Here is a 72,089-nt window from a genome sequence, read left to right on the forward strand (position 1 = left end):
GCAAAACCTGAGGTACTTTAATCATTGTGTGATACCATGATCTGTATCCAGCAAATCTCGCTTCCATCCTTGTGTAATTGCCGAAATCTCCATTATGTTTTTTTTATTTTATGTCCAGGTATTTTTTCAATCATTTGTTAGGGATAGGATTTATGTTGTTGATGGTTGTGGTGGAGAGGCTGAGGTTGAAGTAATTGCAACTCATATGGTTGAGGCGAGGTCAAAGCATTTATATCCAGTTTTTAATCACCTTCAAGCTTCCAAGACCCAACAAGGGAGGTAATCAATATTCTTCCTTTAACTTAACATATAGATGCCAACAAATTTGGGTTTGTGTGATGGCTCTTTCCATGGGATTGAAAAGATTTATAAACTGATTTTCTGTTAAGGGTGGGGAGTGATTTTCTGATTTGTTATTAATTATTGAGTTTGCTTTATTTTGTATTATTTTGCTTATAGTGTTCTGGTACATACACAAATACACTATCTAAAGTAGAGGTTTCTTTTTTTGTTTAACGGATAAATTAGGCTTCATGTTCATAGCGACAATGGCCAAAAGCTATCTCCAAGGCCGGAGGTCTCTGAAAACAGCAAGCTTATGTTAAATAGTGGTTGTGCCTCTATTGATGGATCCAGCATTGAACTTCACCATTGCAGAGAAACCGCGTGCAATAGTCTTCGGATGACAAGTCATAAAAGTAGAGACTTTATAAATAGTAGGGACAGCCCTGAAGCAGCCACTCGCCTAGATTTCGTCAATAACACAAGGAGCACCGTGATGCAGACAAATCAAAGTTTGTAAATCGCAAAACTACTTGGTGCAAAAACGGAGAATCATTTCGAAGATGAAGTTGGCGAGTCTAATTGAAACTGAAGGTAATGCACTGCAACCCGGTTTTTGCTTTTGTTTTTTTCTGATCAGCATTCTGTTCTCTCATTCTTTTGTGATAGCAGAGTACAGTAGCAACAGCTTGAATTCTGGAAGATAAATCGGCATGCTGATAACTTCTGTTCTCTTCTTGTTCATTTCTGATGAGTCAAATATTTCTATGAATAACATCTTCTGAATTCACTTCATTGTCTTGTCTATTCATTTATTTAAGAGTTAGAATTTCTACATTTTTTATGGTTAATTAATGATAATATGGTTATTTTTTGTCAGGTTTTCCTCCAATTATTTAGGTGGAAGGCTCCTGGAAGGGTTAGTATTTTGTTGGTGAATATGTAAAGAATTAAGAGGTAGGAGGGTCCTCGACTGTGATGCTCAAACTGTGAGTAATTTGACATTGTAAATAACAAACTATGAAGCTGTAAATAGTAGAACCAGTAACTTGTTGCCTTATATTGCTCTCGTCTTTCACCCATCAATATCAAGCATTTTTATCTCTAAATTGACAGGTGCCAAACAATACCTCTCTAGCTCTTTGTGTTGTAGCCATCTGGAAATTAAAACATTGCTCAACTTATCTACAACAAAACTCATCAATTTACATGTAAAAGTTCTTTTTTTTTGGTTTCCCATCCGGTGTCCGGTACCCACATTGGGCCCGACTAAATCCAGATTCACGCCAAAAAGTCCCACATTGGTGGATAAAGCATTCCCTAATAAAGGCGACTCCATACCCAGGGGCTCGAACCCGAGACCTATGGTTAAGGATAGAGGAATACTTACCACTCCACCACAACCCTTGTTGGAACATGTAAAAGTTCTTAATACTATAATATTTCACTTTACACAAATAATTATTGTCTAGCAAAAAAGGTAGCACAGTGCACGAAGCATTCCGCGTTCACGCAACAGACCAAAGGGATTATGCAACACATTGTGTGTCCTCTATTGTATATTATGTGCGCACACTTATTTCTGGAGATTCTAAAAAAAGTTGGAACTTTTTAACGTATGTTTCGAGAAATCATATGCCATTAGCGCAGAGCTTATCCAACAGTGAATATTATATGAATGGTGCGTTTTTATCGTGTGTTTGGTAAGACCACTGACACAAGTGTAGTTGATGCTCCAAAGAGTTCGGTTACAAAATTGTTTATGCCGTAGACATTTGCGCACTCCTTAATTGCCGTCTGAAGACAAACCTGGTCCTGGCCATAAGGTTATATGTACAATGGCCATAATTTTTATGGTAATGATTTCATTAGTAACTTAAGTACAAAATACATTCTGTTATGCACTCGCATAACTCTTAATAGGTAGTAAAAACGATTAAGTCCTTTATTTTACGGGAGAAATTCAAAAATAGCCAGATTTACAAGTGGTCATTCAAAAATAGCCACAATTTCAAAAGTAATTGAAATTCAGCCACTTGTCATGTAAAAATAAATCTGAACGAAAACACTGTTCATAATCCGGAAAAATACTCCAGCATAATATACTGGAGTTACAGTATATTATACTGGAACTTATAATAAACCGTCCAGCATAATATACTGGAGTTTGGGGCACCGCTGCTCCAGTAATATACTGGAGCCAGCAAAGTATACCGATCCAGCATAATATGCTGAAAATTCATACACATGTGCACCGAACTCCAGTATATTATACTGGACTGATCTCTGTTGCAGCAAAATAGTGGTTATTCTTCAATGACTTGGCAAACGCTGACTATTTTTGAATGATCAGTCCGAAAACTGGCTAGACCATGCTATTTTAACTTATTTTACAGCATCTCTTACAGGGGTCATGTACATTACCAAGATTGTGGTTTCTTTAGCCTTGTTTTGCGAGGCACATTGTCGGTTCGTATTTGAAAGTTAGAGGTAATGCAGCTCCAAATATCACCAAGTCTTAGGCCTGTTCACAGTTTTACCAGCTAAATGTTTCAAGAAAATATTGCAGATACAATAGCTCAGGAAGCGTTAGCACAGCTCTCTGAGCGCGAAGGCTTGAAAATATTTCAGCAGAACATAGCAGTCTGAAGAAGGTACAATATAAAAATAAGGTAATTATGCTTGCTAGCTACATAGACAACCTTAGGAGAATCACAAATTCACAGAACAAAGGAAAATAACAAGTGAAACACTAAGTTACTACTGCTGTTCGAGTTGGTAGAAACTTGTAGTAGTAAAGAAAGAACATATTCGCTTGTACAAGTAAATTACTACTGATGTTCGAGTTGGTAGAAACTTGTAGTAGTAAAGAAAGAACATATTGCCTGTACAAGTAAATTACTACTGCTGTTCGAGTTGGTAGAACCTGATAACAAATGTTGTAATTATCATCTTACTAATAGTATCTGTTAGTTCATTATACACAGAGTTGCTTCCTGGATTTAGGTGATGCAAAAGAAAACATCTACTAAGACTTAAACCATCATTTCCTTTCTCTTTGTGTTCTTTCATTGATGTGAACAGCCATTTTGCTATTTTCATACTAAAGATCTCTTGGGTTATTCTTTTATTAGGTAATTTGAGAATCACGTATTTAAATCTCCTGATTCCCCTGCACTATGTTAGGGGGGTGATACATGAAGTATTGGAAGAACCCTCAGACCAAGAGTTTATTTCAGAAATTAAGGGCGAAAAACCAGATATGTAACCTTCGCAGTCAAGCTTAAAACTATTGTATTATGCTCTTACCGTGCCTTCAACAAACCTATATACAATTAGAAACATTTGAAGGTATCAGTGTACCACACGGTGTCATAGACCAAAATTTGTCTGCAAGACAAGGAAGTTGAGTTGGTTAATTCTGTTGCCCTCTAAATAAATAACTAGAACACAAAAAAGTAGAAAAATTTATGAAGCAAAAGGTCATGAGATATCCACAATGCAAACCTCAGCCACAAAAAATGCAAAAATGACATCCCACATACAAACTAAGAGCACAACTTGCATCCAAACTAAGGCTTGAGAAGTGCCTATTCTCTTGCAGGTCAGTCTCCTTGAACAAAAAACAAAAACTGCTAAAGTTCAAGATTACCTATACCGGCATGTAGCATCTAGCTGCATTTTAGAACTGGTGCATTGTCTTGCTGTGAAGCTAGCACATGAGCATCCAACGAATGCCAACGCCCGTCTTCAGTTGTCATCAATAACTAGTCCCTGCCTTAGTTGATAATTCATACTCCCATCACGTACTTGCCTCTGATAATATTCACGCCGCTTCTGTTGTTGCATCATCACTCACCTGAAGAAGGTTGTCCTTCACATAATAAGATTTAAAGAGTTGCACCATTTTGATTGGTTCGTGAAGACGAAGGTCTGAGTTCAGGAACTGATGGAGAAAGACCAAAAGCCAAGGTCACAGTTCAGGGTAAGGGTCATCCACAACTGTGGCGTGCAGCAAAGTTACAATATATTCACTGTTGAACCACAGAAGCACACAATTTTTGGAAAGGGAACCACATAAGCATTCCTTTTCCAGAGGTAAGCGCAGAAATTTCAAGACATTTGTCCTTTACTTAAAATGCATGTAACATCCATTCCACCCTTTGAAGCACCTAAATATTTCTACTAAGTATGAATATCTTTAAAGTGTAACCCACTCTTGATAAGGTTGTTTTGCTGGATGACGACATCATAGTTCAAAATCATTTTTCGCTTATGTGGGACATCGACATGAATGAAAAGGCGAATGGAGCTATGAAGATGTGCATGGGAAAAGACAATTTGTAATATCAAAGTGATTCAAAAGCGATTTGGATTTTTCTCATCCCCTCATAGCAAAAAACTTTGATTTAGTGAGATGCATGGGCCTACGGCATGAACATTGTTAATCTAGAAGTATGGAGGAAAACAACTATAAGTCAAACATACCACTTCTAGCTTGAAGGCTTAAATTGCGAGTTAGCCAAAATGATCCATCACTTCGACAATATGCAACAACAACAAAACTAGTGTAATCCCACAAGTGGGGTTCGGGGAGGATAATATGTACACAGACCTTACCCCACTTGAAGGTAGAGAGGTTGTTTCCAACAGACCCTCAACTCATGAAAGACGAGAAGAAAAGCAATAGCACCAAGCACTAACAACAACAAGATAGTAAGAAAACAAAACGAAACGAAAGGAACAACAAGTAATACTAAAAAATCCAACAATAACAGAATACAAGACTAACACTAATACTCTCGACTACCTACTAGCCGTCTACCTTGATTCTCGACCTCCACACCTTCCTACCCAAAACAATTTAAGCAATCTTAAGGTTTTGTTTAGACAAAGCCAGATTATAAACCAACATAGCTTTAGAAACTGCTTGATAGCCCTTATTGGAATATTGGGTGATGAAGTTTTTCTTTACCTATGCAGAACTTGAAATTAGACTTAAGTTTGTGACCGCTAGGGACATTAACTCCTTGTCTAATTGCACTTCATCTTCATGGCCGTGTCCATTTCATCGAGCCATTTTGGCACGTGCTAGGACTATGTTACCAGAAAACACAAGCATCAAAAGGGCAGTCCGGTGCATTAAGCTCCTGTTATACATGGGGTCCCGGGGAAGGGACGGACCACAAAGGTCTATCGTACGCAGCTTTACCTTGCATTTCTGCAAGAGGCAGTTTCCACAGCTCGAACCCGTGACCTCCTGGTCGCATCGCAGCAACTTTACCAGTTACGCCAAGGCTCCCCTTCAAAAAACACAAACATTGCACGTGCAAATATGTTAACTTCTCTGAAAATTATCAAAAGCTGTCATATTAGAGCATCTCTAGATTACCTGGAACAGAGTATGTTGCTGTGTTGCTTGTAAATGAGAGAACATACGTCTGAAGAGAGATCAAACGACCAAAAGATTTCCAATTCTTAATGAGATATGGTAAATTGGCAACAGCACCACTTGACATTCTGGAACTTTTCATGACTACAGGAGTTTCTGGTTCTCTGATTTGTTTTAGTCGGTAGGTTTTAGAATTATGCAACATATGATGGAATTTCACCAAAGAATGCTTACACAGATAATGTAAGTGATTCATCCTTGAGATGGTGCTGCTAAATGTGTTTTTCACTTTTTTGGATATACCATGCAAAATTATGAGGAAAGAGATCAAATTACCATACTAGCAAAAGAAGGCGGATACATGGCTTCCACCTCCTTGCAATAGAAGTACATATGTCAATGCCTACTTGCCCTAGTTTGTGAAGCCAATAGTTCTACTCCCATAGTTGCAAAGAGACATAAATCTCGTTCTTTCTCCCCTTTATTTTCATTTTTGTCCCTTTTTAAGTAAGGGTGAGGGAGTGGAGAGAGTGAAATTGCAGCAGAGTTTAAGTTGTAACAGCCACTAAAACCTGGCAAAGCTAGTATGGACATCTAAGAGGAATAATACTGTAATTATTGGGAAGACAGAAAAGGAAACAAGTAGCAAAACAGTAATATCATTGTAAAGGATCAAGCGAGACACTGTTGTTCTAAAAATTAAGTCACCTTTTTCACCAAAAGAGTTCTAATGAGAACTACACAAAGTTGAATTATTGTGCTTTACTTTTGTCCCCTTACATTTGACACCAAATCTTTCAAGAACTTTGCTGACTTTGTGATTGGTGAATTCATCGCCATCAAATTATACAAAACATTTTCAACTTCCTCAATCGATGGCCTTGTTTTAAACCTTGAAACCACCTTCAATTCTCCATCTTCTTCAACAAAGACATACCATTTCTCACCACTCAAAACCCCATTCCTAACACACTTAAACATCACACCATTTCTCTTACTTAATATCCCTTTAACCTCTAATCCCATAAATGAATACACAACCTCAAATGAACCCACAAATCCACTCAACTTACCAAAGCTACTCTCTTCATCAAACCCCCATTTGGGATTGAAAATCACCACAGGCTTTGGATACAATGCATCAGCAATAGCCTCCATTACACTTAATTTTGAAGCCTCTGGAGCCATAAACACTATCACATCTCCAGAACTCATCATTCTGATATCCCCATCATCAGATATTGATGAAATATCAAAATTTTCAATAATGGGGTTTGAAGACTTACTCTCGAAGGCTTTTTGTGCAGCTTGAGTTAATCTTTGGTTAGGCCATAAAAGCAGAATCTTGATTTTTGGGCCTTTTCTTTTAATGGGCATGTTTGCAAAAATATCAAGAGCAAGCTGAGATAGTGCAGATGAGGAGTCATCAACAACTGGAATTTCAACACGAAATCTTGGTTGTTTGAGTTTCTTGAGTCTCCCAACAAGCTTAGGATTGTTAAGGGGTTTCTCTAAAGTAGTTAAAAGAGACAACTTTGCTTGAGAAATGGCATCTTCTTTAGTGGAAGGTGGGGTAGGAGAAGAGAGTGAACATTGAAGAGGTAAAAAATTGAACTTGGTTGGTTTTGTGAAGGAGACAGAGAGATAAAGATTGTTAAGTTGCTGTGTTGATCCTATAGAGCATAAGGAAGAAGTTGAGGATGGCAATTTGGTAAGGTTGAAGTGGAACAAAGGGTGGAAATTTTGGATGGGTTGTGCATGGAATTTAAGAAGATTGGAAGCCATTTGAAGTGAATTCTTGTAAAGGGGATAGAGTTTTTGGAAAGAAATTGTTACAACTTTGGGAACATCTGGTCATCTAGATAAGGCAGTATAGATAAAGCTTTTGTATATGAATAGTTCTAATTTTTTAGAGAAAAAAAAAATTGTGAATATTGAAATGAAAATTTTAGTTGAAATTTAAATGCATATTCGAACTACAACTTCAACTCCAAAATTCTTTCTTTTTCTCTTTTTTCCGTCCAAATTTAACGGGTGAAACTCAAAAATAGTCAGATTTACAATTAGTCGTTCAAAAATAGCCCAGTTTCAAAAGTAATCGAAATTTAGTCACTTTTCATGTAAAGATAAATCTGAGCGAAAATATAGTTCAAAACTCGGAAAATACGCCAGTATATTATGCTCGAGTTCCAGCATAAGTATACTTGAACTCCAGCATATTATACTGGAGTTCCACGATAAGTATGCTGTAACTTCAGCAAAATATGATGGAGTTCCAACATAAGTACACTAGAACTCTAGCATAATATACTGGAGTTCCAACAAGTATACTGGTCCAGCATAATATACTGGAGTTTGAAGCACCGGTGCTCTAATCTCCAATATATTATACTGGAGCCAGCAAAGTATACCGGTCCAGCATAATATGCTAGAGTTGATACACAGGTGCACCGAACTCCAGTATATTATACTGGACCGGTCTCTGTTGCAGCAAAATAGTGGCTATTTTTCATTGACTTGGTAAACGATGGCTATTTTCGAATGACCAGTCCGAAAACTCGCTATACCGTGCTATTTTTACAAATTTAACTTTATTCCCAATTTCACAAACAAATGTTAACTTGGAGTAAATGTTTTTTTTTTTGGAGGGGGGGGGGGGGGTTGTGTTCACTCCTACAAATCCACATTGGATTTGTAATCTAAGAGGTCTGACTAGCTCATAAGCAGAAAAAATTAACCACAAATTCCGCATGTACGACGCGTTTTGTAATTTATTAATTTTTGCATAATTTATTAATGTTTTTGTTACTTTACCCATGGTTGGTTCGATTATAAGGCGTAAAGCAAGAGCTTGGGGCTCCAATTTTTTGGGTTCCCTTTTTTTCTTAAAAATATATTGTATATGTATTATTAAAAAAAATATGTGTGCATTAAATTTAAAAAGCATTTTTGGAGCGAAAATACAATAACTTTAATGTGAGGGTCGTTGTAGTAATTAGAGAATAAAATAATTTTTAATAAATTGTTTCTTTACATTGGTCGGGTAATTATTTCTTTGCCTCTATTATATCCTAACAACTAATATGGGCCACATTATTATTTATATATTTACCTTTTTCATTTTCTCTTTTACCTATTCTTATTCTCAATACGAAAAGTCTCTCAATCGGCAACTTACCGCGGCTTACAAGTTGTCTTCTTCAAAGCATTACAACAAGCAATCATTATATTGAAGCAATGCAACACTTTTCGATATCAATATATCAACTTATCTTGCTTTATAGCTTATTACCCTTTGATTTCTACTACTATCTATTATTTCTTATACTTCGATTATCTTATTTATCTGTGATAGCTACTGCTCCTTTTTAGACGGCTTTATCATGGCTTATTCACTTTCCTTATTTTCATTTTCATACTGCATTGAATTGATTGTCTTTATCTGGCCTTTTTTTGTCCATATTTTCTCTTGAGCCGAGGATCTTTCAAAAATAACCTCTCCACCTCCCAAGGTAGAGGTAAGGGCTACGTACACTCTACCTCCCCAGACCTCACTTTGTGAGTTTTTACTGTGTATATTGTTGTTGTATATCAACTTATCAAATTCTTGAGTCGGTTTTATTATTCTATTTTTATTTTATACTTTTTCATTGCAAATTTGTTGTTGATATTCTTACTCAGGGCCTCTCTCTGAATTTTGGCTTTAGGCCCCCAGCGGATACAGCCTGACTTTACCTAATCGGCTAATCCCTCATGTTTTATGGAATATCAACTGAACTCACACAAAGGAGGAAGATGTTTTATTGGGAACATTTTCTAGTACTATAATTTTATGCAAGATAAGTGTGGATTGACGGCATGTATCAGTAATATTTGGATAAATTATTCGAACAAAGTAATGCTCTTAAAGTAGGCAATCTCACATGCACTGGATTTCAATTATTTACTTTGTAGTATGTACATAAGTTAATTTCATAAATGATCATCTCAAGTTCTCAACTTATTTTATTGTATCAAGTGATTAAACTACTTTTTAGAACAAAAAAAATCACTCCACTTTGCCTAAATATCAAAAGATGTCACTAAACTATTTTTTAGTATACAAAGAATCACTCAACTTTGCCAAAATATCATAGAAAGTGACTAAACAATTTTTTGTAACAAAAATATACGTCAACTTTGCCAAAGTACAACAACAACAACAATATACTCATTATTACCCCCACATAATGGGGTCTGGGGAGGATAGTGTGTACGCAAACCTTACCCCTACTTTTGTGAAGGAAGAGAGGTTGTTTTCAATAAACCCTCGGCTTAGGAAAATATAAGCACCACATTAATTAAGAGATAGACAAGGAGGGACAACACCAAAAAGCCATGTAAAAGCAGCATAAAAACAACACGATAATAAGATGATCAAAATAAAAGGAAACGATGGGTAGTCAAAGAAACCTACTACCAACAGAATGCGACAGTGCGTACTAATACTACCGATATGAAAAATCCAGACTGTCTACCCTACTACCCTAATCCTCGACCTCCACGTCTTCTTATCAAGGGTCATGTCCTCAGTCAGCTGAAGCTGCGTCATGTCTTGCCTAATCATCTCTCCCCGCTTCTTCAGCCTATCTCTATCTCTCCGCAGGCTCTCCAATATCAAACTCTCACACCTCCTCACCGGGGCATCTGTGCTCCTCCTCCTCACATGTCCAAACCACTTAAGTCTCGCTTCCCTTATCTTGTCCTCAATAGGGGCCACACACACCTTATCGCGAATAACCCTATTCATAATCCTATCTATCCTGGTGTGCCCGCACATCCATCTCAACATCATCATCTCTGCTATCTTCATCTTTTGGGACATGGGTGATCTTCACAAGCCAACATTCAGCCCCATACAACATAGTCGGCATGCCCATCATTCTATAGAACTTATCTTTATGTTTTGGTGGCACCTTCTTGTTACACAAAACACCAGAAGCGAGTCTCCATTTCATCAATCCTGCCCTATGTTGCTCGGACTCTCCGAAAATGTGGCAGGATACGTGTCGGATCCTCCAAAAGTAATGCATTTTTGAAGGATCCGACACGGGTGCGGCTACATTTTGGAGAGTCCGCGCAACATAGATCCTACCCCAATACGATATGTGATATCTTCATCAATTTTCCCATCCCCTGAATAATAGATCCAAGGTACTTAAAATTTCCTGTCCTAGGAATGACTTGCGAGCCCAACTTCACCTCCCCTTCCCCTCCCTAAGTCTCACCACTGAACTTACACTCCAAGTATTATGTGTTGGCCCTGCTCAGCTTGAAACCTTTAGACTCTAGAGTTTGCCTCCACACCTCTAACCTCACGTTCATACCACCTCGCATCTCATCAATCAATACAATATCGTCTGCAAATAACATGCACCACATCACCTCCCTTTGGATGTGGCGCGTCAAACCGTCAACCGCCAGGGCAAACAAAAAAGTATCATATAAAATGTACTCATCTTTTATTTCTTCCTAGTGACTTTCTATGATACTTAAGCAAAGTTGATTAAGTTAAATCCTAAATAATTGAAGCGCAATATAAAATATAATTAACTTGAAACCTGGAGAGCAACAACTATGGATACTTCAAATAATTTGTTTCACACTTTTGAAGATTTCCCACCAAAAAGTCTCTCCAAAAAAGTGGTACAAGGAGGAGGTAAAGTGATAAATCAAGTATTAATACAGAAGGAGATAACCTAGTAAATACAGATATGGCTGAAAGGAAAAGCCCCATGCTATTACTGATGCAGAGACTATTTTCTCCACTATACAAATTAGAGGTGGATGCTGTTAGAGGTATTTTAGTTCTCAGTTAAAATCGAACTGCCACACAAAGAAATTACAGACAACCAATTTCAAAAGCTAGAACGAGAGTTCTGCCAAAAAGTTAGCCAAAGCTTAAGCGAGAATCTGATGGACGCAAGCTAGTTTGACGCCTTGGGATCCCAATCTCGCATGCATTAACCCGTGCTGCAAATCGGAGTGAACACAGGGATTCACCCACTGAAGAAGGATCCGGCGAAACATTAACAAACATTAATGTCTTTGAGTTACCACCTAGACAGGGCTGAATAAAACATATAATCAGTAGATGTGGAAAGACAATAAATCAGCACAGATAAAGGGGTGTGGAAAAAAATTGTGAATATAATGGACATATTTCACAATTGTTAAAATGACATTGGAAATATATAGATCAGTCCTATAAGGACTACCTTTATTCTGGAAGTATTTTAGTATCTCTACTAGCTTAGTTATGGAAACGCCTTATGACTCAAGTAAATTACACCCAGAACCATGTTGTATTTTAACTAGGAGTTGAATTGTTTTTACCTGGAGAAGGTATGTAAGCTTTGAGTTCCTAAAAGGTACATGCTCCTCTTTCTTTGCTAAAGCAAATATGACATCACTTAGAGACGATAGACTCTTGTTGATGGCCTGAACAAAGCTCATGGAACAGAGAAATAAGTAGCAAGAAACATCTTGGAAAATAGGCAAGTTCTTTAAAAAGATATTGGAGTTTCATGCTTGTACCTGAGTTTCTTTTAGCCGATCTCCAGTAGACCCACTCTTGGATAGACGCTCACTTCCAGCAAGATCAATCAAGTTGAGTACACCTTGTACTTGTTGCTCGGTACTCTAACATAGGCTACTATTAGTCAACTGAAAATATGCTTATAAAAAGAAGCAATCAAAATGGCATGCTAAATGTCTAGCCAGTCCAAACCTCATTCACACCCAAAATTCTCAGAGTGAAGACAAAATGGCTCCTTGAAGACTGCTGGTTCATATGAGTTTTCCCAACAGACCTGCACAAAGACGAAAAAGAAAAATAGCTTGATAAAACACAGGTATCACAGGCTCAACTCTATTTCAGTCCAAATATAGGAAAACTGGATCTGCTACTATATTTAAAATGTGAAAGTAATGGCATATTAAGCATACGTTTATAACAGATATCAAGAAGAAATATAAAGGCCAAATACATAGACAACCCATTAAACTTGGCCCAATTTTTCATTTTGGCACTTTAACTCAGCCTTGTTCCATTTTGGCCCTCAAACCCCATTTCTTTTGTTTCACTTTGACACAAATGTTGACTAGATTCCATGTGTGATTTGCCTCACCCTTGTAGGCGCGTGAGAGCCATTTTTTAAGCCAAATTTCATACTCCCAACGTAAAGGCGGATCCGGAATTTAAATCCTATGGATTCAATTTTAATGTTTTTAATATTGAACCCATTATATTTTTTAAGTTATGGGTTTATATCTATTTATTTTTTTTACAATTTTAATGAACTTTTACATACAAATTTTTCCTCCGCGTCGAAAGTTATGGGTTCAGTTGAACCCGTAGTTATTACTGAAAATATATATTAAAAAATATTTTTTCCACGGGAGGGGGTGGGGGTAGCAGCTGGGTATTTGCACGCGCTGCATTTTTACCTGGGAGAAAAAATTTTGTGTCAAAGTGGAACAAAAGAAATGGGGTTGGAGGGCCAAAATGGAACAAGGCTGAGTTAAAGTGCCAAAATAAAAAATTGGGCCAAGTTTAATGGTCTGTATATGTATTTGGCCAAATATAAAGCCTATTTATGCAAAGACCGATGACATATGTTAAGTAGTTAGTCATGTTTAGTATCCCACATTGGGAAGTAGATACCTATTATTATGTAATTACTGTATATAAATAGGGTTGTACAACACTTTAATAAATATAATATTTTTCTCCCGTGCATTCTCACATGGTATCAGAACTTCAGTGAGAAAATTATCGCGGTGCATCATTCCAGCGACTTCGGGGAAGAAATACCTCGTCGTCGTGCAATTTCCGGCGACTTAAGAGTTGTCCGTAACAAAATCACTTTCCGTTGGTGTTGTGCAAAAACCAACACCACCATAGGGTCCCTAAGGCTTAGGCGACCAAACCCCACCAAAGATGAGGGCAACCGACCTCTCACGTGCCCTCACGCGCGGATCAGAAGTCTGATTTTCCGGCGAGTTCTTCCCCACGCGCCGGCGAGTGTGGCCTTTTCCCGGCCAGATTTCAATTTTTTTTCTTTCAGACAGCTTGTTCGTGTGGCTATTCCGAGCCTACCCATGTCATTTTCTTTTTATTCCGATCACTTTGAGATTTTTCCGGCAACTACACGGACTTTCCAGCAGCTACAGTGATTTTTCCGACAAGCTTCTTTTGGACAGATTATTCAGGAGATTATTAGGAGTCTTGTCATTTAAGTTTCATCAAATTCCGACAATCTTTTTATTTTTCCGGCGTGAGTAGTTAGTCATGTTTAGTGTCCTACATCGGGAAGTAGATACCTATTATTATGTAATTACTGTATATAAATAGGGTTGTACAACACTTTAATAAATATAATATTTTTCTCCCGTGCATTCTCACAACAGAAAAATTTTCTTAAAAGATTGATGAGAAAATAACCAGGTGTTAGTACCTGCTTTCTGCTGCCAGCCCAAAAAGTTTAGAGACCTGACTATAGCAATGAACATCCACAATTGTCAGGTCAGATACATGGGTATTGCCATTCGTGTCATGTTTGATTGCATACTGCTTTCCTCCATTTTCTGGTCGGGATGCATCAAAACCAGACGAATTTGATGGTGATAAAAGATCCCGAATTGTTTCATTGTAAATTTCAAGCATTGAGACCTGAAATATGGTAAAACGCTTTCAGAGAATAGAAACAAATCAAATAGAGCAAATCGATCACGACAAACCTCCATTGCTAACCTGCATTTTATAACTCCACCCTTGGTTTTGAAGAAACTGCTTGGTCTCAAATACCTGCTCTAAAGAGCGCGGTATAAGCCCTTTCTGATTATCAGAGTCTGGCTTGCCCACCATTGTATGAGTCTTACCAGAACCAGTTTGACCGTAAGCAAATATGCAAACCTGAGAAGGAAAAGAAGGGTAATGAAATTATTGTGAGGCTGCTGATGAACATATGCTTTCGCTTCCTTAAACGATTTAGAACAATTGAAGATATTAACCAATGTTTATTGTTCAAAAGTAGCATCAGTTTACCAGAAACCCCTAAGGAAGGAAAACATAACCAAGAATGCAATGGAGTATTGATTCTTTTGCAAGAGTTAAGACGTAATTTGCAGTAGTGCATAAGATTTAAGGATATCTCACCTTATAACCGTCAAGAGCACCCTGTACAAGTTGGGAGATCTCAACAAAAACATCTTCTTGTGAGGCCTCGGGCATGAAAACTTTGTCAAATGTGAATGAAAGCTTTTGCCCTTAAAACAACACAAATTTCAAAGGTCAATATCAAGATAAAATAAAAATGAAAAAGGAAATACAGATTCCTTCTGGTTGGATGCATTACAAACGAGTGCACACCATTTTGTGTCAAATCGATGCCTCTTCCTTGTGCTTCCGTTGATGTTGGAAAAGAGATAACCTTCCCTGCTGCACTGATAGTGTCATCAGACTGTAACGGCCTCACCCTGCAGAAAACTCTAATATTGCCTTTCAATTCCTGTATTGGCAGAAGATTCAAAGTGAACCTCTAATTAGAATCCGAAAGTCAAATTAAGCTAGTTGCACAATAGTTATCATAAATTACCAAAATAGTATTGTGCAGTCTTTTACGTAGTTTCTCCCCTTCCACAATTTTTGTTTCGGCATCAACAAGACGATTTTGCAAATCAAAAATGACATTCCTCTGCTCTTCATATTCTTCTTTTGTCTTCACGGCAGACATGTCGGACATCTAACAAAGTGATTAAGCATTTGAAATATTTGAGAGGCACTTCTTCGATAAGCTCTTGAGGTTAGATAGAACACTGTAAATTCAATCTTGAAGGGTCTCCATATAGCATAGAAATGTGTGTATCACACCTGTACTCTCTTCTCTGCAAAGGCAAGTTGTTGCTGCAATCTTTTTATTTGCTCACACTGAGACAAACATGTCTCCTGAGAAACAATTCAGAAAGAGATTATCATCCGATGATATATATTTGCCTTAGCCCATTTGAGATAAATCATAACAGACAAACCTCCAGCTGATTGGTCTTAATCGTCATGCCATCTAACTCAGCCACAGATTTTCCAGTGCATTCCTTATATTTTATTACTTCAGCTGTTAGAACCTGGACTTGTAATGATTGCTGATCACGATCATCCCTCATTTTTTGCAGATCTCCTCGCAAAAACCCTACTTCACTTGCTAAAGCTTCTTTTTGTTTGACAGCCTCATCCTGAAGAGCCTGATGATGTCGAAAGGTAAAATAAGAAAACGACTCAGTTGATGATCAACACCTGATCTTCAGATTATGCAGCTTAATAGTCCAGATAATCAAAGACCCCAACAAACTGCATCTCGGAGAAATATATCATGAAAAGCCCATATGAAATCAGTAAATTAAAGACCCAACACAATACATGATGACCCATCTTTCAGAAAGAAAACACCTATAGTATCATAAACAGTCATTCAGAAATCTGAAAAGAGTTGTAAAACAATCATATTCTGGACCTTATAGAAAGCTGCTGGACAGTTCGCAGAAATCAACAAAAAGAAGACATGGATAGGAGCTAACATTCCTGAAGTGAAGTAATATTTATTGCTACAGATTACAAGTTTCAGCTGATGAATAACAGATGACAGTGCTGAAAATGCAGAAATAGAAATACATAGATACGATCATGAGAGTATCATGCTAACTACATGCATAACAAAAGCAGAAGAAAAACTTAAAAAGACTTACTCTTGAAGAAGTGATCTGTTCCTGTAAAGAAGTATAATGACCCCTCAGTGTGCTGAGATTTTCAACCACCGCAGCTTTCTGCGTCTCCATGCGCTTCAGTGTTTCATTCACTGTTCCAAGGTCTTTCTGGAGCGTACTGTTGTAATCCTGTAAACTTCTGTTGTACTCCTGTAACCCCTTGTACGAAATATCTAGTGACTGAATCTGCAGATATTAGGCTGAGTGTAAATTCCTACCAATGGATTCACAACTGTAATTAAGCCAAAACAATATATGGAACAATTCTTTTTACCTTTTGATTTGCACTTGCATTGTCTTGTTGAACTCTTTTGAGCTCTTCTGAAAGAGAAGCTTGCAGTTTCTCAGCTGCCTCTCTAGCATGTTTCTCTCTATTACAAGAATCCGTTGCTTCCTGATCAACATATTAAGCAATAAATTTCGAGAAAAACATATCTATAAAGTAAGCCCCGAAAACACCCAAACTAAAACCCAAGACATTGCCCTGCAAAGCTTACCAACTTGGCTGACTCCTCCTTGGCAAACTTTTCCTGAAGTGCCTCTATATTTTTTCTCAACTTCGTTATAATTGAATTCAACTCTTCTTCTTTTGATTTCATTAGCATCTCTAAAAGAAAAAACAAAAGCAAATATAAGTGTAAAATTCATTCCATGGAACTAACTCGTTTTAATGCAACACAACCATACCTATCTCATTGCATTTTTTCTCAGCCGACTCTAATAAGCCTTTAAGTGATGCCTGCTCTGTAATATAGTTTTCTTCAAGCTGCTGGAACCACTTAATACATAACTTGAGTCTTCTTATATACTCTGACATAAGACCACACTTTTCCTAATAGAAATAGCGAAAATCTTTGCATCAATAGACATGAAGCAGATACATATTGCCATTAATCTGAAAGGTTATCTTTCGAAGCACAGCAATGGCTACTTCTGCAACTTAATGTTAGCACCTTAATTTACAAATTAACCAAAACAATAACCACATTAATACCAATATTGCCTTAATTCACAAATTAAGCAAAACTATAATCACATTTATACCAATATTGCCTTAATCTGAAGAAATAGCTTATCTACTTGCCTTTATGTTATATTTGTTCTTGGTTTTCAATTTCTCAGTGAGTAAAGCTTCAATATCTTCTTTGCTAAACTCAACAATCCCGCAGTCTGAATCAGCACTACTCGGCGGACTACTAGTTGGAGGCATATCTGATGCACCCCCATTCATCACTGCAAGTGCTTGCCGGGTTCTTGCAGCAGTAGCTGTGGATGGCATTCCTGGATTCTCTATTCTCCGCCTCTTTCCTGCTGGAACCTCACCTTCTGTGTAGTTACTCTGCAGAACCAAACAGTAAACCCACAAAAATTAGGAACTTCTTCTCTTAACCATCAAAATGAGGAGTTTAAGTTCTATGCACTTCAGTGTATAGATTTTTTACACCATCAGGTAAATCTTCACAGCAAGCTTGATATGGTAACATGGAAATAGACAAATAACTTGCTATGGCCAGTTAAATTGAACTAATGGTGTAAAAATTCTTCATATAGCCAGTGTATATACCCACAAAGAACACATAAACTAAGAACTTCTGCCCTTGAACGTAAAATAAGAAATACCCAGAATTTAGAGTACTAATTCTCGACAGGAAAAGCAAAACCCACAAAGAAAAAGCAAGAAAAAGAAATACATGAAAATTAATGGTTAAAATAATTGATGAACATGGAAAGGTAAGATCAAACAGTCACCCGAGAAATGTACCAAGAATGTGAAATTCAACAACACAACCAGCGAAAATGAGCATAAGCCAAGTAGAGACCAATGAGTAATATAAAAAAGGGTTTGGAGAAAGAAGAAAAAAAAACTTACATTGAAAGGGCTATGAAGGGGCGGCTTGTTCTGGTTCTTCGGAGCCATTTGAAAATTACTGCCTTTAATTTAGAGAGAGAAAGAGAGAAGAGAGAGAGGAGATGTAACAATCAGAGGGATGGGATTTCGGGAAGTTATTTTTCGGGTTTACGGGGGTGGGCCGTTAACTGAAACCAAATTCTACTCTCACTCTCTCTCGGACAGTGAAAAGGGGAAACCCCTAATTGTTTCCATTTTCTCTGTGTGATTGTTTTCTCAGCACTAATCGACGGCGGAATTAGGATTAAACGACGGCGTAGTTTGGGGAGGAAGAACTGCGGGTGAAGAGAGTAGATTTTGAATTTTTTTGAAATGAGGGGATCTGGCGCTAAGGAGCGTTTTAACAATATACGTATTACCAGATCTGCCCCTAACGGTCCACGCTATTAGGGGTATGTATTTCTTAGCCCTTTTTCCCGAGATAATCCCAAAATTATAATCTCACATTCTATATGACATAGATAATACAAATATTTTATTATAAAATTTATTCCAGCTTTAGCTAAGTATCTACAACTAAATATGAGATAAATATAATTTCAAATTTTATTAATATCTTTATCCGATAACTAAACGACCCTTAAGTATACTTTTTTGCACTACTAAATTATGACAGTGGTAGTGTAAAATTTATTTATTATTAGTATATATAACTTAAATTCGTATTTTCTTAAAAGCAAAATTGCATATCACTAATTATTGTAAGTGTAAGTTAGTTACCTAAAAGAAAAAGAAGGTAATCAACATGTTATAACTGGGTTAACTATAGTTCAGCAGATTAAAATTTATATTTCATTTTATTTAAATTAAAAATCTATCATTCCTTCTCGTTTGTGGTTCAAAGGCAAAGGATTCTGTATACGGATGAAATCGGAGTTAATGCACACTCAGATTTCCCAGTAAATCAAACGAAGTAAGAGTATGAATATATGAGATCGAAATCGAAGCTGGGAACTCTTTGGATAGAAGCCCGAGCAGAGAGCTCACCATCGAACCCGATAAAATGACGGACCCCGGGATTGGGACAAGTTCTGAGACTTCGGGAGGCACAATGAATAGTTGTAGGCGACAGATGGAGGGTCGTGATATCCGAAACCAACCGGATATCACGGCGCGGATCTTGTTCGATGGCGGTTACAAATCAGTAATTGACGAGAGAGGAGGATTTTTTACTTTTTTTAGACTTGTACTAGGGTTGAAACTCTTCTACTATATAAAGGGGAGATTTTTCTTTGATAAAACGCATCGTAACACTCAAACCAAGCCAATACAAGTTCATTTTCTGCTTTCTAGTTATTGCAAAGTTCTTATTTTATTGTTATTCTTCATACACAATTGGCTTTAAATTAAGGGTCCGGTCGAGAGCAAAACTACTGTTCAGCTTAATCCGAGCCCGGCCTTAACATCACAGCTCGTTTGGTTATTCATTTATCTTTAATTCGTTTATCTAACATTCTTGATTATTTGTGTTGAATCAATCCACATATCCTTAAAACCACGTACAAATTTAATTGTTATCTGTTTTAAGGATAAACAGTTTGACGTATACCGTGTAGCTAAGGATAATAGTGGTTATTTGATACAAATATCCATAACACATCCTATTTTATGCTTGTTTTTTAAAGTCTTAATTTCAGGTCGGTTTAGAAAATGTCAAATTCTTAGCCTGCCCACTTGAACGTTGATGCTAATTTTGGCCACCATGGAGAAAACAAAAACCTGGTGCCTAGCAATGAGGCACCTCCCCCTGATCCCAACAGAGTCCCAATCGTCGACTCGGTCGATGCTAACTCGCAGGTGGCTATCGACGTCAACCTGCCAACTCATCCCGAAAATAGCGCTCGCGGAGGACCCTGATCGACGGCTCGATAAGCGCCTGAAGGCGAAGGTGATGGGGTTAGCCTATGGTTAATCTTCTAAATATTGCATGCTCAACAAGCGGCGATTTCTCAGCTGCAAAATCAAAACCACTCGCCCAGCAGATTTGAGCCCGAACCGCCCCGAGAGAACATCCGAAGAAATGAGCAGATCACCGAGAGACCGGGTGAAGCTGAGTTTGGGGTCAGTCCCTAAGTAATGAGAATTCTTGAATCATTAATGAAGCGTGTGGATTCAAGTGAAAAGAAAATTTATACCAATGATAAGAAGGTGGAAACATACAATTCCAGGGTTGATCAAATCTCGGGAGCACCCCTAATATTGAAGGGGCCGGATTCCAATAAGTTTATGCAAAGCCTTTTCCTCCAAGAATGGCACCAAAGCCAATCCCTAAGAGGGTTCATATGCCCAACATTCCAAAATATAATGAAACCACGAACCCGAATGAGCATGTGACCTCCTATACATGCGCAATCAAAGGAAACGACTTGGAAGATGATGAAATCGAATCGGTGTTACTACAGAAGTTCGGGAAAACTTTGTCCAAAGAAGCAATGATAGGGTATCACAACTTACCCCCAAATTCCAATGACTCCTTTGCTATGCTTGCAGATGCTTTCGTGAAGGACTATGTCGGGGTCATCAAGCTCGAGACCAGAAAGTTAAACAAAGAGACAACGAGATATTGAGGGAATTCGTATCGAGGTTCCAGATGGAACAGATGGACCTGCCTTCGGTCGAGGATGATTGGGTCGTTCAGGCGTTTACCAATGGACTTAACCCTTGAAGCTCCTTGTCTTCATAGTAGCTAAAACAAAACTTGGTAGAGTACCCGGCGATAACTTAGGCCGACGTCCACAATAGGTACCAGCCGAAGATTAGGGTCGAGGACGATCAATTCAGAGCCTCTTCTGGATCTGGTTTCTCCATCAGGACCAACGACGGGTCTAAGAGAGTCGTCGATCATGATCCAAGACCGGTACGAGATCGATACCAACCATAAAGCACAAACCGAAGGGGAAATGGGTCCGGGCATCAACCCACAAAGAACAAAAAGAGAGGCGATCGAGGGTCTAGTAGCCGAGGTTTGATGAGCAAAAATGGTTTCGATAGGCCGCTCGGGGTAAGAGAAGAACCAAGGTTGTCAGAATACAACTTCAATGTCGATGTGGCCAACATCGTATAGCCATTAGGCGCATCAAGGAAACCAAGTAGCCCTGACCGTTGCAATCTGACCCAACCCAAAGAGATTCTAGCTTGATGTGTAAGTATCATGGCACTCAAGGCCACAAGAACCAAGGATTGCTGAAAATTGAGAGAAGAAGTTGCTCGGTTGTTCAATAATGGGCACCTCCAAGAATTTCTAAGAGATCGGTCAAAAATTACTTCAAAAACAGGGACACCAACATACAGTCCGAACAAGATGAGCCTCAAATACGTCATAAACATGATCATTGGAGGGGTCGATATCCCTCTAGGACAAATGAAGGACAAATGATAAAGCTCACTAAAATAGCTATCACAAGGGAAAACCACACTCAAGATTACGTCCTGGAGGGAGCCATTTCGTTCAGTGACGAGGATGGCAAGGGCATTATTCAACCACACAATGGTGTGCCGGTAATATCCGTACTTATCTATGAATCTTGAGTTAAACGTGTATTCATTGATCCAGGTAGATCGGCCAACATCATCAGATCGAGGGTCGTAGAGCATTTGGGGTTACAAGACCAAATAGTGTCGACGATAATAAGGGACTCTAGCCTATTTTATGCTCCTTTTTGCTTAGGTTTTGGATTAAAAGTGTGTGCAAGTATTTCCGAAAGCTAACTTATTGTGCTTGTTTGCAGTGTTTGGTCAAAAAGAGATAAGAAAGTCATAACCAGCTCATAAAGGAGTGAAACCTGTACAAGTTCAAAGTTGAGTCAAAGGTGTTGATAGCGAAGAATTAGAGCGGAAGCAGAAGGTCTACCGCTGAGGCGTTATTAATTACGCTCTCAGCGGATTGAGGTTTAGAGAGTCATTTTTGGGTTTAACAATCACCGCTGCCCGCGGTGAAATTGCGCGGCAGCAAAATCATCTAATGCGGCTGCGATCCAATTCTCGCCCTCAGCGGAATTAAGAATCAGAGAACTATAGTTTGGAGCTCAAATTGAGAAGTGCGGTCTGCAAACATATTTCGCGGTCGCGGTTGAAGGTAAAGCTGAGGTGGGTGATTTTTCGCTCCCAGCGGACTCAAGTTTAGACTAAGTTCAGAAGAGAAGAACCGCGGTCCACGCTTGCTTTTGGACGACCGTAGAAGTCCAAGCATTGAGGCGACCAGTTTTCCGCTGTCAGCGAAATCTTCATAGGGGCAATTTTGTCCGAAAAATTTAGCTATGTATAAATAGTTCTTTTTCAGATTTTTAGGGTATCTGTTATTTTGTGGAGCACGTGAACAACCGCTTTTTGCTTTTTAGAGTAATTTTAGAACATCTTTAGCAATTAATCTTAGATTTTACTCTGGTAATTACTTTTAATGGCTTATATTTTATCTCCATCTTAAATTGTTTCTTTGATTATGAGTAGCTAAATCCATTAGCTAGGATTTTGTCCCAACCCTAGTGTGGGTATTTAATGGATCTTCAATTTTAGGGCTTAAATGTTTATGGGTTAATGATATTTAGCTTGATTCATGCTTTAATTGTTGAATTGGTGGTTGCAAATACTGATTTGTGCCTTTTTTACTTAGGCTCTTCTTGGGAGAGAGAGACTAAGTCTAGGAAATTCAGACTAACAAGGAATTAGGGTGCATTCAAGAGATTGATCGCCCCAATTAAAGGGTTAAACCTAGAGATAGTAATACCCGACTTGATCCAATTTTACTTGCATTGTTTAAACACCCAATTGGGCTTGAGAAAGCCAATTAGGGCAAAGTCACTCAAACTACCGAGAGGTATAGAGTGAGTAATTATGTGCAATGGTTATATCATGATCCCAATTACAATAAGTTTGCCCTAAGTTTTAGACCCTGTTAGATACTCACCTAGGTGTAAGTCACTTCCCTAGTGCCTTTTTACCAATTGAGAAAACCCTTAAAAAAAATATCATACTTAGCTTATTTTTATTCTTCATTACTATTAAAAGTAGAATAGTAACCAAAACAAAGCATGATTGGAAGTGCAATTAAGAACATCGCACATAGCTAGATTAGATAGAAACTCAATTCCAAACTAATATTGGCTCTCTGTGGAAATTGATCATGACCCCTCGGGTAAAAGCTGCATCGACCACTTTTGCCACTATACAGTGGTATAGGGTTTGTGCCGATCGCTTTTTGGCATCATAGCCGGGGAGCTAAACGGTTTTGGTTATCTATCTGTCTAGTCTTATGTCTTGTTTTTCTTTCTTTCTGTTTTACTAACTTGTGTGAGTTAATCGATTCATGTACAAAATGACAAACAATGATCCTCTCATAAATGTTATCCCAGGGGAGGAGGTAGATGATAATGGTGGAGATGAGGTGCCTCTAGTACCTTAAGGTCAAAGAAGAGGCCACCAGGCTAATGAAAACATTCCAGACCCTCCCCCAATCCCTCCGAGAGTCGCTCATCGGGTGCTTCCAAATTAAGGATACGCAAGTGCAATTGTCCCACCCCGGATTCGGGCAGAAAATTTCCAAATTAAAAATGTGATGTTTACTTTATTGTAGCAACGAGTGTACTTCACAGGTGCTCCCCATCAGAATGCATATAAACATCTAAAGGGCTTTGTGGATACCTGTTGGGGAAGCAAATAGACAAATGTGTCGGAGGATGCATTAAGATTGAGATTGTTCCCATTTTCACTTAGAGGGAAAGCATTGGACTGGCTCAAAAGACTTCCCAACCATTCCATCACTACGTGAGATGAGTTGGCCGACAAGTTTATAGCTAAGTTTTTCTCGCCGGGGCATATGGCGACATTGAGAGATGAGATTTTGGTCTTCAAACAGGAACCTAATGAACCACTTCATGAGATCTGGGAGAGGTATCGGTCAATGGTGAAAGAATATCCGAACAATGACATGATCGAATCAATGATCCAGCAAATATTCTACCGGGGCATTAACACGACCAATCAGTGTGTAGTGAACCAGCTAGCAGGGGGAAATTTTATGAACACGCCCTATGCTGAGGCGTGTGAGATATTGGATGAGATGGCAGATACTTCCTCAACATGGCAAAATCGAGCTAATGTGTCACAGGGTGATCCCATTGTCATTCACCTGCACAAAGAGCTCCACGACCATGGCCAGGCAATAGTAGAGTTAACTACAACAATGAACCAGTTGGCAAAAGTTCAAATGCAGCAAGTTCAAGCACCGAGACAAGTAAATGCTATGGAAGGTGTAAACATGTTGGTCAATAAGAGGTGACAAAGAGGTCAATAAAGTCAAGGAAATCCTAATCAATATGAGAAAGGTAGAAGTGGTTTCAACCAACATGATGGGTATGATGAGGAAAGTGAAGAAGTCCAGTACATGAACAATTATCAAGGAAAAAGGGGCAATGCTCCTAACCAACAACAACAATGGAGATCCCAAGGAAACTGGGGAATCAAAACCAATAGGGAAATAGCAATTGGGGGAACAACTAGAATTGGGGCAACCAGAACAACCAGGGCAACTAGAGTGGCAACAACAACAATTGGGGAGGAAACAACAACCAAAGGGGTTGGAATAATGGCAATCAAGGGAATCAGGGACAAGGCTTTCAAAGACCTCCGATGTGTCAACAACTAGACAATCGCCTCCATTTTGGTCCCAATGTCCTAGCTCATCAAACAATGAGATGGGAAGGATTGAGATGATGTTTGAATAAATGATGAAAAAGAATGCCGACTTTGGTGCCCAGTTGGCATCCTATAATACTTCAATCCGAAACTTGGAGGTTCAACTTGGCCAGATTTTACAATCTTTGAATACTTGACCTAAGGGGGCTCTACCTAGTGATACGGTAGTAAACCCAAAGGGTGGGAACAATACCGGGCATGCAATGGCGGTGATCACAAGAAGCGGTAGAGGTGGTGAAGTGAATAACTCTAAGCAACAGGAAGTTGTGAGTGACGAGGTTGAAGTGCAAGATGATGATGTTCAAATAGTTGATGAACAAGTGAGTGAAGAGAATTTGAATGCCGAAGTGAGAATTGATATTCATGATAATGAGGTGGAGACTCAAAATGATGTGAACACGTCTAGGAAACACGTGATAGACATGCCGAAAATGGTAGTGCCCAAGGCTAAGGCTCCCTTTCCAAGACCCCGTCCTCCTTACCCTCAAAGACTTGCGAAGCAAAAGAATGAAAACCAATTTAAGAAGTTTATTGAGATGATGAAAAACTTGTCGATTAATGTACCTTTGGTGGAAGCTCTTGAGCAAATGACGGGTTACTAAGTTTATGAAAGACTCGGTGACTAAAAAGAGATCTATGGATTGTGAGACCATCAAAATGACTCATCAAGTAAGTGTAATTATGCACTCGATGGCTCCAAAACTTGAAGATCCCGGTGCTTTCACCATTCCATGTACCATTGGGAGTGCGGATTTTGCAAAGGCATTGTATGATTTGGGAGCAAGTATAATTTGATGCCTTACTTCGTGTTCAAAACTTTGGGTATTGGTCAAACGAGAGCTACTTCAATGAGATGGTAAATGGTCGATAGAACAATGAAGAGACCGCTCGGTATTATTGATGATGTTCTTGTCCAGGTGGACAAGTTTATTTTGCCTACTAATTTTGTGATTCTAGACTGTGAAGTCGACTATGAGGTGCTGATAATATTGGGAAGACCTTTCTTTGCAACAGGGAAGACATTGGTTGATGTGGAAGTAGGGGAGGTCACATTCCGGGTGGGTGACGAAAAAGTTATCTTTCATGTGTGCAAATCAATGAGGCAACCGAATAGTAATGAAGTTTGCTCTTTTGTGGATCTTGTCACGGAGGTGATAGTTGATGATACTAGTGCCATGATCAATGTGGAGGATCCTTTAGAAGCAGTATTGTTGAACTTTGATATGAATGAGGATGAAGGTAGGATGGAGTGTGTCAATGCTTTGCACGGAATGGGTTCTTATTCTTATGATCCCCTTAAGCTTTCTTTGGATCTTGAGAACAGAAAGACTCCGCCAACAAAGCCCTCAATTGAGGAACCTCCCATTTTGGAGTTTAAGCCTTTGCCTTCACACCTCAGGTATGAATTCTTGGTCCCTAGTTCAACTTTACCTGTTATTCTTTCTTCTTATCTTACTAACGTGCAGGTAGATACCACACTGGAGGTGCTCCAAAGAAGGAAGAAGGCAATTGGATGGACTCTAGCTAATATTCGGGGAATAAGCCCCGCCTTTTGCATGCACAAGATTATACTTGAAGATGATTCCAAGCCCTTCGTGGAACATCAAAGGAGGTTGAACGAGGCTATGAAAGAGGTTGTCAAAAAGGAGGTGATCAAGTGGCTAGATGCAGGGGGTGTGTACCCTATCTCGGATAGTTCTTGGACTTCACCGGTGCAATGTGTGCCAAAGAAGGGTGGTATGACTGTGGTCACCAATGAGCAGAATGAGTTGATTCCCACCAGGACTGTCACCGGATGGAGGGTGTGCATGGACTACCGAAAGCTGAATACAGTAACCCGCAAAGATCATTTTTCATTGCCCTTTCTTGACCAGATGTTGGATAGATTTGTTGGGCGTGCCTTCTACTGCTTTTTGGATGGGTACTCAGGTTACGACTAGATTTTGATTGCTCCAGAAGATCAAGAGAAAACCACCTTCAGATTTTCGTATGGCACCTTTGCATTTTCTTGGATGCCATTTGGTTTGTGTAATGCACCGGCTACCTTTTAGCGGTGTATGATGTCTATATTTACCGATGTGGTGGAGGACTTCTTGGAAGTGTTCATGGATGATTTCAATGTTGTGGGTGACTCTTTTGAAGAATGCTTGGGTAATCTTGACAAAATATTGGCCCGATGTGAGGAGACAAATCTAGTGCTTAACTGGGAAAATGCCACTTTATGGTCGAGAAGGGCATTGTCCTCGGCCATAAGATCTCAAAGAACGGTATTGAGGTGGACAGGGCAAAGATTAAAGTGATTTCCAAGATTCCTCCTCCTACTTCCGTCAAGGGGGTTAGAAATTTTCTTGGGCATACGGGGTTCTACCGAAGGTTCATCAAGGACTTTTCCAAGGTTGTGAACACCTTGTGCAAATTATTGGAGAAGGATGCAATGTTTGTGTTTAATGATGAGTGCATGAAAGCTTGAGTTTCTTAAGTACAATCTGACAACCACTCTCATTATTACCGCACGCAATTGGAGCTTACCTTTTGAGCTCATATGTGATGCAAGTGATATTGCGGTAGGAGCGGTATTGGGTCAAAGAGTAAACAAGATGTTTCATCGGTGTATTATGCAACCAAAACAATGAATGATGCTCAAGTAAATTACACGGTGACGGAAAAAGAGTTGCTAGCAATTGTATTTGCAATGGAGAAGTTTAGGCCTTAGCTCATGTGTGCCAAGGTGATAGTTCTTACTGACCATGCAACACTCCATTACTTGTTGACAAAGAATGATTCTAAGACTCGGTTGATGAGATGGGTTCTATTGCTTCAAGAGTTTGACCTTGAGATTGTTGATCGAAAAGGGTGTGAAAACCAAGTGGCGGACCACTTGTCCACTTGGAGGAGGAGGGGAGGCCCTGTGATGGACTCTAAATTAATGATTCATTCCCTGATGAGCAACTTTTCTTTGTATCTTTGAATAACATGCCTTGGTTCGCTGATGTTACCAACTTTCTTCTGACCGACATTGTCCTGTGTGAGCTCTCTTCTAACCAAAGGAAGAAGCTTAAATGGGATAGATTGGACTACTACTGGGATGAGCCTTATTTGTTCAAAATTTGCAATGATGGTGTGATCCAGATATGTGTTCCACAAGAGGAGCAAATGAGTATTCTTGATGCTTGTCATTCCTCTCCCTATGGTGGTCATCATGGTGGGGCGAGAACGGCTTCAAAGGTGCTTAGTTGTGGTTTTTATTGGCATACATTGTACAAGGATGCGGGTGAGATTGTGAAGAGATGTGATGAGTGTCATAGAGATGGTTGAATTTCAAAGAAGGATGAAATGCCTCTCACCACTATTCTTGAGGTTAACATATTCGATGTGTGGGGCATTGACTTCATGGGGCCTTTTGTGAGTTCATGTGGCAACACGTACATTCTGATGACTGTTGATTATGTTTCCAAGTGGGTTGAGGCCGTGGCTTTACCCAATAAAGAGTCCCAAGTGTGGTGGCTTTTCTCAAGAAGAATATCTTTACTCGGTTTGGCACTCCTAGAGCAATCATCAGTGATGGGGGCTCTCATTTCTGCAATAAGGCATTTGACACTTTGATTGCAAAGTATGGTGTCAATCACAAGGTTTCAACCCCTTACCATCTTCAGGCTAGTGGGAAAGTTGAGGTCTCTAACAGGGAGATAAAGAGCATATTGCCAAAGACTGTCAATGCAAATAGGACCGATTGATCAAAAAAACTAGATGATGCTTTGTGGGCTTATAGGGCTGCTTACAGGATTCCAATTGGTATCTCTCCGTACCGGTTGGTATTTGGGAAAGCTTGCCATCGTCTGGTTGAGCTAGAGCACAAGGCCATGTGGGCTTTGAAAAGTTAAATCTTGAATGGGATGTTGCAGCAAATCTCCGGGTAGAGCAACTCAATGAGCTTGATGAGTTCCGGTTTCATGCCTATTCTAGCTCGTCCTTGTATAAGGACAAGATGAAGTACTTACATGACAAGTATGCCCGTAGCAAGGAATTCAAGGAAGGTGGCTTGGTTCTCTTATTCAACTCTCGATTACTACTTTTTCCGGGAAAACACAAGTCAAAATGGAGTGGTCTTTTTGAGGTGGTGCATGTAACTCCGTTTGGTGCTCTTGATTTGAAAAACAAAAATGGTGAAATCTTCAGAGTTAATAGGCACAGAGTGAAGCACTATCTTGGCAAGTTTGATGACAGCCACGTGGTGGCAATGATCCATCTCAAATGATTGATGGTAACCTGTATTGTGCCGCGACATTAAATCAGGCGCTTCTTGGGAGGCAACCCATGTGTTTTTCTTCTCAGTGTAGGATTTGTTTTAGACTAACTGGTTGTGAGATATGTGTAGGAATGTTTGATGCAGTGCAGGACAAAGCTGGAAAAATTTGGCAAAGTCTGTAGTTAGACCCCTGATAACGCTCCAAATTTCGCGATTAGCGGAGCACAGTTCGCGGAGGCGTAATGTGGCAGCGAACACGGACTTGAAAAGTCTAAAATGAGACTTCTCTAAAGTTTCATCCGCGTCCGCGGAGGAGTTTTTACGATCAGCGATGCAGTTTCGCGGCCGCACCCCATTTTTTGCTCTCAGCAGTAGTGTCAAACAAGCAGCCCTTTTGTGATGAAAAAGCGCGGTCTAATGTGACATTCTGCAGTCGCACCAGGTGAGCTTTATGGGTCCCAAGGTATTTTGTATAAATAGAAGGTCTTGAGACCTTTTACCTTTTTCGATCTTTGACCTCTCAAGCGTATTTTTTTACTGTTCATATCCTCCACAACTGAGTTCTAATCTGTAATATCACTACATTTGGAATTCCATTCCCATCACTCATTACACAACTGGTAATTTCACTTCATCTTTGTTCTTTAATTTTGTACTTTTATTCTTCTTCTTTTGTTAGTTTTAATTTCTTCATCTTTGTTTTTAATTTCAACTAGGGTTCATGAGTGTTATTATTTGATGCTACAATTAGTTAGGATTAATGGGTTAGTGATTAGTGATGCCTAGTAGAGATTAGTAAATGTTTTGATACTCGTTAATGACTAGATAACATGAAACCCTAGGATTGCCCGTTTTTGAATTCCACGGCCGCGGATGTATTTCCGTGGTCAACGTTCATGTAAAAATTTGAGTTGGAATGGTTTGAATACCACAGTCAGCGATGGAAAATTCCATTGAGAGCGGTAGCTTAACGCGGCCACGTTGCATTTTTCGTGGTTAGCGGTACTATATTCAGAGAAGTACAAAAATGGGTCTGCGACCGCGGTTGTTTTTCCACGGACAGCGGTGCAACTTCCGCGCCCGCGCCCAACATTCCGCGCTCAGCGGGTCTATAGAATCAGAGGATGGGTAGTCTGATCCCCATGCCTCCGCGACCGCGCCCCATTTTCCGCTCTGAGCGGTATTCATTCTGGACAACCAGAAGCTCATCATGGATGCTCTGGAAGTTTAAGGAAAATCAATTAAGGAGCTGAGCAAGCAGACGAAGAAGCTGAAAAAGACTCTGGCCTCAAAGGAGTCAGTGAAGATGTTAAGAGGAGAGACGGAAAAGATGAAATCAGCTGGTACATACCATTGGAGCTTTTAGTAGAGGACACAATTCCAGCAGCTCAGGCAGAGCAGGTACCGGAGTAGGAGGCTGATGGGGAGCCTAGGAGGAGTAGACTGATTCCCCAGGCTGATGACTTGGAGATTGAGCTGGAGGACCCTGAGGAAGGTGCCTCAAGCCAGCCACAGGACCCCGAGGGAGGTGATCCAGGGACCCAGCCACAGGACCCCATGCAGACAAAGGACCTATAGGGAGTTTTCTTTACTCTATAACCCCTCTTTGATTTTATTTTTGCTATTAGCATTGAGGGCAATGCTATTTTTTATTTGGGAGGGGGGTGGTCCTATTTTGATGATTTGATAATTGGATTGTAATTATGATACTGATTTTTTCTTTATTGTTATTTTGCACTTTTGGTATGTATATAACTTTACCATTTATTTTTTACTTTTTGTTATTTTTCAATTTCGATATGTATATAAAGTTACTTTTCCATGTATATATCCATTCCCTCTTATGTATATTCGTCTCAATCTCCTATTGTACATATTTAGTTTACTTTCTGTATTTTACTTCATAACTTCTTTTGTAATTTTTCTTAATAGCATAGCTTCTTATTTCATTTAGTAGTTTCTTTTTCAATTCGTAGCTTCTTATTTTTACAAGTTTTAGTAATCAATAAGCCTTTGGTTTTCTTAATGCCATGGTTCTTTCCAAAGGTGGAGTTTGTGTGGACTGGGTGGCGCTTCCCGATGATGGATGGAATGACAACCTTCTTAAGGGTTTGAGTCTGTTTTTTCATTTTTTTTATAAATAGTAGCTAGTGAGCAATAGTGCCTCAGGCAAAGCTTCACTTGGGCCTAACACATTTACCTTCGACCTTATGGTTAAAAACAAATTGATGTGTAAAAGATGGTGATAGTTGTGACCTTGAGACTTTTGTGTTGACTAAACAATCATCGAGTGGTTTTTTAGGGACCATTTGTGTTGGTCAAATCTTAGCTAAGGTTGTTGTGGGCCCTCGACTCTGTCTCTTTTGCAATCCAATAGCTTGTGAGGTGAGGTACTGATTTGCAAGTCCAAGTCTCGTGCCAATAAGTCTAGAACTTGCCCTGAATGTTTGTCTAGGCGAAATCCTAAGTGTATCTCGACTTGAGAAGTGATTATAGGCTCCCCTTGATCAAAATTGAGACTTGAAAACATCCATAGCCCACCAAAAAAATGAAATCCCTAGTCAACCCCGTTGAGCCATAGCCCTTGTTCTTTCAATAACCATGACACAAGCCTTTTAGCCTGTTTGGCCAAGCTTCTAAAATATGCTTATTTTGAGAAGTACTTCTCTCAAAATTAATTTTAAAAAAGTATTTTTGGTGAGAAGCAGATTGTGTTTAGCTAATTAATTTGAAAAGTACTTTTGAGCAGTAATTAGTGTTTGGCCACGCTTTTGAAGACTGCTTCTAAGTGTATTTTTTTCAAAAGTGCTTCTAAGAAAAGTGATTTTGGAGAGAAACTACTTTTTTCTGCTTCTCCTTAAAAGTACTTTTTTTTCTTTCAAAAGCTTTGCCAAACACCTCAATTTTTTGCCCAAAAGTGCTTTTGGCCAAAGAAGCACTTTTGGCCCAAAAAAAGCTTGGCCAAACAGGCTATTTATCCATTCTAAAATGATCCCCTCTTGGCACCTGATCTTTCCTTAGCACAAATTGGCAAAAGTATAAGTTTGGGGGAAGAGACAAGGAATGCAAAAGTGATAAAAGGTACAAAAGAAATAAAAGGAAAGGAAAAAGAAAAAGAAAGAAAAGCCAAAAAGTCAAAAAGAAAATGAACAATGTAGAAAAATGAAGGGATTCAATAAAAGCAAAGATGTAAGGCTTGGAATGATTAGAAAGGAGAAAAAGGATTGACATGATCAAGAAAGAGTGACAATGTGCCTCTCTAGTCCCCTAGGGAAGAACTAAATGACTCAAAGAGTCAAGAAAATGTGAGCCAAAATGGAGAAAATGAAGTGCTTAAGGAAAGATGAAACCTTCATAGACCACTATATCCTACCTTAAACCAAAAGTCTTCACTACATTCCCCCAAAAGCCCTACATGAACTTGAGTTGAGTGAGCTTATATTAGTAGTGACTCACATAAAGGGCAAGCTTAAGGTACTTAGAGCCAGACTTGTGACCTTCCTTTGAGAGAGATGAATGTGTTTTCCACAATCCCCGTTCTAAGTGATATAATCTAAAAGTGAGGTTTGCATATGGAGAGTCGAGGAGTATGAGTTTGGGTTCCACAATGACCAATGTAATAGAAAGAATTTCTTTGATGAGTTGAGTCAATTCTTGATGCTTTTGTGTCGCACTAAAGCCATGGTGTTAAAAAGGTTGCATATTGTTAATAATGCATTTGAGTTGAGGGTAATTGTTAGTTCTAATTGATGCTTGATGAGGTTACTTTAGGACAGCTGAAATTTTCCTTTCTTTTATCTCGAGGAGGTGGGAAATACTTTGTTTGCTTGAGGACAAGCAAAAGCTTAAGTTTGGGGAAGTTGATAACTAGGGATTATATCCTATTTTATGCTCTTATTTTGCTTAGGTTTTGGATTAAAATTGTGTACAAATATTCCCAAAAGCTAACTTATTGTGCTTGTTTGCAGTGTTTGGTCAAAAAGAGACAGGAAAGTCATAACCAACTCATAAAGGAGTGAAACCTGCATAAGTTCAAAGCTGAGTCAAAGGCGCTGACAGCGAAGAATTAGAGCGGACGCGGAAGGTTCATCGCCGAGGCATTATTAATGTCATGGGCGGCTTTCCAGCCATGCCCCATGACCCCTTTGGCGTGCCCCATGGCGTCCTATCAAGCATCCCAATGCCTAGTGCCACGAACGACCCCGTGGTCTTGGCCGCGCCAAGTGACAAACGTGCATGTGCCTCTATCGCCCCACCGATATCCCTCGCCAGCGCCCAGCCACAGGTAGATGCCAACAGCGCCGCATGCGTCGACCGTGATGCCAAAGACGCTGCTGCTGACAACGGACATGTTTCTTCCTTGTAGAAAACTAAGTCCTTTTCATTGTAAATATAGAGTAGTTTTATTTCATGTACTTCCATTATGTTTCTCTATCTTAGTCAAGTCTAGTCTTGTAGCTTTGGTTTATTTTTTTAAGCATTATTAGGGGGGATCAAGGAATCAAACTTTCTAGCAAGCAAACAATTCTCTATACTGGTGTTTCTCCCCCTCGACACCGTGTTGCTTTCTGTAATAGCTTTAATTAATGCAATCAAGCTTTTTTCATTCTCAATTCTAATTTCTGTTTTCTCAATTGCTCTTGACATTGATTTTACCGTACGACACTAACAATCTAGTCTAGCGTACAGAGGGGACCTCAGTTGGTGGACAATAACTACACTAACATCAATTGTTTAGCCTTACGTTGCTCTTCCAAGGAATCTCAGGAAGGCGCCGCGTAACAGTTGGTATCAGAGCCGAGGCTCAACATTGGATGAGGGAACACATTGCCATTACCACCATTTTTGACCATAGGGAATCATGTGGACCACATTGAGGCCCTTGAATAGACGGTTAACGGATTACGGCCCATCGTGGATACGGTGCCTGAACTAAGAACCAGCCTAGGGCAAAGGTTGGACGACCTGGACCGCAGAGTGCTCCAGGCTGAAGTTGACATAGAAAACATCATTGCGACTCTGAGGGAGACCGGCAAACGGCATCCATAGAGGCAGCCGGAATTTTTGGAAAATTTGAGGGACTCTAACAAGAGTGTGCCGAGGATTTAGCTTACAGGGCACAAGAGGCAGACAGGGTGACTGCCATGCAACAAACTATTGACGACTTGATAGACAAGCTCAATGTTGTCAATGCTACTTTATAGGGCATGCTTCGAGGTGGTGGAAACCAAATTGGGGGCACTGCGAACCCCGCTTCCGCGGCACAAAAACTGAAAATTCTTGAGCCCATACAGTGGAGATAGGAATGCCAAGGAAGTGGAGAACTTCATCTTTGACGTCGAACATTATTTTGATGTTGTTGGGGAACTAGAAGAAGCTAAGAAGGTAGCAACTGCTGCCATGTATATTCAGGGTGATGCTAAACTCTAGTGGCGGGTGAAGTATGAAGCCATCACGGTCGGTGAAGATGCTCTCGAGACATGGGCAGAACTGAAGGCAGCCATACGCCTACAGTTCTTCCCCGAAAATGTTGACTACAATGCAAGGAAAAAGTTATGGGAACTCTACCAGACCAAATTAGTGCGGGACTACGTGCAAGAATTCTCCATGCTTATGCTAAACATACGCGGCATGGGGGACAAAGACAAGCTCTTCACCTTCCTGGAAGGGTTGAAACCTTATGCCTGTGTGGAGCTACAAAGACAAAGGGTAGATACCCTACCCAAGGTGATCCAAGCAGCTGAATGCCTTGGGGACTATCAAGTGGAAGCTCGTAAGGATATGCCTCAGCCTCCTACCCAAGCAGGATTCAAAGGGGGCCTATCTAGCAATAGTGGCCCTAGCAGAAGTGGGGGAGATCGGAGCTCAACCAAATCTAAGGCTCCCTCCTCGGGCAGCAACAATGTTGCGTCAAACAATAATGACTGGGGGAGAAAGCCTCCTTCAGGATGCTGTCATTGCGATGGACCACATTGGAATAATGAGTGACCACATGCACAGATGAACGTCCATCAGGTTTTTGATGATGGGACTGATAATGACTCAGACGATGCGGACAAACTGAACCAGTAGGTGCCTTCAATGCAATTGTTGGCTCCATTTCTGAGGCATTAGCAAAGACCAGTACTGGTATCCGTAAGAAGAAGGACCCATGTCCAGTCACCAAGAAAGGGAAAAAGAAGGCGAACGAGGAGACTCCTCTTAAACAAGAGATGACCTTAATGTTCGTTGAGATGAAGGTGAATGGCAAGCCCATTTAGGCTATGATAGACACAGGTGCTACCCACAACTACTTAGCCTCGACTCAGGTAGAGAGCCTTGGTCTAATTGTAGGGAAAGGTAGAGGTCGTGTCAAGGCTATCAAGTCACCTCCCCAGCCAGTGGGTAGAATAGCCAAAGAGGTACCGGTGAAGCTTGGCCCTTACAAAGGAAAATTCAACCTGCAAGTGGTGATCATAGATGAATTCGAGTTGATAGTTGGGTTGGAATTCCTAAGGCAAACTAATACCATGCATGTACCATTTGCAGACATGCTACTGATGATGGGAACAAATGGGGCCAAGCCCTGCATTATCCCGTGCATGCCTATGAAGATGGCCGTTGAGAACATCTCGGCCTTGTAGTTGAAGAAGGTGGTAAACCAAAATGAACATACGTTCCTGGAAACCCTCTGCATTGAAGATATAAAATGCTCCCCGGGTCCCATTCCTGAACCCGTGAATGAGCTACTATTAGAGTTTGAAGATGTCATGCCACAAAACATGCCAAAGCGGCTCCCGCCTAGGCACATCGTGGACCATGAAATTGAGTTGGTGCCGGGCGTGAAGCCACCTGCCCGGGTGCCTTACAGAATGTCACAACCCGAACTCACCGAGCTTTGGAGACAATTGATGGAAATGCTAGATACAAGGATCATTATACCCTCCAAGTCCCCATACGGGTCCCTTGTTCTATTCCAAAAGAAACATGATGGCAGCCTGCAATTCTGTGTGGATTATCGGGCTCTAAATAAAATCATCATGAAGAACAAGTACCTTATTCCTCTAATGGCAGACCTTTTCAATAGACTGGGTGGTGTGATAGTGTTCACCAAGATAGACCTCAAGACAGGTTACTGGAAAGTTCAGATTGCAAAGGGTGATGAACACAAGACGACCTGTATGACATGATATGGGTCGTACGACTTCCTGGTCATGTCGTTCGGCTTGACTAATGCCCCAGCTACATTTTGCACTCTGATAAACCTAGTCTTCCGAGAGTACATTGACGAATTCATGGTGGTTTACTTGGATGACATTGTGGTATATAGCCAAACACCGGAAGAACACCTAGTGCACTTGTGGAAGGTCCTAGATCGATTGCGGGAACATGAACCATATGCGAAGCTATCCAAGTGCTCCTTTTCTCAAAAGTAAATTGACTTCCTCGGATATGTCATCGAGGAAGGACGGATCAAAATGGACCAACAGAAGATTCAGGCAATCACAGATTGACCGTCGCCTAAGGATGTCCACGCCTTGAGGGCGTTCCTTGGCCTATGCAACTTCTACTGGCAATTTGTGAAGAAATACTCCCTCATTGTAGTGCCATTGACATAACTCCTTAAGAAGGTCACGCCCTAGGATTGTGGACCCAGGCACACAGAGGCTTTCAACGCATTAAAAGCGGCTATATCTAGTAGCCCCGTCTTGGCCCTCCCTAATCTGGCCAAGCCATTCGAGGTACAAATAGATGCATCTGACTATGCCCTCGGCAGAGTCTTGCTACAAGAAGGGCATCCTGTATCGTACGAGAGCTGAAAGCTGAAGGATGTATAGCGGCGCTATGCCGCCCATGAGAAATAATTATTGGTTGTCGTCCACTGCTTGCGCCTTTGGAGGTACTATCTACTGGGGACCCCATTAGTGGTCAAGATAGACAATATAGCTGTTAGCCATTTCATGACCTAGCCGAAGTTGAATGGTCGACATGCCAGATGGCAGGAACTCCTAGCTAAATTCCACTTTAACCTGGAGTACCAAAGTGGGAAGACTAATCATGTTGCTAATGCACTCAGTCGGAGAGCTGATCTAGCATCAGTGTGCCTACTCGCCACCCTAAGGGGGAGCGAAGTAGCCACCTCCATCAAGGATCAGATACAGGATCTACTCATTAAGGATCCTGTTGCACAGTATTTGGTTGATTTAGTAGGATAGGGAAAGACTCGCCAGTTCTACATGGAAGATGGTTTTCTGAATTTGAAAGGGAACCAGGAAGATGGTTCCTAAAGGAGGAGATCTGCGAAGGACTCTTCTGGCAGAATATCATGATACTCTGTGGGCCGACCATCCCGGTTAGGAACGCACCATGGCATTGCTTCATTGTGCATATTATTGGCCTCAAATGGCCGATGACATCGCTTAGTATGTGAAGACTTGTCTAGTATGCCAGAAGGACAAGTCAGACCGCTTGACACAAGCGGGACTCTTGGAACCACTAGCTATCCCAAAAAGACCTTGGGAAAGCGTTTCCCTGGATTTCATCACCGGATTACCCAAGGTCGGAGATCTCACAACTATCTTGGTTGTGGTAGATCGATTTTCCAAGTATGCTACCTTTATCGCTGCCCAACAATATATATCAACAGAAGATACAGCTCGACTCTTTTTCTCTCATGTCATCAAATATTGGGGCGTGCCTAAAGACATTGTTAGTGATCGCGACTCACGCTTAACTAGCAACTTTTGGACCAAACTCTTTAAGTGACTTGGGTCAAAATTGAGTCATAGCTCAAGTTTTCATCCACAATCTGATGGCCAGACGGAGCGGTTCAATGGTATGTTGGAGGAATATCTCCGCCACTTTGTAACCGGATCGTAGAAGAATTGGGTGAAGCTTTTGGATGCTACTCAACTGTGTTTCAATTCACAAAAGAGCTCTAATACAAACAAGAGCATTTTTGAAATTGTTACCGGACAACAACTGCTACTCCCACACATAGTAATTGCACCAAACATGTCTAAATCTCCTCGACCTGCTAGCTTCTCAAAAGAGTGGAAGCAAAATTTGGAGATAGTGCGGAGCTATCTTGTTAAAGCTCAAAAGCAGATGAAGAGGCACGCTGATCAAAATCGTTGCTTTGTTGAATACCAAGTAGGAGATAGAGTGATGGTCAAAATTCCAAAGCGGTACTTATCTGCGGAGGTCCATGACCCTCGCCTATTGCAAAAATACATTGGACCCTTGTCCATTAAAAGGCTCATTGGGAAAGTTGCATACCAGGTGGATACCCTAGCTTGGTGAAAAATTCATCTTGTCTTCCATGTCAGCTTCCTGAAACCTTTTCGGGAAGACACGGAGGATCCTTCACGGAGCCAACCACAATACCCAGTATTCAAGGTCCCAAATCAACAGTGAAAAGACATGTTGAAGCTATCCTTGATGATAGAGTGATTCATGCCTCAAGGAAAAATCACCAAGAGCTGTTGGTAAAATGGCAGGGCTGTGATGCAGAGGAGAATACTTGGGAAAGGGGAACAAACCTCAAAGCCTACAAGAGCCTAATTGAAAATTATATTGCAAGTAAGGCATCGAGGACGTCGCTAACTCGGGTGGGGGAGAATGTCATGGACAACATTCTAGCCATGTCCCATGACCCCTTGGGCGTGCCCCGTGGAGTCCTAGCAAGCCTCCCAATGCCTAGCGCCACGGATGGCCCCGTGGTCTTGGCCGCGCCAAGTGACAAGCGTGCATGTGCCTCTGTCGCCCCATCAATATCCCTCGCCAATGCCCAGGCACAGGCAGGTGCCAACAACACCGCGCGCATGTTGCGCCCCCTTTTTCTCGCGAAATCGGATTTATGACATTTGGGATGATAACTCGTTCCCTTTTGGGAATTGGGTTTTTTGATTTGCAGAGTCGACACCTAATGATTAAGTGCATTAGGACACTAGGAAGAATTTGTTTAGAAAAACCAGAGTTTGGGTAAGGGCTAGAAATTATCTCGAGGGGAAGGTGTTAGGCACCCTCAAGATCCACTAGTGTGGTTCCCGTCCATGCTACAATAGTGACTTAACTACAAACAATAAATAAGCAAATAAAGGTTTCAAATATGAGGGGTTGTCACATTGTGATTGCAAATAAATTAAAGTTTGAAGAAACAAGGAAGCTGAAATTTGAGAAAAAGGAGTTTTGAAATTTTGAAAGTAATAAAATAAACAAGTAAATGGAAGGGGGTCCTAGGTTTATAAATAATATGGATCACATCAATGCAATACCCAATAATCACTCCTTAGAAGAGGGGTTACACGTGGTATTAGCACACCGGTCATCATATCCATATCTACCCTTTCCCACCCCGTTGAGGTATTAAACGCGGAATAGTTTCATTTACTTATTGTATGCTAGTACCCACCCCAATCCTATTAGTCCCGGAGGCATTTGGGACTACTAGTCCTAAAGGGAAGGGATATTTGGGCTTTGTATGGTTTTAAAGGATAAAATTCTAAAGCAACAAACAAAAACACATAAGGCAGATATGGGAAACACATAACAATTTAAAAGGCTCAGACAGGCCTCCTCACTTAAAGACAAATTGTTTAGCATGTCTTGCAGATACTGGTTATGGTCTGAATTAAACTTAAACGTTAAGGAGGCAGACTAGTCTATTATATATTTCAGATAAGAAACCGGAATCAGACCTGCCTGCTGGTTAGAATTAATAGAGTCTGATTCAATTAGCTAATTTACCTTATAGCTTGCCTAGGTGAAACCTATAGGCATGATATCTAAATACAAGAGAAAGATACTGATTTCAGAAGCAGATTTATTAACAACAAGAACATAAGTTCTACAAGCGTTTAAGCAATGCTATTACTTATTTTAAACTTATAAGCAAGTTGAGGGATTCAGATTAGTTGCTTATTCCTATAGGCATGCTTTCTAAGTGTGACTGATTTTAACCTTTACGAAAATGCAGAAATCCTATAGGCATGGCATCTAAAATGCTGATTTTTTATTATTTAAGCCTATATATCGTTTGCCTAGTGATGGATACGTATGCAGTATTCAGAAACCCTATAGACATGCTTTCTATATGATAGGCAAAATGCAGAATCCTATAGTCATGTTCTCTATATGAGATGCAGAAATGCAAAAGCTATTGATATGATATATATGCAGAACTTATAGGGCAAACATAAAAACAAGAGAAGAACATGCTAGGTAGGAAAAGAGAACATACAAACATAGCATAGACAGATTCACATAAATAAAAGAAGAAGAAGAGTCAGAAAACATTTTAAGATTTTTTTTTTCAGAAACCCTAAATTGAAGAGAAACAAATTTTGAAAGAAAAGATTGGGGAAAACGTTTTAAAACTCTAGTAGAACACAAATGTAGCATAGATATAAGAAAACAACCAGAGAAAAACCTCGAATAGCTTAGGGTTTCAGAGAAACCCTAGAAATGAGAAAGGCTTGGAAGAAGGTCCGATCTTGAGTCAGAGAGGTCAAAAATAGGCTTCTGATACTTGAATACGCCGGATCCAGGCCGTAGAGGCCATAGAACCTTGGATCTATATAGATCTGAAAGGACACCATCGAGGTCGGACCTCGAAACTTCGAAAACCCAGGGTTTAATGGTGGAGGAGGTGAGTACAGGCCATCCATGGCCTGAGAAGCCATGGATTCGGGTAAGGTTATGGTCAGAGAGGATGAGAGAGGCTAGGGTTCCACGGAACCTTCGAGAGAGTTTGAGAGAGGAGAGTATTCAAAGGCGGCTGAGAGATGGAAATGAGGGGATTAGGGTAGGGTCGGTGGATTAAAAATGGTAAGGGGTGATCGTGGTCGTTGATCAAAACGATCAACGGTCTGGATTAAAAAGAAGACCGGGCGGGTTGGATAAATGGGTTAAGGGGTTGGGTAGAAATTGAAATTGGGCTGGTCCAATTGCGGGTTAAGACTGGGTCAATTGGAGGCTAAAATTGAAATGTAATGGGGCTACAATTGAAACGAAATGAGGCTAAAATTTACGTAGCCAGTTTTTCCCTTTTATTTTACAAAAATAGTAAAAATGATTTTGAAAACAAATTAAAAGTACTGAACCAGTAAATAATATATAAATATTAATTTAAAAATACTGAAACCAATTTTATGATTATAAAAATGCTATTAATTCTTAAAGTAGGCTAGAATTGCAATTATATGCAATTTAGATTTAAAAATACCAAATAAATTTATAAAAATATATAAAAATTACCTTAATTATAGTTTTGTATAAATATGGGAATAAAATAAATTATTCACCAAAATTGATGACTTTGGGAGTAATTATTGATTTTGTACTGCTAAAATGGACAATAAATTGGTTTTAAAAATCTATTAAAAATTGGGAGAAATACTAAAACACTTGGGCATGCTTATATATGCGTACATATGTTATTTTGAAAGTATTTTGTATATATGAAAAATATACAGGGAAAAATTGGGTATCAACAACTGCCCCTCTTCACCCGGGAAGGATGAAAGAGTTGTCGGGTAAAGATATGATGGCCAATTTTGACCGAACGAAACGACTTGAAGAATTTGACCGTGCTCTGGTTCCTGAGCTACCTACATATCTCTGGTCTTACAGGAATTAGGTCATATGTAGTTCAGGATCCATCGACGGAATATGCTGACGGAGATTTTTTCAAGAACGGACGAGATATTCGTGTTGGGGTGGATGGTTATAGTCTAGTAGGGCTGCGGGAACTGGAGCGGGATCGCTCCTGCTAAGACGGCCGTTGCTAGCCGGTTTACCTGCAAATGAGCAATATGAACATGTATTGTGCATAATCTTTAACGTGATGCAAGTTCCCATTGGACCATGAATGCTGTCTTTGTACGGTTAAGATGACGTCCTCAGACCATGACTTCCTGGGCCATGAAGCATATAATAAAGGATTCGCAGGCCATGAAATGATGCTCTTGAGCTATGAGGATGATGCCTCCGAGCTATGATGCCTTTGAATAATGATATGCAAAAGATAAAATGGGGTCCTCAGGCCATGGCATGGCGTTCTCGAGCTATGAAAATGGTGCCTCCGAACAATGATGCCTTCGGACAATTTGGCAATCTTTCAGCCCATGAGATGCAGAAGGAGGCGATCTTTTAGCCAATGCAAAAATGTAAATGAGGTGGCGGTATTTCAGCCGATGCAAGATGTAAATAGAAAGTAGAGATATTTTATCCATGCAAAAATGTAAACGAGGTGGTGGTATTTCAGCCGATGCAAGATGTAAATAGAAAGTGGCGATATTTCAGCCATGCAAGAAAAATAAAAGTGGCGATATTTCAGCCATGCAAGAAAAATAAAAGTGGCGATATTTCAGCCGTGCAAGATCTAGATGAAGGTGGCGATCTTTCAGCCATGCGAAACATAAATAAAGTGGTGATATTTCAGCCACAAAAGGCATAAATAAAGTGGCGATATTTCAGCCATGCTGGTGGAGACAGGGCTTAGTCTCGAAAGGCAGAGTGGTAGCCTTATGCAATGCAAGAAATGCAGGTGGAGACAGAGCTTAGTCCCGGAAGGCAGAATGGTAGCCTTATGCAATGCAAGAAATGCAGATGGAGATGAAGCTTAGTCCTGGAAAGCAGAATGGTAGCCTTATGCAATGCAAGAAATGCAGGTGGAGACAGAGCTTAGTCCCGGAAGGCAGGATGGTAGCATTATGCAATGCAAGAAATGCAGATGGAGACAGAGCTTAGTCTCGGAAGCATGCAGGAAATGCAGATGGAGACAGAGCTTAGTCTCGGAAGGCAGAATGGTAGCCTTATGCAATGCAGCGAAATGCAGATGGAGGTAGAGCTTAACCTCGGAAGGCAGAATGGTAGCCTTATGCAATGAAGGAAATGCAAATAGAGACAGAGCTTAGTCTCGGAAGGCAGAATGGTAGCCTTATGCAATGCAGAGAATGCAGATGGAGGTAGAGCTTAACCTCGGAAGGCAGAATGGTAGCCTTATGCAATGCAAGAAATGCAGATGGAGACAGAGCTTAACCTCGAAAGGCAGAATGGTAGCCTTATGTAGGAAGTAAAAATGGCAAATGGCAATAGAGTTTTCTTAGCTAATAACGGATTGCGGTATCGTGATTGCTAGGGATATTGTGCCTGCTGGGGACATTGTTGTGCGGATAGTAGTTGCGAGCAAGTGCAACGGTTCAAAGAGTTGTATTCCTGAACTTTGTTAGTGAGCGTATAGTACATTTGATGATTTTGCAACTCAAGTACCTGTATCCAAAGAAAAATCGTGAGTTTGTAGAGGGGGAAAAGTTAGTTCGTATCCCCGCTAGCTTTGCTTGACCCGCTCGGCTTTGATCTGGTGATACTGTACGTATCATTGGGGTAGTGTTGCTAAACAAGGCAATTTTAGTAATGAACATGCATGATTTAGTAAAAGCATAATATAAGTGCATAATTAAGAATAATATTTTTTTAGATGAACCGACGACTGCGATGTGGTTCAAGACATTGCAACTTCGCTTGCTCCAAAATTTTGAGGGTCCTCCTCAAAATTCTGCCCCAGTTTACTGGGATGCTGCTCCTGACGGTCGTTAATGATAAATGGCTGGAATCGACTTCGGAATTTTGCGGGTCCTCCTCAAAATTCTGCCCCAGTTTCCAATAGCGGAGAAAATGGAAATTTTATTGAATTGTGACCGAACCTATAATGCCGCCTATGTATCCCCTCTTAAACGGGTATCAGGTCAGGCGTAGTTCAAATTACATCATAAAAGAAAGCATAAAGGTTACACATAATATCGCTTGACTGCGTTTGAATTGATCGGCTTTGGCCAAACTTCTCTGTCCATTTCTGCAACATCTTAAAGATTGGCTCACAGATGACAGTAGATTGTGCTATGAACCGGCTAATGTAGTTAAGTCTTCCCAAGAAACTCATTACGTCCTTCTTGTTTTTTGGCGGTGGCAACTCTTGAATGGCTTTGACCTTTGACGGATCTAGTTCTATTCCTTGGTGACTCACAATGAACCCAAGTAGTTTTCCGGCAAGAACCCTGAATGCACATTTGCGGGATTCAACTTCAAGTTGTACCTTCTTAGTCTATTGAAGAACTTCCTCAAATCTTCCATGTGATCAGTGGCTTTCTTGGACTTGATGATGACGTCATCTACATATACCTCGATCTCTTTGTGTACCATATCATGGAAAATGGTAGTCATGGACCTCATGTAGGTGTCCCCATAATTCTTTAACCCAAACGGCATCATCTTGTAACAATACATTCCCCACGGTGTAATGAAGGCCATTTTCTCAGCATCTTCTTCATCCATCCAGATCTGATGATACCCAGCAAAACAACCAACAAATGACTGCAGCTCATGTTTGGCGCAGTTGTCAATTAGAATGTGTATGTTTGGAAAGGGGAAGTCATCTTTGGGACTGGCCCGGTTGAGGTCCCGGTAGTCGACATAGACTCTGACCTTCCCGTCCTTCTTTGGTACTGGCACGATGTTGGCTAACCATGTTGGATACTCTACTACTCTGAGAACCTTAGCTTTGACTTGCTTGGTGACTTCTTCCTTGATTTTCAAACTCATGTCAGGCTTGAACATCTTGAGCTTCTGCTTTACCGGTGGGCATGTCGGATCAGTTGGCAGCTTGTGCGCCATAATAGATGTACTCAAACCAGTCATGTCGTCATACGACCAGGCGAATATGTCCTCATAATCCTTCAGAAATTTTGTGTATTCTTCCTTTTCTGCCGGTGACAAATGAACGATGATCCGAGTTTCTTTGACATTTTCTGCATCTCCTAGGTTAACAATCTTGGTCTCGTCCAGGTTGGACTTAGGTCTGTTCTCAAAATCCTCAACCTCTTTAACAACCTCTTCTGGTATATCATCTTCATCTGAGTCCGTTTGTCGCGTTGTCTCGTTACATGTCACAGTCGTTGGTTCATCAAGATAAGTAATAGTAATACTGTAAATAAAGTAAATGAGAGAAAGTAATAAGAGTAAGATTCATACGAAAAAATCGAAATGCTTTGAAAAATTCCATAGCTGTTTTGAACATTGAAGATCTTTTTGCGAAATTAAAAGACAAAAGGAAAGTCAACTAGTAAAAAATGAAAAATAGTGCATGATGCTTGTTCAGCCTTGCTACCCCGAGGCTTTCCGGGCTCTGGTGGTTCTGATGGACCAATTGTTGAGGCATGCTCCTCGGCTCACGACTTGTATGGAAGGGCCTTCCTCCCCCTACTCCTCGAAAATGACACAGCAATCCATGTCATCCTCTTCCAAAAACAAATCCCTCATCGCTGCCAGTGCTTCCTCTTCTTTTGACCCATATATAACATCAACTGGCTGGAAAATCTGCTCCAAGCGAGGTATCGGATTCTCTAGTAGATAATAAGGCCCGTGCCATGGCGGCGATCATTCATTGAACTCTTTCCAGGTGTACTCGTATCCCAGACCGAAGGTGGTGCCATGTTTCTTTAGTTTGATAGGCTTAGCGATTCCTTGGAGGTTCTTGCCAAGTCCCTTGCCTGGCTCATATCCACAACAGTTCAATATGCTTTCGTTTTTGTTGTCCCACCATTTATCCTTGTCAACGGCGTTGACTCGCTCGATGTGGTGATAGGTTTCTCTGCCTATCTTCCTTCTTCCTCCGATCACTGGGATGGTTTGGTGACTGTATATGGGATTGCTACCGTCGCTGTGGATGATCACCTCTTGGTAATTCCACTCAAATTTCACTGCCTAATGTAGGGTTGATGCTACAGCTCCAGCAGCATGAATCCATGATCGTCCCAAGAGTAAGTTGTAAGATGCCGGCACGTCTATTACTTGAGAGTCGACATCAAAGCAAGTAGTCCCCATCTGTAAACACAGGCTGATTTCCCCAATAGTGGACCTTTGGGACCCGTCGAAGGCTTTGACGTTAATGACCCTGTCTTTGATCTCATGCAGCCCTTTCCCTAATGTTCTAAGTGTTACCAGCGGATAAATGTTGAGGCTGGACCCTCCATCGATCAGGACCCTGGTGATAAAATAATCCTTGTATTGCACGGTGATGTGCAACGCCTTGTTGTGGCTCAACCCTTTTGGTGGCAACTTATCTTCATGAAAAGTGATTTTGTGACTCTCCAATACCTGTCCCACCATATTTGCCGTTTCTCCTCCGGTGATGTTGCTTGGTACATACGCCTCACTCAGCACCTTCAATGCGACATTCTTATGTGCGTCAGAGCTTTGTGGCAGAGCTAAGATAGAGATTTGGGCTGGCGTTTTGTTCAACTGATTAATGACTGAATACTCTTTGGCCTGTATCTTCCTCTAGAGGTCGTCGGGCCCAGCTTCAGTGATGGCTGGCCGTCCAGATGCCTGCTTACTCGACTCAGCCAAGTGTTCTGGAGTATAAACCCTGTCGGTCCTTGTCATACCCTGTGCCGCAACTGCTTCTCCGAACTTGGTTTTCCTTTTCCTTCTTGCCTTGGCTGTGTAATCCTATGGTATGGCCTTTGTGTGGAATGGTGTTATGGCTGTCATTGCTACCGGAATGGGCACCCTTACTTTGTAAGGTAACACAACAACCTCAAATGGCGCAGGTGCCTTTGGGGACCCAAACTCGACCTCAATTGGTGTTGGCGTCTTTGTAGGGGGTGGTGCTTCAAACTCAGGTGGTACAAACATATTCACCTCGGCGTCCCTAGAAGGCTGAATCTGGACCACAATCGGGTTAAGGGTGACTATTGATTTCTTTGGCTCGGCACCTTCTGTGATTAATCCGATCGATCCTTTGGGGTCCCAATCATCCTCTATCTCAATCATGTGAACGCCTCCACCCTTGTGGTCTGGTAGAGGGTTGCTGCGGATGTTCGGAGCAGGGCTCTTTTGCCACGATGATCTTGTGTCAATCAAAGCTTGGATCTTATCTTTCAAAGAGCGGCACTCATCAATGGTATGCCCTTTCATGCCGGAATGGTATGCACAAGTTTTATTTGGGTTGACCCATTGGGAGGGGTTTTCGGGGATTATGCCAGGGATAGAGGTGGCATAACCAGCAACTTTGAGCCTTTCATACAGCTGGTCAATTGGTTTGGCAATGGCGGTATACTGTTTGGGAGGTCTGCGATCGAAATTTGGTCAGGGTCTAGGAAAGTTTTGGCGAGGGGGAGGTGATTGATAGTGGGCTTGTTGGGTGTTGTAGGCTTGGTAGACGTGTGCAGGTTGGGAGTATCTGGGTGACGTAGGTTGATATGTGGGTGATGGAGGTGATTGGTAAGTAGGTGGTGGAGCTTGGTAAGAGGGCAAGAGTGCTTGGTAATTTGGGGTAGGTTGATATGTGAGTGGAGGCATCGGGTAAGCTTGGTATTTGATAGGGGATTTGGTTCTCTATGCAACCATCACGACGCTCACGTCCCTCTTCTTGAACGTGCCACCAGACTGTAGAGCCTTGTTGGTAGCCTGCAAAGCTTCAAGGTTTGTGACCATGCCACTTTTGATACCTTCCTCAATCCTCTCCCCCATCTTGATGATGTCGGAAAATTTCTGGCTTTCAATTAGCATCAACCTTTCATAGTACTGTGGGTCTTGAGCTCGGACGAAAAACCTGTTCATTTGTTCTTCTTCTAAATCCGGTCTAACCTTAGCAGTTTCTGATCTCCAACGAGTGGCATACTCGCGGAAAGTCTCCATAGGTTTGTTCTTTAGGTTCTGGATGTAGAACACATCTGGTGCATTCTCCGTGTTGAACCTGAACCTATCCATGAAATCGGACGCCATACTTACTCAATTTGACCACTTCTTCGGGTCTTGGCTAATGTACCAAGACAGAGCATCTCCTTTCAGACTTCTCATAAAAAGCTTCATGAGAATCTTTTCGTCCTTCCCTACTCCGACCAGCTTTTCGCAGTATGTCCTTAAATGGACTCTAGGATCCCCTGTACCATCAAACATTTCGAACTTAGGAGGTTTGTACCCCTCGGACAGTTCGACATCTGGTTGTATGCAGAGGTCTTCGTAGTTCAATCCCTCGATTCCCTTGCTTCCTTCAACACCCTGAACTCGGCTAGTCAACTTCTTGAGTTCTGCGGCCAGGTTCCTGATAAGAAAGTCTTTGTCATCGGACTCAGGTGTGCTTGAGATGGGTTGAATGGAGTGTGGTATGGTTTCCACATAGATGGTGGTGTTATGGTGAGTGTGAAGATGATCATTTGCGGAGTTCAGTGGTTCAGGGATGAGTAGCGGGGTGTTGTTGGAAGTGTGACAAGTGTTACAGTGGTGATGGGGAGCGGGGTGGTTTTGTGATTTTGGGATGTTTTGTGGAGGAAAGTTGACATCTGAGGTGGTGAGGGAATACGACAAGCTTTTCAAATTCCGAACTTGATCAAGTTCCTCCTGAAATTTCAGTAGTTTTTGCTCGAGTTTGGAGACATGAGTACCCTGAGTGATTTCTACCCGTTCAATCGAGTTTTCCTTTCTGATGTTGCTCAAATCTTCCATTTTTCCCTTGTTCATGTTTCTGATGGGACTAGGAGGAGGAGTGGGTGGAGGGCCCTTGGATCTTGTGGAGTATGATGACGATGCCAGAGTGCACGAACTAACCTTTAGGGAGGGGAATAAAACAAAAGTAAAAACAAAAAGGTAGCAAGTTAGTGCGGATTATAAGGAAAAGATGTTGCGATATTTAAACACATAGTGCGAGAATATAAACCATGTCCTAATTTGGGAGCCTCGTTGTGCCCGAGGTAGGCCTAGCGACAAGTTGATTTGGAGAACTTATAATGCTAAATGCCTCATTTTATTGATAAAAATAAGATGAATCCCAAAACGACACTAAATTAATAGAAGGTAAAATGTCACTAATGGTCATTGGCCTTATTACATTTATAGCAAAAGAAAAGGAATCCTAACTACTTGGTCCTAGAAGGACCTTCCTCAGGTTGAATGCTCTCGTTGATCAGATCCTCCAGTTCGCATAGGTTCACTAGTAGAAATGCCTTTGCCATGTGTTCTCCTTCGTTTCCTTCAGCGTTCTGGCAGTCGGTGACTCTCTTCCTTACTTTCCCTTCCAATTCCAGCAGACTGTACTCCAGATATTCCAACTTTTTGCTAGCTTTGGCGGCCCTCTCTTTCCACTCATTGATTTGGTCATTTGATGGAAGACTCCTCCACCAGTCCAGCAAGAGTGAGGGTGTGCTAACCATACTGAAGTTGAGGACCTCGTGCCTCATGTTTATACAAGACAAAAGGGTTAGGTCCTTACCCCCACCATACTCGACTATTAAATACCAATAATTGGCATAAGCAACATTTAGTTCTCCAAATAAATGCACAGAACGTGGTAATGTCCGTTTGGGTTCCAAAAAAACCCAATGGACTTTGGACAAGGCTATCTTAAAGAGTCATTATGTGGACAACATAACTGACTCGGCTAGGTTTTGACAGTGATGCATGCACAATTAAATAGAGTAGGGTTTCTATGGGTATTAGACTGGTACCCTTGAGCGGACAACTCAAGAGGGAAATGCACGGAATCGTCGACTACACCGTTGATTGATTAGTTTTACCGCAAATACGTCTTTGCCAAATTTAGGGGGTAATAATATCGTAAGGGCGCAACCACTCATTATAAGCGTTGATATGGTATTTTGTTTGGCACGAGTGGAATATGATGTTGAATATGTAGTTATAATAATTAAACAAATTGTCATGTATTTGCACATTCATAAGGTAATAATTACAATAATTGCTCAAAATTACAACAGTATTAAAGGAAAGCGGTAAAAGAAAGCATTAAGAGAAATAAAGAGAAGAAACGAAGAGCCAAGTCAGTTTTCGAAGTAGGAGAGAAAAATAAATACTTAAAGGCATTAAAGACATTCAAGGAAGCATAAAGTCACAAATAGCATGAAATGGTAAAAGCCTTAAAGAAATCCCCAGTAGAGTCGCCATGTTGTCGTGCCCCCTTTTTCTCGCGAAATCGGGTTTATGACAATTGGGAGGACAACTCGTTCTCTTTTGGGAATTGGGTTTTTTGATTTGAAGAGTCGCCACCTAATGATTAAGTGCATTAGGACACTAAGAAGAATTTGTTTAGAAAAATCAGAGTTTGGGTAAGGGCTAGAAATTATCTCGAGGGGAAGGCTTTAGGCACCCCTCAAGATCCACTAGTGTTGTTCCCGGCCATGCTACAATTGTGACTTAAGTACAAACAATAAATAAGCAAATAAGGGTTTCAAATATGAGGGGTTGTCACATTGTGATTGCAAATAAGTTAAAGTTTGAAGAAACAAGGAAGCTAAAATTTGAGAAAAAGGAGTTTTGAAATTTTGAAAGTAATAAAATAAACAAGTAAAGGGAAGGGGGTCCTAGGTTTATAAATAATATGGATCACATCAATGCAATACCCGGTAATCACTCCTTAGAAGAGGGGTTACACGTGGTATTAGCGCACCGGTCATTATATCCATATCTATCCTTTCCCACCCCGTTGAGGTATTAAACGCGAAATGGTTTCGTTTACTTATTGCATGCTAGTACCCGCCCCAATCCTATCAGTTCCGGAGGCATTTAGGACTACTAGTCCAAAAGGGAAGGGAGATTTGGGCTTTGTATGGTTTAAAAGGATAAAATTCTAAAGCGACAAACAAAAACACATAAGGCAGATATGAGAAACACATAACAATTTAAAAGGCTCAGACATGCCTCCTCACTTAAAGACAGATTGTTTAGCATGTCTTGCAGATACTGGTTATGGTCTAAATTAAACTTAAACGTTAAGGAGGCAGACTGGTCTATTACATATTTCAGATAAGAAACTAGAATAAGACCTGCCTATTGGTTGGAATTAACAGAGTCTGATTCAATTAGCTAATTTACCTTATAGATTGCCTAGGTGAAACCTATAGGCATGATATCTAAATGCGAGAGAAAGATACTCATTTCAAAAGAAGATTTATTAACAGCAGGAACATAAGTACTGCAAGCGTTTAAGTAATGCTATTACTAATTTTAAACTTATAAGCAAGTTGAGGGATTCAGATTAGTTGCTTATTCCTATAAGCATGCTTTCTAAGTGTGACTGATTTTAACCTTTACGAAAATGCAGAAATCCTATAGGCATGGCATCTAAAATGCTGATATTTATTATTTAAGCCTATATATCGTTTGCCTAATGATGGATACGTATGCAGTATTCAGAAACCCTATAGACATGCTTTCTATATGATAGGCAAAATGCAGAATCCTATAGTCATGTTCTCTATATGAGATGCAGAAATGCAAAAGCTATTGATATGATATATATGCAGAACTTATAGGCAGGATTTCTAAGATGCAAAAGTGCAGAAGTTTATAGACAGGATTTCTATATGAAAATGTAGAAGTGCAGGATTTCAACCCCTTACCATCTTCAGGCTAGTGGGCAAGTTGAGGTCTCTAACAGGGAAATAAAGAGTATATTTCCAAAGACTGTCAATGTAGGACCGACTGATCAAAAAAACTGGATGATGCTTTGTGGGCTTACAGGGCTGCTTACAGGACTCCAATTGGTATCTCTCCGTACCGGTTGGTATTTGGGAAAGCTTGCCATCGTCCGGTTGAGTTAGAGCACAAGGCCATGTGGGCTTTGAAAAGTTAAATCTTGAATGGGAAGTTGCAGCAAATCTCCGGGTAGAGCAACTCAATGAGCTTGATGAGTTCCGGTTTCAAGCCTATTCTAGCTCGTCCTTGTATAAGGACAAGATGAAGTACTTACATGACAAGTATGCCCGTAGTAAGGAATTCAAGGAAGGTGGCTTGGTTATCTTATTCAACTCTCGGTTGCTACTGTTTCCGGGAAAACACAAGTCAAAATGGAGTGGTCCTTTTGAGGTGGTGCATGTAACTCCGTTTGGTGCTCTTGATTTGAAAAACAAAAATGGTGAAATCTTCAAAGTTAATGGGCACAGAGTGAAGCACTATCTTGGCAAGTTTGATGGCAGCCACGTGGTGGCAATGATCCATCTCAAATGATTGATGGTAACCTGCATTGTACTGCAACATTAAATCAGGCGCTTCTTGGGAGGCAACCCATGTGTTTTTATTCTAAGTGTAGGATTTGATTTGGACTAACTGGTTGTGAGATGTGTGTAGGAATGTTTGATGTAGTGTAGGACAAAGCTGGAAAAATTTGGCAAAGTCTGTAGTTAGACCCCTGATAACGCTCCAAATTTCGCGATTAGCGGAGCACAGTTCGTGGAGGCGTAATGTGGTAGCAAACGCGGACTTGAAAAGTCTAAAATGAAACTTCTCTAAAGTTTCATCCGCGTCCGCGGAGGATTTTTTGCAATCAGCGATGAAGTTCCGCGACCGCACCCCATTTTCTGCTCTCAGCGATAGTGTCAAACAAGCAGCCCTTTTGTGATGAAAAAGTGCGGTCTAATGTGACATTCTGCAATCGCTCCAGGTGAGCTTTGTAGGTCCCAGGGTGTTTTGTATAAATAGAAGGTCTTGAGACCTTTTACCTTTTTCGATCTTTGACCTCTCAAGCCTATTTTTTACTGTTCATCTCCTCCACAACTGAGTTCTAATCTGTAATATCACTACATTTGGAAGTCCATTCCCATCACTAATTACACAACTAGTAATTTCACTTCATCTTTGTTCTTTAATTTTGTACTTTTCTTCTTCTCCGTTTGTTAGTTTTAATTTCTTCATCTTTGTTTTTAATTTCAACTAGGGTTCATGAGTATTATTATTTGATGCTACAATTAGTTAAGATTAATGGGTTAGTGATTAGTGATGCCTAGTAGAGATTAGTAAATGTTTTGATACCCGTTAATGACTAGAAAACATGAAACCCTAGGATTGCCCGTTTTTAATTCCACGGCTGCGGATGTATTTCCGCGGTCAGCGTTCATGTAAAAATTTGAGTTGGAATGGTTTGAATACCACAGTCAGTGATGGAAATTCTGTTGAGAGAGGCAGCTTAACGCGGCCGCGTTGCATTTTTCATGGTTAGCGGTACTATATTCAGAGAAGTACAAAAATGGGTCTGCGACCGTGGTTGTTTTTCCGCAGACAGTGGTGCAATTTCCGCGACCGCGCCCAACATTCCACGCTCAGCGGGTCTGTAGAATCAGAGGATGGGTAGTCTGATCCCCATGCCTCTGTGGCCACACCCCATTTTCCGCTCTGAGTGGTATTCATTCTGCGGCCGCCCTTCTTTATCAGTTGTCAGTGGGTTTAAAAGTTTTTACAACACTGTCAATTGTTCATCTGCTTTTCTTTACTTCTTCTTCTAGCACCAATAATAACGATCTTTCACTGATTGTGTATGCAGACAATAGTTAAATCGCGAGGTGGTAGTGAGAAACAAAAAGGGAAAGCAGAGTCCTCCCGGGGTAGGGAACGAGGACAAATCAAGTTGCCCCTAGCAGTTAGGCAATCCATTGGGAAATTGCGGAGGGACATCAGAGCTGTAGACAGAGCTGCATCCCACTCCGAAAGAAGTGATTATGTTCCCTCTCGGGAGGTTTCAGATGGTGATTATGTGCCTACCCATGTACCAGACTTCCCAGGGAGTTCGATTGAGAGACGTGTCTACACCCCTAGCTTCTCCTACTTCTCCTGTTTCTTCTGAGTCATCTTATGGCTCAGCGGAGAGTAGTGATTCCTCAGCATCAGCTTCACATTCAGCTACCCCAGTTTCTTCACCTGGACAGGACCCTATAGATATAGATGTTGAGATCCCTGATGACCGGGCGGGGGGTGACACCCAGACTGGAGGGTTGGCAAGAACAAGAAACCCGGTGGTGTGGCAATAGAGATTTGTCAGTGAGCAGGCCTACCACAAATTTCGGGAGTGGTGGCCTCACAGGTCACTCAAACATGAGCGTCAATTTATAGAAAGGGATCTTCTACCTTACAACCCCAATGTGAAGCGACAATTTGATGAAAGAGTTGGGTAGAAATACTTCACAAGTGGGATGCCGGATGCTAATGAGCACCTAGTCAAGGAAATGTATACCAATGTCGCCCCACATCAAAAATGGTACATTTGTGACTAAGGTGTGAATCCTGAAGATCGTGTTTGATGGAAAGACTCTGAAGGACTATGTTGGATTCAATGATGAAGATGAGTCGTTGTACTTAGATAAGGTGGCCATGGATGAGGCGGACGCCCGTGGTTAGCATCAATACTTGCTCTCCTGGGTACTACTCCAGCTTGGTTGACAATAGGGGTCCATATCTACAGGAACACCCTGAATTTCAAGGCGAAGGGTTGGGAGATATTTGTGTATAGCAGATTAGACTCCACTAGTCATGACAGTGACATGCCAATTTCTCGGGCGATTATAGTAACGGCCATTATGGCGGGGTACGTGATCAATGTCGGGAATATCATGTCCAGGGTGACCACCAGAGAGGTCAACAAGGATGAGAGATCCTACCTTTTCCCGAACTTTCTCACCATGTACCTTGAGGATCAGGAGGTTGAGAAAAGGGATTTCGATACCATGGTGAAACCCAAGAGGCCCTTTTCATGGTACAGTCTTCAGGGTCCAGGAAACCCCAAGTCAAAGGGAAAAGCCTCCACGTCCACTAGCCAGTCTGAAGAGCTAGGGGTGGTGGCTACTGGTTCCGAGCCTCCTACAGCCATACCATAGCCTCCTTCCAGACCATCTACTTCCATGCCTTCCTCAGTGCCCTCCTCGTCAGCATACCCTTTGACTACACATAGGTCGAACTAGACTCTCTCCAGCATCAACAATTGGATGCAGGCAGCAACATCAAAGTTGTTTGTACTATCCAGCTCAGTGGCAGCCCAATAAGTTCCCGCATAGATGCAGGTGCTAGCTTCAGTGGAGGAATCTCTCAAGGAGCTTCTGGACAACTAGAAGAAGCTCCTGGACAACTAGAAGCTCATCATGGATGCTCTGGCAGTTCAAGGAAAATCAATTAAGGAGCTGAGCAAGCAGACGAAGAAGCTGAAAAAAACTCTGGCCTCAAAGGAGTCAGTGAAGATGTTAAGAGGAGAGACAAAAAAGATGAAATCAGTTGGTACACACCATTGGAGCTTTTAGTAGAGGACGCAATTCCAGCAGCTCAAGCAGAGCAGGTACCGGAGTAGGAGGCTGATGGAGAGCCTAGGTGGAGGAGATTGATTCCCCGGGAAGATGACTTGGAGATTGAGATGGAGGACCTTGAGGGAGGTACCTCAAGCCAGCGACATGACCCCGAGGGAGGTGATCCAGGGACCCAGCCACAGGACCCCATGCAGACAAAGGACCTATAGGGATTTTTCTTTACTCTCTAACCCCTCTTTGATCTTATTTTTGCTATTAACATTGAGGGCAATGCTATTTTTTATTTGGGAGGGGCGTGGTCCTATTTTGATGATTTGATAATTGGATTGTAATTATGATACTGATTTTTTCTTTATTGTTATTTTGCACTTTTGGTATGTATATAACTTTACCATTATTTTTTACTTTTTGTTATTTTTCAATTTCGATATGTATATAAAGTTACTTTTCCATGTATATATCCATTCCCTCTTATGTATATTCGTCTCAATCTCCTATTGTACATATTCAGTTTACTTTCTGTATTTTACTTCATAACTTCTTTTGTAATTTTTCTTAATAGCATAGCTTCTTATTTCATTTAGTAGCTTCTCTTTCAGTTCGTAGCTTCTTATTTTTACAAGTTTTAGTAATCAATAAGCCTTTGGTTTTCTTAATGCCACGGTTCTTTCCAAAGGTGGAGTTTGTGTTAACCGGGTGGTACTTCCCAATGATGGATGGCATGACAGCCTTCTTAAGGGTTTGAGTTTGTTTATTTTTCATTTTTTATAAATAGTAGCTAGTGAGCAATAGTGCCTCAGGCAGAGCTTCACTTGGGCCTAACACATTTACCTTCGACCTTTTGGTTAAAAACAAATTGATGTGTAAAGGATGGTGATAGTTGTGACCTTGAGACTTTTGTGTTGACTAAACAATAATCGAGTGGTTTTTAGGGACCATTTGTGTTGCTCAAATCTTAGCTAAGGGTTTTGTGGGCCCTCGACTCTGTCTCTTTTGCAATCAAATAGCTTGTGAGGTGAGGTACTGATTTGCAAGTCCAAGTCCCATGCCAATAAGTCTAGAACTTGCCCTGAATGTTTGTCTAGGCGATATCCTAAGTGTAGCTCGACTTGTGAAGTAATTATAGGCTCTCCTTGATCAAAATTGAGACTTGAAAACATCCATAGCCCACCAAAAAATGAAATCCCTAGCCAACCCTGTTGAGCCATAGACCTTGTTCTTTCAATAACCATGATACAAGTCTTTTAGCCTGTTTGGCCAAGCTTCTAAAATCTGCTTATTTTGAGAAGTACTTTTCTCAAAATTACTTTTAAAAAAGTACTTTTGGTGAGAAGCATATTGTGTTTGGCTAATTAATTCGAAAATTACTTTTGAGCAGTAATTAGTGTTTGGCCACGCTTTTGAAGACTTTTTCTAAGTGTATTTTTCTCAAAAGTGCTTCTAAGAAAAGTGATTTTAGAGAGAAGCTACTTTTTTCTGCTTCTCAAAAACTGCTTCTGCTTCTCATTAAAAGTACTTTTTTTATTCCAAAAGCTTTTCCAAACACCTCAATTTTTTGCCCAAACGTGATTTTGGCCAAAGAAGCACTTTTGGCCCAAAAAGAGCTTGGCCAAACAGGCTATTTATCCATTCTAAAATGATCCCCACTTGGCACCCGATCTTTCCTTAGCACAAATTGGCAAAAGTATAAGTTTGGGGGAAGAGACGAGGAATGCAAAAAAGTGATAAAAGGTACAAAATAAATAAAAGGTAAGGAAAAAGAAAAATAAAGAAAAGCCAAAAAGTCAAAAAGAAAATGAACAATGTAGAAAAAATGAAGGGATTCAATAAAAGCAAAGATGAAAGGCTTGGAATGATTAGAAAGGACAAAAAGGATTGACATGATCAAGAAAGAGTGACAATGTGTCTCTCTAGTCCCCTAGGGAAGAACTAAATGACTCAAAGAGTCAAGAAAATATGATCCAAAATGAAGAAAATGAAGTGCTTAAGGAAAAATGAAACCTTCATAGACCACTATATCCTACCTTGAACCAAAAGTCTTCACTACATTCCCCCAAAAGGCCTACATGATCTTGAGTTGAGTGAGCTTACATTAGTAGTGACTCACATAAGGGGCAAGCTTAAGGTACTTAGAGCCGGACTTGTGACCTTTCTTTGAGAGAGATGAGTGTGTTTTCCACAATCCTCGTTCTAAGTGCTATAATCTAAAAGTGAGGTTTAAATATGGAGAGTCGAGAAGTATGAGTTTGGGTTCCACAATGACCAATGTAATAGAAAGCGTTTCCTTGATGAGTTGAGTCAATTCTTGATGCTTTTGTGTCACACTAAAGCCATGGTGTTAAAAAGGTTGCATATTGTTAATAATGCATTTGAGTTGAGGGTAATTATTAGTCCCAATTGATGCTTGATGAGGTTACTTTAGGATAGCTGAAATTTTCCTTTCTTTTATCTCGAGGAGGTGGGAAATACTTTGTTTTCTTGAGGACAAGCAAAAGCTTTAGTTTGGGGGAGTTGATAACTAGGGATTCTAGCCTATTTTATGCTCTTTTTTGCTTAGGTTTTGGATTAAAAGTGTGTACAAATATTCCCAAAAGCTAACTTATTGTGCTTGTTTGCAGTGTTTGGTCAAAAAGAGCCAAGAAAGTCATAACCAACTCATAAAGGAGTGAAACATGCACAAGTTCAAAGCTGAGTCAAAGGCGCTGACAGCGAAGAATTAGAGCAGACGCGGAAGGTCCACCGCCGAGGCATTATTAATGTCATGGGCGGCTTTCCAGCCATGCCCCATGACCCCTTTGGCGTTCCCCATGGCGTACTAGCAAGCATCCCAATGCCTAGTGCTACGAATGACCCCATGGTCTTGGCCGCGCCAAGTGACAAGCTTGCATGTGCCTCTGTCGCCCCACAGATATCCCTCGCCAGCGCCCAGCTGCAGGTAGATGCCAACAGCGCCGCATGCGTCGATTGTGATGCCAAAAATGCTGCTGCTAACAACGAACATATTTCTTCCTTGTAGAAAACTAAGTCCTTTTCATTGTAAATATAGAGTAGTTTTATTTCATGTACTTATATTATGTTTCTCTAGCTTAGTCAAGTCTAGTCTTGTAGCTTTGGTTTATTTTTTTAAGCATTATTAGGGGGGATCAAGCAATCAAACTTTCTAGAAAGCAAACAATTCTCTGTACTGGTGTTTCTCCCCCTCGACACCGTGTTGCTTTCTATAATAGCTTTCATTAATGCAATCAAGCTTTTTTCATTCTCAATTCTAATTTTTGTTCTCTAAATTGATCTTGACATTGGTTTTTCTGTACGGCACTAACAATCTAGTCTAGCGTACGGAGGGGACCTCAGTTGGTGGACAGTAACTGCACTGACATCAGTTGCTTAGCCTTACGTCGCCCTTCCAAGGAATCTCAGGAAGGCGCTGTGTAACAGTTGGTATTAGAGCCTAGGCTTAACATCGGATGAGGGAACGCATTGCCATTACCACCATTTTTGACCATAGTGAATTATGGGGACCGCATTGAGGCCCTTGAATAGACGGTTGATGGATTACGGCCCATCGTGGATACGATGCCTAAACTAAGAACCAGTCTAGGGCAAAGGTTGGACGACCTGGACTGCAGAGTGCTCCAGGCTGAAGTTGACATAGAAAACATCAGTCGCGACTCTGAGGGATACCGGCAAACGACATTCATAGAGGCAGCCGGAATTTTTGGCAAATTCGAGGGACTCCAACAGGAGTGTGCCGAGGATTTAGCTTACAGGGCACAAGAGGAAGATAGGGTGACTGCCATGCAACAAACTATTGACGACTTGACAGACAAGCTTAATGTTATCAATGCTGCTTTATAGGGCTTGCTTCGAGGCGGTGGAAACCAAATTGGGGGCCCTGCGAACCCCGCTTCTGCGACACAAACTGAAAATTCTTGAGCCAAAGCTATACAGTGGAGCTAGGAATGCCAAGGAAGTGGAGAACTTCATCTTTGACATCGAACATTATTTCAATGTTGTTGGGGACCTAGAAGAAGCTAAGAAGGTAGCAACTGCTGCCATGTATCTTCAGGGTGATGCTAAACTCTGGTGGCAGGTGAAGTACGAAGCCATTAGGGCCGGTGAAGATGCTCTCGAGACATGGGAAGAATTGAAGGCAACCATATGCCTATAGTTCTTCCCTGAAAATGTTGGCTACAATGCAAGGAAAAAGCTATGGGAACTCCGCCAGACCAAATTAGTGCGGGACTACGTGCAGGAATTCTCCGTGCTTATGCTAAACATACGTGGCATGGGGGACAAAGACAAGCTCTTCACCTTCCTGGAAGGGTTGAAACCTTATGCCCGTGGGGAGCTACAAAAACAAAGGGTAGATACCCTACCCAAGGTGATCCAAGCAGCTGAATGTCTTGGGGACTATCAAGTGGAAGCTTGGAAGGATAGGCCTTAGTCGCTTGCCCAAGCAGGATTCAAAGGGGGCCAGTCTAGCAATGGTGGCCCTAGCAGAAGTGGGGGAGATCGGAGCTCAACCAAATCTAAGGCTGCCTCCTCAGGGCAGCAATAGTGTTGCGTCAAACAATATTGACCAGGGGAGAAAGCCTCCTTTAGGATGCCATCATTACGATGGACCACACTGGAATAATGAGTGCCCACATGCACAGATGAACGTCCATCAGGCTTTTGATGATAGGATTGATAATGACTCAAACGATGCAGACCAAACTGAACTAGTAGGTGCCTTCAATGCAATTGTTGGCTCCATTTCTGAGGCATTAGCAAAGACCAGTACTGGTATCCGTAAGAAGAAGGACCCATGTCCAGTCACCAAGTAAGGGAAAAAGAAGGCGGACGAGGAGACTCCTCTTAAACAAGAGAAGACCTTAATGTTCGTTGATATGAAGGTGAATGGCAAGCCCATTTAGGCTATGATAGACACAGGTGCTACCCACAACTACTTAGCCTCAACTCAGGTGGAGTGCCTTGGTCTAGTTGTAGGGAAAGGTAGAGGTTGTGTCAAGGCTATCAACTCAGCTCCCCAGCTAGTGGGTGGAATAGCCAAAGAGGTACCGGTGAAGCTTGGCCCTTACGAAGGAAAATTCAACCTGCAAGTGGTGATCATAGATAAATTCGAGTTGATAGTTGGGTTGGAATTCCTAAGGAAAACCAACACCATGCCTGTACCATTTGCAAACATGCTACTGATGATGGGAAGAAATGGGGCCAAGCCATGCATTATCCCGTGCATGCCCATGAAGATGGCCGTTGAGAACATCTCGACCTTGCAGTTAAAGAAGGGGGTCAAAAGAAATGAACATACGTTCCTGGAAACCCTATGCATTAAAGACCTCGGGTCCCATTCCTGAACCCGTGAATGAGCTACTATTGGAGTTTGAAGATGTCATGCCATAAGACATGCCAAAGCAGCTCCCGCCTAGGCACATCGTGGACCATGAAATTGAGTTGGTGCCGGGCGCGAAGACACCTGCCCGGGCGCCTTATAGAATGTCACAACCCGAACTCACCAAGCTTTGGAAACAATTGACGGAAATGCTAGATACAAGGATCATTGTACCCTCCAAGTCCCCATACGGGTCCCTTGTTCTATTCCAAAAGAAACATGATGGCAGCCTGCAATTCTGTGTAGATTATCGGGCTCTAAATAAAATCACCATGATATACAAGTACCTTATTCCTCTAATGGCAGACTTGTTCAATAGACTGGGTGGTGCGACGGTGTTCACCAAGATAGACCTCAAGACAGGTTACTGGCAAGTTCGGATTGGCGAGGGTGATGAACACAAGATGACCTGTATGACAAGATATGGGTCGTACGACTTCCTGGTCATGCCATTCGGCTTGACTAATGCCCCAACTACATTTTGCACTCTGATGAACCAAGTCTTCCGAGAGTACATTGACGAATTCGTGGTGGTCTACTTGGATGACATTGTGGTATATAGCCAAACACCTAAAGAACACCTAGTGCACTTGCGGAAGGTCCTAGATAGATTGCGAGAGCATGAACTATATGAGAAGCTATCCAAGTGCTCCTTTGCTCAGAAGTAAATTGACTTCCTTGGATATGTCATTGAGGAAGGACGGATCAAGATGGACCAAAAGAAGATTCAGGCAATCACATATTGACCGTCGTCTAAAGATGTCCACGCCTTGAGGGCGTTCCTTGGCCTATGCAACTTCTACCGGCGATTTATGAAGAACTACTCCCTCATTGCAGTGGCATTGATAGAACTCCTTAAGAAAGTCACGCCCTGGGATAGGGCACCCAGGCACACAGAGGCTTTCAACGCATTAAAAGCGACTATATCTAGTAGCCCCATCTTGGCCCTCCCTGATCTGGCCAAGCCATTCGAGGTACAAACAGATGCATCTGACTATGCCCTTGGCGGAGTCTTGCTACAAGAAGGGCATCATGTAGCGTACGACAGCCGAAAGCTGAAGGATGTATAGCGGCGCTATGCCGCCCATGAGAAATAATTATTGGTTATCGTCCACTGCTTGCGCCTTTGGAGGTACTATCTACTGGGGACCCCATTCATGGTCAAGATAGACAACACAGCTGTTAGCCATTTCATGACCCAGCCGAAGTTGAATGGTCGACATGCCAGGTGGCAGGAACTCCTAGCTAAATTCCACTTTAACCTGGAGTACCGAAGTGGGAAGACCAATCATGTTGCTGATGCACTTAGTCAGAGAGCTGATCTAGCATCAGTGTGCCTACTCGCCACCCTAAGGGGGAACGAAGTAGCCACCTCCATCAAGGATCAGATACAGGATCTACTCATTAAGGATCCTGCTGCACAGTATTTGGTTGATTTAGTAGGACAGGGAAAGACTCGCCAGTTCTACATGGAAGATGGTTTTCTGAAATTAAAAGGGAACCACGAAGATGGTTCCTAAAGGAGGAGATCTGCGAAGGACTCTTCTGGAGGAATGTCATGATACTCTGTGGGCCGGCCATCCCGGTGAGGAACACACCATGGCGTTGCTTCGCCGTGCATATTATTGGCCTCAAATGGCCGATGACGTCGCTTAGTATATGAAGACTTGTCTAGTATGCCAGAAGGACAAGTCAGACCGCTTGACACAAGCGAGACTCTTAGAACTACTAGCTATCACAAAAAGACCTTGGGAAAGCGTTTCCCTGGATTTTATCACCGGATTACCCAAGGTCGGAGATCTCACAACTATCTTGGTTGTGGTAGATCGGTTTTCCAAGTATGCTACCTTTAACGCCACCCCACAATATATATTAGCAGAAGATACATCTCGACTCTTTTTCTCTCATGTCATCAAATATTGGGGCCTGCCCAAAGACATTGTTAGTGATCGTGACTCACGCTTCACTAGCAACTTTTGCACCAAACTCTTTAAGTTCCTTGGGTCAAAATTGAGTCACAACTCAAGTTTTCATCTGCAATCTGATGGCCAGACGGAGCGGTTCAATGGTATGTTGGAGGAATATCTCTGCCACTTTGTAACCGAATTGCAGAAGAATTGGGTGAAGCTTTTGGATGCTGCTCAACTACGTTTCAATTCACAAAAGAGCTCTAGTACAAACAAGAGCGCTTTTGAAATTGTTACCGGACAACAACTGCTACTCCCACACATATTAAATGCACCAAACATGTCTAAATCTCCTCGAGCTGCTAGCTTCTCAAAAGAGTGGAAGCAAAATTTGGAGATAATGCTGAGCTATCTTGTCAAAGCTCAAAAGCAGATGAAGAGGCACGCTGATCAAAATCGTCGCCTTTTTGAATACCAAGTAGGAGATAGAGTGATGGTCAAAATTCCAAAGCGGTACTTATCTGCGGGGGTCCATGACCCTCGCCTATTGCAAAAATACATTGGACTCTTGTCCATTAAAAGGCGCATTGGGAAAGTTGCATACCGGGTGGATACCCCAGCTTGGTGAAAAATTCATCATGTCTTCCGTGTCAGCCTCCTGAAACTTTTTCGGGAAGACACGAAGGATCCTTCATGGAGCCAGCTCACAAGACCCAGTATTCGAGGTCCCAATTCAACCGTGAAAAGATATGTTGAAGCTATCCTTGATGATAGAGTGATTCATGCCTCAAGGAAAGATCACCAAGAGTTCTTGGTGAAATGGCAGGGTTGTGATGCAGAGGAGAATACTTGGGAAAAGGGAACAAACCTCAAAGCCTACAAGAGCCTAATTGAAGATTATATTGCAAGTAAGGCACCGAGGATGTCACTAACTCGGGTGGGGGAGAATGTCATGGGCGGCATTCTAGCCATGCCCCATGATCCCTTTGGCATGCCCCATGGCGTCCTAGCAAGCCTCCCAATGGCTAGCACCACAGATGGCCCCGTGGTCTTGGCCGTGCCAAGTGATAAGCGCGCATGTGCCTCTGTCGCCCCACCAATATCCCTCGCCAATGCCCAGTCGCAGGCAGATGCCAACAACACCGCGCGCATGTTGCGCCCCCTTTTTCTCGTGAAATCGGGTTTATGACATTTGGGAGGACAACTCGTTCCCTTTTGGGAATTGGGTTTTTTGATTTGAAGAGTCTCTACCTAATGATTAAGTGCATTAGGACACTAGGAAGAATTTGTTTAGAAAAACCAGAGTTTGGGTAAGGGCTAGAAATTATCTCGAGGGAAAGGTGTTAGGCACCCTCAAGATCCACTAGTATGGTTCCCGGCCATGCTACAATTGTGACTTAAGTACAAAGAATAAATAAGCAAAAAAGGGTTTCAAATATGAGGGGTTGTCACATTGTGATTGCAAATAAGTTAAAGTTTGAGGAAACAAGGAAGCTGAAATTTGAGAAAAAGGAGTTTTGAAATTTTGAAAGTAATAAAATAAACAAGTAAAGGGAAGGGGGTCCTAGGTTAATAAGTAATATGGATCACATCAATGCAATACTCGATAATCACTCCTCAGAAGAGGGGTTACACGTGGTATTAGCGCACCAGTTATCATATCCATATCTACCCTTTCCCACCCCATTGAGGTATTAAACGCGGAATGGTTTCGTTTACTTATTGCATGCTAGTACCCACCCCAATCCTATCAGTCCCGGAGGCATTTGGGACTACTAGTCCTAAAGGGAAGGGAGATTTGGGCTTTGTATGGTTTAAAAGGATAAAATTCAAAAGCGACAAACAAAAACACATAAGGCAGATATGTGAAACACATAACAATTTAAAAGGCTCAGACAAGCCTTCTCACTTAAAGATAGATTGTTTAGCATGTCTTGCAGATACTGGTTATGGTCTGAATTAAACTTAAACGTTAAGGAGGTAGACTAGTCTATTACACATTTCAGATAAGAAACCGGAATCAGACCTGCCTGCTGGTTGGAATTAATAGAGTCTGATTCAATTAGCTAATTTACCTTATAGCTTGCCTAGTTGAAACCTATAAGCATGATATCTAAATACAAGAGAAAGATACTGATTTCAGAAGCAGATTTATTAACAACAGGAACATAAGTTCTGCAAGCGTTTAAGCAATGCTATTACTAATTTTAAACTTATAAGCAAGTTGAGGGATTCAGATTAGTTGCTTATTCCTATAGGCATGCTTTCTAAGTGTGACTGATTTTAACATTTACGAAAATGCAGAAATCCTATAGGCATGGCATCTAAAACGCTGATTTTTATTATTTAAGCCTATATATCGTTTGCCTAGTGATGGATACGTATGCAGTATTCAGAAACCCTATAGACATGCATTCTATATGATAGGCAAAATGCAGAATCCTATAGTCATGTTCTCTATATGAGATGCAGAAATGCAAAAGCTATTGATATGATATATATGCAGAACTTATAGATAGGATTTCTAAGATGCAGAAGTGCAGAAGTTTATAGACAGGATTTCTATATGAAAATGTAGAAATGCAGAACCTAAAACAGGATTTCTATATGAAAATGTAGAAGTGCAGAACCTAAAACAGGATTTCAAAGATGCTGAAATGCAGAACTTGCCATGATTTGCAGAAATAAAGGCCTAATGAGCATGATATCTACCCTTATGCATACATGAGTACCTTTCCCTTTTTCACTATAAGCCCCCATGAGTTATTATAGATTATTACAGCCCAGAATGAAGAAAAGAAAGTAAAAATTACATCAGAAAGCTAAAATCCCAACCAAGGAGAGCCTGATTCAGACTTCTGTCTGAAACATGAAGTAAACCAACTCCAAAGATCAAATTCCAAAGCCTTTCTCCTATTTGGGATGTGTCAAAGTTCCCTAAGAGTCTCAAGTGGGCTCCGTGCAGTGCCTTTACCGAAATATATTGCAAAATTGGATTATAGTGCAGTGTGGAAAGGTCGGCCCTCAAATGTCCAAGTTCAGAGGGAGCTCAAGGTCCCAAAGCAAGGCTCATAGGAAGGGGGCAGAACATAGAATCTAAGAGAGAGTGCAAGTGCATAGAGGGGATTTTGGGGAAGGCCAAGACAAGCTGGTGGTCATGCCCAGCAATTAGGAGTGCTGGCACACCCCTAACCAGCCTGTTAGCCACATTGTTTGGGAGTTAGGATCCATTAAAGGATCAGGTCCAGACATAAGCGGCAATTTGGATACTGCCATGCCTGAACCTTATCTCAAAACATAGAAGGGAATAAGGGTATGGGGAATTCACACAACAACAAATGCAAAGAGAACAACATATTCAATACAGAACATAAACAGCAAAGTAGACAAGATTGTTGAAACTGTAAAGCAAACACATAGGGATGAAGCTGAAAGTTAAATTAGAACATACCAGTTTCAGGGAATAAGAAGAGAAGAGCAGTAGTAAAGCTAAATTGCAAACACACAGCCAAAAGATTTCAGAAGAGAGTAGAGTGTTGCATTGAGAATGTAGGAGTATCGAAATTGAAAGTGTTCAATAAGTGTTGTGTGAGTGTTGAACTCAAGGTCCTAAAGAGTATTGAATTGGAAGTCCCCCAAAAGTGCAGAAGGGTTGTGCCCTTTATAGTGCAGAAAGCAAGTAAGAAAAAGGTAAGAAAATAGTTTTGAAATCAATCATATAAGGTCTCCCTTCAATTAAGGGATTCTGATATCAAACGGGCAAGATAATTAAGGAAAGAGTTTGATCAAAATATTTTTCAAAGTAGTACAAAAAGGGCAGATTCATAGAAACTATTTAGGGAAAGAGTTTGATATCAACACGGTTTGTGCAAATAAGGAAAGACAATCAATTAACAGTCAGTAAAAATCAGAAATTGAGTTTTGGTATGAATGAATCCAACCAGAAAAGGTGAAGAAAGGTTAATTAAAGAAAAATCAGTAACAATCAATCGATCCTTATTAAAAGAAATTCTGAATCAATCATAAATTGGCAAAACCCTTTTTTGAAGGAAGAATTAATCATATATAAAGTGTACATACATGCGAATCAAGAAAGAGTTGTCATGCTAATTAGGTAAGAGTCTATCATAGGAAAGCTCAGAGCTATAATAAAGAGCTCAAATTCAATACATAGACTCAGGATTAGTTTGAGAGAGTCCAGGGTTCCATAATAGAACCCCAATCCACACACAAGATCTAACCCTCTGAAAACCCCCAAACCCTAGGGTTTCCCAACTCGAATCAGATACAGAGACGAGAAGACAAGTGACTGAAACAGGCTCAGAGATCTCTTTCAGAGACTCATAAGAAAACAACAGATAGAATAGCAGGTTCGAGGCAAATAGAATGCGGAACTGAGTTGAAGCATAAAGAACATGTTTTAAGAAAAGCTCGGAACTTAAGCAAGTTCAAAAGAGAAAAAAGGTGATATAAATTTAAGAAACAGTAGATGAAACATGTTTAGAACTCAAACAAAGGTCTAGTAAAGGCAAACAAAGGACTAAAAGCTTAGTAGAAAAATATAGTAAAGGAACACATAAGATAGACATGTGAGAGCATGATATAGGAACCAGTAGAAGGAAGAACAAAGCACAATAGAAGAAAATGCATAATAAGGCAAACATAAAAACAAGAGAAGAACATGCTAGGTAGGAAAAGAGAACATACAAACATAGCATAGACAGATTCACATAAAGAAAAGAAGAAGAAGAGTCAGAAAACATTTTAAGATTTTTTTTCCAGAAACCCTAAATCGAAGAGAAACAAATTTTGAAAGAAAAGATTGGGGAAAACGTTTCAAAACTCTAATAGAACACAGATGTAGCATAGATATAAGAAAACAACTAGAGAAAAACCTCGAATAGCTTAGGGTTTCAGAGAAACCCTAGAAATGAGAAAGGCTTGGAAGAAGGTCCGATCTTGAGTCGGAGAGGTCAGAAATAGGCTTCTGATGCTTGAATACACCGGAGCCAGGCCGGAGAGGCCATAGAACCTTGGATCTGTAGAGATCTGAAAGGACACCATCGAGGTCGGACCTCAAAACTTCGAACACCCAGGGTTTAATGGTGGAGGAGGGTGAGTACAAGCCATCCATGGCCTGAGAAGCCATGGATTCCGGTGAGGTTATGGTCGGAGAGAATGAGAGAGGCTAGGGTTCCAGGGAACCTTCGAGAGAGTTTGAGAGATGAGAGTATTCAAAAGCGGCTGAGAGATGGAAATGAGGGAATTAGGGTACAGTCGGTGGATTAAAAATGGTAAGGGGTGATCGTGGCCGTTGATCAAAACGATCAACGGTCTGGATTAAAATGAAGACCGGGCGGGTTGCATAAACGGGTTAAGGGGTTGGGTTGAAATTAAAATTGGGCTGGTCCGATTGGGGGTTATGACTGGGTCAATTGGAGGCTAAAATTAAAATGTAATGGGGCTACAATTGAAACGAAATGAGGCTAGAATTTACATAGCCAGTTTTTCCCTTTTATTTTACAAAAATAGTAAAAATGATTTTGAAAACAAATTAAAAGTACTGAATCAGTAAATAATGATATTAATTTAAAAATACTGGAACCAATTTTATGATTATAAAAAATGCTATTAAATCTTAAAGTAGGCTAGAATTGCAATTATATTCAATTTAGCTTTAAAAATACCAAATAAATTTGTAAAAATATATAAAAATTATCTTAACTATATTTTGGTATAGATATGGGAATAAAATAAATTATTCACCAAAATTGATGATTTTGGGAGTAATTATTGATTTTGTACTGCTAAAATGGACAATAAATTGGTTTTAAAAATTTATTAAAAATTGGGAGAAATACTAAAACACTTGGGTATGCTTATATATGAGTACATATGTTATTTTGAAAGTATTTTGTATATATGAAAAATATACAGGGAAATATTGGGTATCAACAGTGCACAGACAACGCCGCCCGCACCGACCGTGTTGCCAAAGACGCTGCTGCTGACAACGGACATGTTTCTGCCTTGTAGTAAACTAAGTCCTTTTTATTGTAAAGATAGAGTAGTTTCATTTCATGTACTTCCATTATGTTTCTCTAGCTTAGTCAAGTCTAGTCTTGTAGCTTTGGTTTTTTTTTTAAGCATTATTAGTGGGGATCAAGCAATCAATTTTTCTAGCAAGCAAACAATTCTATGTACTGGTGTCTCTCTCCCTTGACACCGTGTTGCTTTCTGTAATAGCTTTCATTAATGCAATCAAGTTTTTTTTCATTCTCAATTCTCATTTCTGTTCTCTCAATTGCTCTTGACATTGGTTTTTCCATATGACACTGACAATCTAGTCTAGCGTACGGAGGGAACCTCAATTGGCGGACAGTAACGCACGGACATCAGTCGCTTAGCCTTACGTCGCCCTTCCAAGGAATCTCAGGAAGGCACCGCGTAACATTAATTACGCTCTTAGCGGATTGAGGTTCAGAGAGTCATTTTTGGATTTAATAGTCACCGCTGTCCGGGGTGAAATTGTGCGGCAGCGGAATCATCTGACACGGCCGCGATCCAATACTTGCCCTCAGCGAAATTAAGAATCAGAGAATTATAGTTTAGGGCTCAAATTGAGAAGCGCGATCCTCAAACATATTTCACAGCCGCGGTTGAAGGTAGCATTGAGGCGAGTGATTTTATGCTCCCAGCGGACTCAAGTTCTGACCAAGTTCAGAAGAGAAGAACCGTGGTCCACGCTTGCTTTTGCGCGGCCGCGGAAGTCCAAGCGCTGAGGCGATTAGTTTTCCGCTGTTAGTGGAATCTCCGTAGGGGAAATTTTGTTCAAAAAATTAAGCTTTGTATAAATAGTTCTTTTTCAGATTTTTAGGGTATCTGTTGTTTTGTGGAGCATGTGAACAACCGCTTTTTGCTTTTTAGAGTAATTTTAGAACATCTTTAGCAATTAATCTTAGATTATACTCTTGTAATTACTTTTTATGGCTTATATTTCATCTCCATCTTTGATTTCTTCTTTGATTATGAGTAGCTAAACCCATTAGCTTGGGTTGTGACCCAACCCTAGTGTGGGTATTTAATGAGTCTTCAATTTTAGGGCTTAAATGTTTATGGGTTAATGATATTTAGCTTGATTCATGCTTTAATTGTTGAATTGGTGGTTGCAAATACTGATTTGTGCCTTTTTGACTTATGCTCTTCTTGGGAGAGGGAGACTAAGTCTAGGAAATTCAGGCTAACATAGAATTGGGGTGCATTCAAGATATTGATTGCCCCAATTAATGGGTTAAACCTAGAGATAGTAATACCCTACTTGAGCCAATTTTGCTGGCATTATTTAAACACCCAATTGGGCTTGAGAAAGCCTATTAGGGAAAAGTCACTCAAACTACCGAGAGGTATAGAGTGAGTAATTAAGTGCAATGGTTATATCATGATCCCGATTACAACAAATTTGCCCTAAGTTTTAGACCCTATTAGATATTCACCTAGGTGTAAGTCACTTTCCTTGTGCCTTTTTACCAATTGAGAAAACCCTTACAAAAAATATATCATACTTAGCTTATTTTCATTCTTTTATTAATGTTAAAAGTAAAATAGTAACCAAAACAAAGCATGATTGGAAGTGCAATTAAGAACATCGCACATAGCTAGATTAGATAGAAACTCAATTCCAAACTAATATTAGCTCTTTGTGGAAATCGATCCCAACCCCTCGAGTAAAAGCTGCATCGACCACTCTTGCCACTCTATATTAGTATAGGGTTTGTGCCGATCAGCCGGTGGTCGGGGTGTTGAACGGATTTAATATGGCATGCGAAACCACTAAAGGGGAGATAACCCTGCTAGTGGATTCTGCCGGGACGATCCAAGAGACAAAATTCTACCTGATCGAATGGGACATGAGGTACAATGTCCTATTCAAAAGGCCATGGGTTCATAACATGAGGGCGGTGCCCTCAATCTTACACCAGACACTAAATTTCCCTACACCAGGAGGAATAAAGATGGTCTACGAAGAGTAGCTGGCTACAAAGGAAATGTTTGTCGTCGACGAGGTAATATCGGTGCCTGTGGTTTAGACATCAAGGAACATGGAGCCGGCCAGGATGGAAGAAATTAAATAGCAATCACCATTGTCGGTTTCGACCAAGCCGAAAGAGCAAGGAGTAAATGAGGAAGATGATTGCGGAGTTTCGAGATCATTCATAGCTCTTGATGATACCGACGCCACCAAATCGATAGTCGAGGAGCTAGAGCAAGTCATATTGATCGAACACCTACCAGATCGAAAGGTATACTTGGGCATAGGGTTAACTTCCGAACTTAGGAAAAAACTCATTGATTTTCTTAAAGCTAACATAGACTGTTTCGCTTGGTCCCATCTTGACCTGACAGGGATCCCCCAGAACTAACCACTCATAAGATGAGTTTGGACCCGAAGTTCCATCCGATCAAATAGAATAGGAGACCATAGTCCGAGATCAAGCATGCATTCATCAAGGACGAGGTATCTAAACTCCTTAAATAGGGTCCATTCAGGAAATTAAATACCCGGATTGGTTACCTAACGTAGTAGTAGTGCCTAAAAAAGGGAATAAGCTAAGAATATGTGTAGATTACAAATATCTAAACAAGGCCTGCCCTAAGGATTCTTTTCCTTTTCTAACATCGATCGGATGATCGACGCGACGGCTGAGCATGAGATACTCAGCTTTCTCGATGCCTATTTTGAGTACAACCAAATTTGGATGGACCTAGACGACTAGGAAAAGACCTCTTTTATAACTAAATTTGGTACCTACTATTATAACGTAATGCCGTTCGAATTAAAGAACGCCGGTGCCACCTATCAACGCCTAGTTAACCGGATGTTCGAAGGACAGATTAGAAATTCAATGGAAGTTTATATTGGCGACATATTAGTCAAGTCCTTGCGAGCAGAGGACCATTTGAAACATTTGCAGGAAACCTTTGACATAATGAAGAAATACAATATGAAGCTGAACCTAGAAAAGTGCACATTCATGGTCGGATCGGGAAAATTCATCGGGTTAGTGGTATCCAATCGAGGGATCAAGATCAATCTCAACAAAATCAAAGCCATAGAGGACATCACTGTGGTGGATAACGTCAAGTCTGTTTAGAGGCTGGCCGAACGTATAGCCGCCTTGGGCTGGTTCATATCGAGGTCCTCAGACAAAAGCCAGCAATTCGTCTCACTATTAAAGAAGAAGAATAACTTTTCCCGGACCTCAGAATGCCAACAAGCTTTGGAAGAGCTCAAATAGTACCTATCGAGTCCGCCCCTGCTCCACACTCTAAAGGCGGACGAATAATTATACCTTTACTTGGCTATTTTCAATGTGGCGGTAAGTGGAGTCTTAGTCTGAGAAGCGGAAGGTACGC

At 40.9% G+C, this 72,089-nt stretch overlaps 4 protein-coding genes across 8 annotated transcripts in view; 2 read left to right on the forward strand and 2 right to left on the reverse strand.

Moving 5' to 3' along the window:
- The window catches only part of LOC104240897 (autophagy-related protein 18f-like), a 6,684-nt gene extending 5,293 nt beyond the window's left edge, over positions 1 to 1,391 (forward strand). Inside the window, exons 6-9 of the mRNA XM_009795797.2 lie at positions 1 to 12; positions 119 to 279; positions 529 to 876; positions 1,163 to 1,391. The exon at positions 1 to 12 is cut by the window's left edge and continues 819 nt beyond it. Of these exons, the coding sequence (XP_009794099.1) occupies positions 1 to 12; positions 119 to 279; positions 529 to 802 (447 nt within the window). The 3' untranslated portion in view covers positions 803 to 876; positions 1,163 to 1,391. The remainder of the gene's footprint in view (positions 13 to 118; positions 280 to 528; positions 877 to 1,162) is intronic.
- Positions 1,392 to 3,701: 2,310 nt separating this feature from the next.
- Positions 3,702 to 7,538, reverse strand: LOC104240898 (uncharacterized). 5 transcript variants are annotated; one of them, XM_070150066.1, is made up of 3 exons: positions 5,675 to 7,538; positions 5,495 to 5,585; positions 3,702 to 4,141 (listed from the first exon to the last, which is right to left on the reverse strand). In XM_070150066.1, the coding sequence occupies exon 1, from the start codon at positions 7,457 to 7,459 to the stop codon at positions 6,437 to 6,439; it is 1,023 nt and encodes a 340-aa protein (XP_070006167.1). In that variant the 5' UTR covers positions 7,460 to 7,538; the 3' UTR covers positions 3,702 to 4,141; positions 5,495 to 5,585; positions 5,675 to 6,436. The 5 variants fall into 5 exon arrangements, with proteins under 5 accessions (XP_070006167.1, XP_070006165.1, XP_070006164.1 ...); XM_070150064.1 differs by having other exon boundaries at positions 3,702 to 4,228; XM_070150063.1 differs by having other exon boundaries at positions 5,258 to 5,585.
- A 3,946-nt stretch (positions 7,539 to 11,484) lies between these two features.
- On the reverse strand, positions 11,485 to 18,677 carry LOC104240899 (kinesin-like protein KIN-14N). Its single transcript, XM_009795803.1, has 17 exons — positions 18,345 to 18,677; positions 17,559 to 17,813; positions 17,162 to 17,306; positions 16,972 to 17,081; positions 16,749 to 16,868; positions 16,457 to 16,660; positions 15,746 to 15,955; positions 15,588 to 15,662; positions 15,313 to 15,459; positions 15,087 to 15,225; positions 14,874 to 14,983; positions 14,469 to 14,630; positions 14,173 to 14,387; positions 12,444 to 12,525; positions 12,251 to 12,355; positions 12,050 to 12,154; positions 11,485 to 11,783 (listed from the first exon to the last, which is right to left on the reverse strand). Exons 1-17 carry the CDS (start codon positions 18,390 to 18,392, stop codon positions 11,604 to 11,606), a joined length of 2,412 nt encoding a protein of 803 aa, XP_009794105.1. The 5' UTR covers positions 18,393 to 18,677; the 3' UTR covers positions 11,485 to 11,603.
- Positions 18,678 to 28,046: 9,369 nt separating this feature from the next.
- LOC138870542 (uncharacterized) lies at positions 28,047 to 28,388 on the forward strand. The gene has a single exon (XM_070148357.1). It carries the CDS (start codon positions 28,047 to 28,049, stop codon positions 28,386 to 28,388), a length of 342 nt encoding a protein of 113 aa, XP_070004458.1.
- The last annotated feature ends 43,701 nt before the right edge of the window (positions 28,389 to 72,089 follow it).

The sequence above is a fragment of the Nicotiana sylvestris genome, chromosome 6 (genome assembly GCF_000393655.2).
Source record: "Nicotiana sylvestris chromosome 6, ASM39365v2, whole genome shotgun sequence".
Taxonomy (NCBI): domain Eukaryota; kingdom Viridiplantae; phylum Streptophyta; class Magnoliopsida; order Solanales; family Solanaceae; genus Nicotiana; species Nicotiana sylvestris.

Coding starts and splice junctions, on each gene's coding strand:
- LOC104240899 (XM_009795803.1), bottom strand. CDS start 18,392: ATGGCTCCGAAGAACCAGAACAAGCCGCCCCTTCATAGCCCTTTCAAT. Junction 15,226..15,312: donor GACTGCACAATACTATTTTG/GTAATTTATGAT, acceptor CTGCCAATACAG/GAATTGAAAGGCAATATTAG. Junction 14,631..14,873: donor GTGCTCTTGACGGTTATAAG/GTGAGATATCCT, acceptor TTTCCTTCTCAG/GTTTGCATATTTGCTTACGG.
- LOC138870542 (XM_070148357.1), top strand. CDS start 28,047: ATGCCTTGGTTCGCTGATGTTACCAACTTTCTTCTGACCGACATTGTC.
- LOC104240898 (XM_070150066.1), bottom strand. CDS start 7,459: ATGGCTTCCAATCTTCTTAAATTCCATGCACAACCCATCCAAAATTTC.